Source organism: Musca autumnalis, unplaced genomic scaffold, assembly GCF_047663935.1.
Source record: "Musca autumnalis isolate F117 unplaced genomic scaffold, ASM4766393v1 scaffold_2, whole genome shotgun sequence".
NCBI lineage: Eukaryota > Metazoa > Arthropoda > Insecta > Diptera > Muscidae > Musca > Musca autumnalis.
In genome coordinates this window covers 150,937,307-151,009,395 of record NW_027411755.1, presented here as the reverse complement: position 1 = coordinate 151,009,395, position 72,089 = coordinate 150,937,307, and the positions used below count along the sequence as shown (strand labels likewise).

The 72,089-nt window shown below is 38.4% G+C and overlaps 1 protein-coding gene across 1 annotated transcript; it reads left to right on the top strand.

Annotated features, from left to right (window-relative positions):
• The first annotated feature begins 35,674 nt into the window (after positions 1–35,674).
• On the top strand, positions 35,675–62,716 carry CarT (Carcinine transporter). Its single transcript, XM_073969543.1, has 9 exons — positions 35,675–35,960; positions 36,031–36,258; positions 43,718–43,891; positions 44,262–44,520; positions 51,274–51,640; positions 51,701–51,922; positions 51,989–52,208; positions 62,015–62,193; positions 62,259–62,716. The coding sequence occupies exons 1-9, from the start codon at positions 35,862–35,864 to the stop codon at positions 62,533–62,535; spliced, it is 2,025 nt and encodes a 674-aa protein (XP_073825644.1). The 5' UTR covers positions 35,675–35,861; the 3' UTR covers positions 62,536–62,716.
• Positions 62,717–72,089: the final 9,373 nt, after the last annotated feature.

Sequence of the window (72,089 nt, the reverse complement as noted above, 5' to 3'; positions counted from 1 at the left end):
TAATTGTGTCACTTCCGCGAACGAAGTAGCGGAATTTAACATTTGAGGTTCTAAGGGTCACTTTTCCACAAAAAAAAATTTATGTAGGTCCGTGTTTTGGTAAATCCCCCATATAACGGTACCTCCCCATTTAAGGTATTTTGGGGATTGTAGCTAAATTTTTTGAGCCGAAACATCTCCACCAAATATAGTCAACATAGTTCTATGTTTTGGTATAGCCCCCATAGAACGATACCACTGATTTTCGGTATTTTGAGGATTTTTGCTAGAATTTTTAACCGAACTAGCTTTAATTTGACACTTGAAATTTTCAGTGATCACGAAACTTCTCCACAACATAGGTCCATATTTAGGTATAGCACCCATAAAACAGCAACCTCGATTTTCTATAGTTTTTAGCTAAAATTTTTGACCGGTTCATGTTTTGGTATACCGCCCATATAAAGGTACCAACAAATTGAAGAAATTTTTAGATACATTTTTTGACCAAATTTAGGCATTTGGAAATTCGTTGTCGAAAAATTTTTGCACCTAACAGGAATCTAATTATTCAATTTTAGTTCCGAATATTTGATGGTGGAGGGCATACTGTTTATACCCTACACTACCCTGTGGTAAGGGTATTATGTGTTAGTGCATTTGTATGTAACATGCCTAAGTAAAAGAGATATACCCATAGTTCCTTAAAGGGATATGCATATAATCACTTTCTGAGTCGATTTATGCATGTCCGTCCGTCCGTTCGCAACATACAGGTCGCATTTATTGTTCGATTTGGCTGAAAATTGGGGAAGATAATTTTTTTTAGCCTAATGAAAACGGTGAAAATCGGTTCAGATTTGGATATAGCTCCCATATATATTTTCGGCCGATTTGAAGTGTTTGATGCACCAAACACGCTGTATCTGTCCAATTTTGATGACATTTGGAATGTGTTACGGAATTAGGTGTATTGATAAATGTGCCAAATTATATCAAAATCGGTTCAGATTTGGATATAGCTCCCATATAAATTTTCGGCCGATTTTTGACATTTGGTGCACGAAAGATGTTATATATGTCCGATCTCAATGAAATTTGGAATGTGTTACGGAATTTGGTCTAGAAATAAGTGTGCCAAATTATATATATATACATTTTTGGCCGATTTTTGATATTTGGTGCACGAAACACGTTATACGAGGGCGGTTCGGAAACTTCTTAGCCTATCAATGAAGAGAATAGTTAGTTTTTCAAAAATACTTTTAATTTTTAAAAATAATCTCCTGAAACTTCAATACACTTAGTCCAACGCTTTTCTAGCAATTCTATCCCTTGATTAAAATAGTTTTCCTCAAGGTCTTCAAAATAGTGGTTTACAACTGTAATTGCATCTTCATTTGAGGGAAAACGCTTGCCAGCAAGGAATTTTTTTAGATTTGGGAACAAGTAAAAATCACTGGGAACTAAATCAGGAGAATAAGGTGGGTGGCCAAGCAACTCGTACTTTAATTCGTTGATTTTAGCCATTGTTAAAACACTCTTGTGCGCTGGTGTGTTGTCTTGATGAAAATTTATTTTTTTGTGTTGCAAGTCAGGACGTTTTTCTCGAATTTGTACATTTAATTGATCCAAAAGGTTGCAATAGTACTCTGAATTTATTGTTTTACCCTTTTGCAGATAGTCAATCAATAAAATACCTTTGAAGTCCCAAAAAACCATTGCCATAACCTTACCAGCCGATTGAATTGTTTTTGCCTTCTTTGGGGCACTTCCTCCAGCTTCAGTCCATTGTTTGGATTGTTCTTTTGTCTGGAGTATAGTGGTGGATCCATGTCTCATCAACAGTTATGAAACGACGCTTAAAATTCATTTTATTTCGCTTAAACGATCCAAACAAGCTTGAGAAATGTTCATTCTTATGCGTTTTTGATCGACTGTTAACAAATGCGGCACCCATCTTGCAGAAAGCTTTTTCATCTGTTGTTCTTCATGCAAAATTAAATGGACTCGATCATTTGAGATGCCCATGATATTAGCAATTTCACGCACTTTTATTCGCGCATATCATGCACTTTGGCTACAATTTCTGTTGTTGTTGCTGTTTTTGGACGTCCACTACGTGGTTCATCTTCAATGTTTGTACGACCACGTTTAAATTCAGCAACCCAATTTTTTACTGTTGCATATGAAGGAGCACTTTCACCTAACACATTCACCATATCATTATGAATTTCTTGTCCCGATAAACCTTTTTTATGTAAATATTTATTGACAGCACGCATTTCTAATTTTTCCTTTGTAAAAAAATTGCGGATGCGTCTTTTTTGAACACCTGTTTCTATATGAAGGAGTTGCCAGATCGAAACAAAATTTAACATGTGTTCATAACAGAGATGGAAGTTTCCAAAACACTTAACTTTTTTCTGTTTATACCGCGCTTTTTATGTTAGGCTAAGAAGTTTCCGAACTGCCCTCGTATGTTAGACGTTTTTCTTCCAGTGTAACCGACAGAATTGCTTGCCTCCACTACCATTTGTGTTCAGATCTTGTAATTGCATTCGTGATTGTTGTAGTTATTATTATTGTTGTTGTTTTATAAATTAATTAAAACAAACAATTGATTAGCTTAGCATAAATGATCAATGCTCGTATTAAATGCAACAATTGTTAACTTGGCTTGTTCTAACTGTTGATTGGAATTAATTAAAACACTTGTAATGACATCAAATTAAAATGCGATCAATTGCCACCGAGCATGGGGAAAGGGGAGAACAAAACTCACTAGAATTATTGAAAATCTTTGAATTTCATTACAAATCGGAAATATTATTTCAATGTTTATTGCATTCATTGATATTCTTGCCTCCATTTGTTTGACCCGTCATCTAGTAATGCATTGCAAAGATGTTGAATGATTTAAGATAATTGCCCGTCGTCTAACTGTTTGTAACCATGCCTAAATCAACCTAACCCATGTTGACCTTTGTTTTTGGTCACACCAAATCAGGTGCGAAAATGACATTTATTGTTTAATTCCAAATCTGGCAAAAAAAACCCCAGCCACCGAGCCAACAAACAAAAGATGACTCCAATATCAGGGCCAAGCTTTGGGGGCACACAGTAACAATCGAATCGAGAATTGTCGCGAACGTTGTTGCTTGGTTTGAAATAAAATAATAAATTATTTTAATTAAAATAGCATCACATCTCCTCAGCATTAGTTGAAGCCATAAATTTTAAAACTCACAAATGGCTAGAATAAAACAACAACAGTGCAAACATACATTACAATATTGCAACTAGCACAGTGATAAGAAATTATGTGGTCATTACATTTATTCAATATTGTTGTAGCAATGCAAATATGCACGTTCATTCGTGTATAGTTCTCTGGTTGCTAAAATCCTCAAAATACAGAAAATGGGGAGTTACCGTTATATGGACCTATGTTAACGAATTTTGGTACAGAAGTTTTGGGACCACTGGGAACCTCAAAAATCACATTACAGCTGTTGACAAAATATTTGGCGAAGAAGTGAAGTTACCCCTAAAAACTTTGTATGTCAAATTACAGCTACTTCGGTTAATAATTTCAGCTAAAATCCTTAAAATACCAAAAATTGGGTGGTACCGTTATATGGGGGGCTATACCTATGTTTACACTTTTTGTTGAAGAAGTGTTGCGACGCCTAAGAATCTTAAATATCAAATTGCAGCAAGTTCGATTAAAAATTTTAGCTAAAATCCTCAAAATACCGAAAATCCGAATGAGCCGCCATAAACAGGGCAATACCTAAACATGGACCTTTGTTGATTGCTTTTGGTGGAAAAGTGTTGTGACCCCTAAGAACCTCAAATGTCAAATTACCGCTTAAATTGAAGCTAAAACCCCCTAAATACCGAAAATCGGAAAGTACTGTTATGGGGGGGCTGTTCCTAAACATGGACCTTTGTTGAGAGCTTTTGAAGCCGACATTTCTTTGACCTCTAAGAACCTCAAATGTCAAATTACAGCTAGTTAGGATTAAAATTGTAGCTAAAAAACTCAAATTACCGCACATCGGGAGGTACAGTTATATGGGGGCTATACCAAAACATGGACCTATGTTGACGATATTTGATGGAGTTTCGTGACAACTGGGAACCTCAAATGTCAAATGAAAGCTAGTTCGGTTAAAAATGTAGCTAAAAACTTCAAATTACCGCACATCGGGAGGTACAGTTATATGGGGCCTATACCAAAACGTGGACCTATGTTGACGAGTTTTGGTGGAGAAGTTTCGTGACAACTGGGAACCTCAAATGTCAAATTACAGCTGGTACGGTTTGTTGTTAAAAATCCTCAAAATGGGATGTTTAACCAAGCAAAAATTCGGATCCGTTAGTCATTATTTAGCCCATTACAAAATTATGTAACAAGGTAAACTACTTGCTTCACTACTTAGTAAGAACTGAGTACGGTGTCACAGTGCGTGTGTGTCCAACTACAAATCCTATTGTTGTGTGTTCAACGCTCATCGTCGACACGCGGGAATTTTTTTAACAATATAAAAGACTGTTGGTGGTGCACATGTAAGCGTTTAAACAACCCTTCATGTTCGTATGCGTAGCACAGTGTGTAGTATGTTCCGCTACAAATCAGAAGTTCGCATAATCAAATACTGCAGAGAGCAAACTAAAATAAAAATTAGAAGTGTGTTGAAATTAAAAATAAATTCACCTAAACTGTTCTAAAAATAGAACATATGGGTTTTTAGCTTATTTCTCAACTACTAGTGACCATAGAATAAACAGTTATTTTAGTGGGTATAAAATATCTGGTTATTAAGTGCGACATTCCCCTGTTAAAATAATGTGTTAGTAGAGTCTTTGTAAGTAGTTGCGACTGCCAAAAAGTACTATAAAAACGCGCGGCACATGTTAGCTCACTACCTTTAGCGAGTGTTAAAGGCAGCTCCCCAGGTGACACCTCGGCGAGGTCAGTTTCCACTTCAGATGATAGAGGTACCAAGATAAATCCTGGGCTTTGCCATGTTAAAGGCGTCAGGACAGTTCCTTGGTATGTTCCATCCCCTACGTCCATAGAGTACGGGCCAACTGTTAACGTTGGTTCCTATAATTTTGAGGTAGTAAAGGACTTCGTCTACCTCGGCACTCCGTAAACACAACCAGCAACATCAGAAATACGAAGAAGAATAATGTTGGCCAACAGATGCTACTTCGGTCTGAGTAATGCCCGTAATTTATACGCGTAGTTATCTATGAGTTCATAGATATCCCCCGTGCAAAACAAAATTTCATAATTTCAATCCATAGGTAACGTTACCGGGTCGAAAACGGCCGTGTTACTTACACCAAGGATTTTGCCTGGTTGATCGTTGTCAATGTGTTAAAAATTGTAAAACAATGGCAATGTGGCAATGTTTTTACGAAATCATGAATGAAAATCACCAATGTTACCACATGTTTTCAAAATTTACACTCCTCGGTAAATGACACGTAGAAATTACCAAACGCATAAGTAAAAATAACTAAAAGGTAGCTACCTACCCGGTTACCTAGGGCTAGAAATTACGAAATAAGCAGTTTAGGAATAAAGACACATCTCGTCAAACAAAAACAACACTTTACAAACACTGATACTACCGGTGCTGATGGGTACTTGCGCAAGCAGACAAGGCAGTGCTTGGTGTGTTTGAGAGGAATATTCTTCGAAAGAGCTACGGGCCGATTTACGTTGACGGTGAATATCGACGTCGTATGAACCACGAGCTATATAAGCTATACAAAGACATGAATATAGTTAAACGTATCGAGATGCAACGATTGCGTTGGCTAGGCCATATCATAAGAATGAGCGATGATGAACCCGCTAAAAAGGCGTATAAATACGTGTCACATGGCGGTGCACACAGAATTGGCAGGCCTAAGCTTAGATGGAGCAAACCAGTGGATGAAGAGATGAAAAGGAGCGGTATTCCAGAAAGCGAAGCAGTAAACAGAGAGAATTTGAGATCTTTCCTTAGTTCGGCTTATAGAACAAATGTTCTGTAATGGGCCAGCTGAGTAAGTAAGTAATTTTCGTACACATAAGTACCAATTTCCAAAACAACCCTAAACGTAGTTCCAAATGTTTGGATTCCAGATCTATCCGTTTACCAAACTATAAAATGTACAAAATTTAGTACCAAAAGTACTTCTATATCTCAATCCTTCACTTCAGCAGTAATCTTTATTTCAAATTGCAGATTTCCAAAACTACCTCAATCCAAATATCTAACAATAATCTTAATTTCAAGATTTCAGCTTCAACCGTTCACCCAAATCCAAATGGTACCAAATTTAGCACCATTTAGTACTTTTCGCATACATTTCCAAAACCAACTCCTTACATCGACCCTACCTCTAAATCTTGATTTTCATTCCAAATTTTAACTGTTTAGCTCTATCCGTTCACATAATACCAAACGGTAACAAATTTAGTACAATTTAGTACTTATCGTACACTTAAAAGTCGAGTTTCTAAAACCCGTTTAGTACATGTATCCTTCATTCCGTCAGTGAGTTTCTGGCACGAATTTCCAAAAACCCAGACTTATCACAGCCTTGACACACTCGGACCAAGAGTGACTTTCATCCAAAATGTCAAGATTCTATCTTCAGCCGTTTAACCTAAGCATTGATTATAAGTCAGTCAGTGAGTCATCATTACTCAACAAGTATACACATTGCATTGCTTCATAGTTGTTGGACTAGCTAACAATGAACGGAAACAAACAACACGATTCCCGTACCAATCACACAAAGCCACAAACTTTTCAGCTTCTCTGAATCGTTTCATTCTCACAACCAAAAAAAAAAACCACAAACTTTTCAATGTAAAAAGATGAAAACTGTACGATTGCTGAAATGTACTTCGGCTATGCTTTGCCGAGTTGTTTCATTCACCACCCAAGCAAAAAGAATGTTTGGCAAACGTTTGCTGTGCGTTATGGTCAATGACACACGCGCACACACACATGTGATTGTGAAGCCGGAACTTACCCTTAAAATCAATTGGCTAGTATGCGAGCAAAAGCGGAAAAAGTGCCTAGACTACCTGAAACAAAACAAAATTGGTACAATTCTAGGTAAATTGTGGGCACCGGTTGAATCACTCTCGAATCCGGGAAAGAAGGATGATAGAAGGGCTGTTATTTTCAATGGCGTGGCAGTGACAGATCCGAAGATTTTTCGTGTTATTTTAACCGGCAGTTTATAGAGCACCCCGAGAATGATAGGGTGAAGAATAGTGTGCTACCCCATATAAGAGCCCTAGAATTACAACCACAATTGACGATGAGCGATGTTGCGGATGTCATCCGAAACGTGAAATCATTCAAAATGTTAGGTTCACAGGAATCTAATTGGTAATGCTAAAGCAATTGGATGAACCCGGAGTTGGGTATTTGACAAGTGACTTCAATTTGTCGTCGTTGGCCACACATATTGTTGTCATTGTGTTTCCGCACTAAGCCAGGCAAGGGTGCCAGCAGAGGCGAATCGTACGCGTCGGTCTCCCTCCTGTCGGCAGTAGCGAAAATTCTAGAGGCACTTCATCTCCTATTGACAAGAAACTGTTTCCCAATTGACCAATCTCAGCATGGATTCCGGAAAACGCACAGCGCCACAACAGCATTACAAGTCATATACACTCAGGTTCAGTCAAGTACTGAACCTGAACAAGCCGAGAGACCAAACAGTTCTAGTGGCACTTTACCTATTGCAAGCCTTCGACATGTCAAGGACATATAGAACACTTCCTGTTAACATTGTCAATTACATGTGAAAACCCACAGAGAGATACAGGGAGTGCCGCAAGGCGTGATGATATCTACGGAACTGTTTAACTTCTACTTTCTGAAATTTCATACCCTCCAGACGGCATCGTAATGTATGCGGATGATTTTACGATATTGGCGTAGGGTCCTATCGCCGATGACATACATACATAGCTGATGAGATGAATATATACCTAGCTGAATTAGTGCAGTCCTTCCATATGAAGAATATGAAGATATCCGCTACTAAATCCACTGCCACACAGGTCAGCACAGGAACGGAATGAGGCTCCCCCAGAAGGTATTAATCTATGGTGTCCTGATGCCGACCACTATTTACCCTTAAATGCGGGGTGTAACGTCCGATACCATGCTTAAGTCGTCCGCTTAATGCATTTCTATTTGCGACAAGATCTGAAGTATGGAAAATGTCCTCATGACCGGCTGCAGATGGCGTGCTGACCAATAAACAGCTCTATGATAAGCTATGCGGTATCCGTGCGTTATGTAAATGATAGCCTTACGCAGTGGAAGAATATTCAACCCTGCCAGAATAGCGCCCACACTGAGTACTGCAATAGGATGAATCCTTATAACACCAGTGGACTGTAATAAGTTGTCTCCTCATGACACCAGAGGACCATCTTCATGAGGATGATTTTATTTATACATCAGCACAACAAGATGTTGTCGATGCAGTGCATATTTGGGTGTTATCGCCATGAGCAACCAAGCACATCAGGAGAGATCTCCATGATCTTGAGAGAGATAGGAGGCTTCTATAGAATAGAAGGCCTCCTTAGGAGGCTTCTATAGAATAGAAGGCCTCCTTAGGAGGCTTCTATAGAATAGAAGACCTCCGTAGGAGGCTCCTACAGAATTTCAGGAGACTTCTATAGCATAGAAAACCTCTGCATGAGACCTCTATAGAAGAAAACCTTTGTAGGTGACTTTTATTTTTGCCTATAGTTTTGAAACACTGTGCGCCTTTCGCAGAAGCGCACCTTAAATGATGCAAAAAAACACAGCCATACAACAACAACAACAACAAAAACCCAACCATAATCAAATCAGTGAACAATCGTAAATTCCAAAAACAAAACCGTTACTAGGATTATTGTTAATAATAAGTATTAACTTGCTTCTTGCTACGAAAACATACTCAAACACACACATTTGCAATTGAATTTTGTTGTTGTTAAGCATTAAGTCCGTATTTGTCTATTCTCAGTATATGCGGGGATTATGGTCGAAACCATATCGAACAGATGAACAATTCAATTGTAATGTCGCTGTTGTTATTACTCCCGTTATTGTTGTTGCTGTAAGGCTGCTGCTTCAGCAGCTTCTGGCAAACTATCATCTGTGGCCTATTCAGTGTAAGTGGAGAATATCTTTCAAACAAATTATAATGGCTGTGATTGTTTTCTATTGTAGCTGCCGATGTTTGTCTGGCTGCTGCAAACCGTCTACCTGACTTTTGATATCTGTATTAACAACAACAGAGCAACCAACAGCAGGAAGCATTCTTAAAAGTCTTTTGTTTTGTGTTATTATTTTGTTTAATAGTTATGTCGGTATGTTGTTTGTCTAAACATTTAAGCACTGATTGCAAACAATCAACAATAAAACTTAGCTAGTCGGCGTTTTTTTTATTGAGGCCTTTAAGCGTTTTTCAAAAGTGTGTAAAACGTTCGCTGCTGCACCCAGCGATTTTCACTGGAGGAGAATCAATGTGTTGCGTTTTTTGTGGAAGAGAAGACTATAAAGAGGGACTATAAAGACTCCATTATAGACGAGCTGAAGGGAGTCCTCACAGAGGAGCTGGAGGAAGTCTTCATTGATGAGCTGAAGGGAGTGTTTATTGACGAGTTGAAGGGAGCCTGTATTGACGAGCGGAAGGGAGTTTTTATAGATGAACTGAAGATAGTCTTTATAGATGAACTGAAGGCTGTCTTTATAGACGAGCGGGAGTCTTTAGAGACGAGCTGAAGCAAGTCTTTATAGACGAGCAGAAGGGGGTCTTTATAGACGCGCTGAAGAGAGTCTTTGTAGCGGACCCGTAGGGAGTCTTTATAGACGAGCGGAATTGAGTCTTTTTAGACCAACGGAATTGAGTCTTTAAGGAGGAGCTGAAGGGAGTTTTTATAGGAGAAAAGAAGGGAGTCTTTATAAACGAGCTGAAGGGAGTGTTTATAGACGAGCTGAAGGAAGACTTTATAGACGACCAAAGGGATTCTTTATAGACGACCAGAATGGACACCACCGGAAGGGAGTCCTTTTAGATAACCAGAAGAGAGTCTTTTTAGACGACCAGAAGGGAGTATTAATAGACGGCCAGAAGGTAATCTTTACAGACGAGCGGAATTGAGTCTTTATATACCAACGGAATTGAGTCTTTATAGACCAATGGAATTGAGACTTTATAGACGAGCTTAAGGGAGTCTTTATAGACGAGCGAAATTGGGTCTTTATAGACCAACGGAATTGAACCTTTATAGACGAGCTTAAGGGAGTCTTTAGAGTGGAGCTGGAAGGAGTCTTTATAGGCGAGCTGAAGGGATTCTATAAGATAACTGAAGGGAGTCTTTATGTAGGTGCTGAAAGGAGTCTTTGCAGACGACCAGAAGGGACTCTTTATAGACGACCAGAAGGGAATCTTTATAGACGACCAGAAAGGAGTCTACAGATGAGCAGAAGGGAGACTTTATAGACGACCAGAAGGGAGTCTTTAGAGATGACCAGAAGGGAGACTTTAGAGACGACAAGAAGGGAGTGTTTAGAGATGACCAGAAGGGAGTCTTTATAGACGAGCTGAAGGAAGTCTTTGTAGCGGACCAGAAGGGAGTCTTTACAGATGACCAGTAGGGACTCTTTATAGACGACCAGGAGGGAGTCTTTAGAGACGACCAGAAGGGAGTCTTTATAGACGACCAGAAGGGAGTCTTTATAGACGACCAGAAGGAAGTCTTTATAGGCGACCAGAAGGGAGTCTTTACAGACGACCAGAAGGGAATCTTTATAGACGTCCAGAAGGGAGTCTTTATAGACGACCAGAAGGGAGTCTTTATAGACGACCAGAAGGGAGTCTTTATAGACGACCAGAAGGGAGTCTTTACAGACGACCGGAAGGGAGTCTTTACAGACGACCGGAAGGGAAGCTTTATAGTCGACCAGAAGGGAGTCTTTATAGACGACCAGAAGGGAGTCTTTAGAGATGACCAGAAGGGAGTCTTTATAGACGAGCTGAAGGAAGTCTTTGTAGCGGACCAGCAGGGAGTCTTTATATACGACCAGATGGGAGTCTTTAGAGACGACCAAATGGGAGTCTTTAGTGACGACCAGAAGGGAGTCTTTAGAGACGACCAAAAGGGAGTCTTTATAGACGACCAAAAGGGAGTCTTTATAGACGACCAGAAGGGAGTCTTTAGAGACGACCAGAAGGGAGTTGTTATAGACGATCTGAAGGAGGTCTTTATAGACGTGCTGAAGGGAGACTTTTAGATGACCAGAAGAAGCATCTATAGACGAACAGAACAATTCTTTATAGGCCAGAAAAAGTCTTTGCAATATAGACGCCCAGAAGGGAGTCTTTATAGATGTCCGGAAAAAAGAGCCTTTATAGACTACAACAAAGAGAGTTTATAGACTACCCGCAGGGGATCTTAGTAGACAACCTAAATGGAGTTTTTACATACGACGAAAATGAAGTGTTTAGAGGCGACCCATGGGTATACTTTATAGACGTCCTGAAGGGATTTTGTAAGAATATATTTCAAGTACCTTTCGAGCTAATCGAATGAATTTAACGTTAACCACAAAATATCTAATAACGGTCCAGTCTATTGTTCAAATATTACCCCAATGCCTTTCAATTAAATCTAACTTGGAAGTACATAAAAATAACCCTCATTTTGTATTATTTTGTTCTAGGGTTAGTCATTCAAGTGCCATTGTAATTGAATCACCACCAACATCACTCTGCCAACTGTTTAGATAAACCAATGACCAATTATGCATCGAAACATAGCGTATAATAATGATTGTCGATAAACAATGCGAAGATAATAAAAATAACAAACAAATCTACAACAACAACAAGAAAAAATAAATAACTAAATAAAAATCATTTAACCTTGCACCTTCCTTAAAAGGGGATGTGCATTTTTATCTCCTCCATATTCCTCCTCCGAACGAACAAACTGGTGCTACTGAAACAATTAAAATGGTAAACATAACGCAAAAGTGTTCTCGTTGTACATTTTACGATCCTAATCCAAAAAGAAGAATAAAACAGAAAAAAAACGGCCAGCAACAATGACAATAAAACAATAGCAACAATGTGTAGTAAATTCATTAGAAGCTAATCTGTTAAGAGGATGTTTGGGATGATAGATTTTGTAGAAATTGTTGCAAAAACTGCGTCCATTCTGATCACCGGTTAAAACAAAAGTATTCCTCAGACAGAGATTCTTGCTATCAGAAAACCTTACAGGACCCCTGAATATATACATATGTGGATAGTCAGGCGGCAGATATGAGGTAGATACTCTAACCATCCTCCCAGATCCCATAATCCTTTTTTATTTTGTCAACCACCTATCATGGCTTGGCTAAAGTACATAACCACATACTCAACTTAGTTCTTTCTTTATACATATTTAGAGCACAAGCCATCGATCAACCACAGGGTAATACTCCGTAAACTTAATCTCCTCTATCTTCAGTCCAAAAAGCAATAACCAAACAAACTGTCTCATTATCACCTCATCTACTTCAAATGTATACAAAATGAAAACAATGGTCCAACGGTCTACGAGTGAAGCAGTCACCTACACTTCTACAATTCATTTACAACGTCGTGCAATATATCTGGTACTTGAAGATTTCAACGCTCATCATGAGATCTGACATTCCGTCCTAGGCTATGAACTGCACATTTTGCACGGTGAACGAAGAAGCTCTTACGTGAATAAAAATATATTGCCGTAGCTCGTCAGGCATAACCATTTTGGCACCCGCACTGATAAATGAAGTGTTCTGGCATCACACATCCCTATGATCGCCTCCATTAACAAAACACCCGTCTTCATAACCTCTCACCGCCATACTTTTCTCAACCCTGGAAAACTGATATGCAAGGGGTTAGACAATTTAAAATCACCGCTTTAGCGAGCTTCCTATTCCCTCTGATTGTCGGGTAGCTGGAAAAATTGTTCGGGACATAATCACAGCTGCAGCCGCTCGCTACCGAATACAGGAAATTAGATCAAATTCCCCACCAGAATTAGCAAATGAGCGTGATGAGCTTGGTTGTACGAACCCTGAAGTTAGGTAAAGCGAGAAAAGTTGCTAGGTCAACTGAAACACAGTAATATTGGGACAGTATTAAGTAAATGGTGGGCAACCGTTAAATCACTCTCGAATCCGAAAAAGAAGGATCATAAAGCGGCAGTTACTTCCAAAGGCGTGAGAGTGAAATATGCATGAAGAGGTGTGCGTGATATTTTAAGCGGCAGTTTATAGCGCACCCCGGGAGACATAGGGCGAAGAGGAGCGTGCTACGACATATAAGATCGCTTTTAACCGAGGAAGTACCACCACAATTTACGATGATCGATGTTGCAGATGTATCCCGAAATGCGATATCACCCAAAATGCTGGACTCACTACTGGATGCACTCGTAGTTGAGTATTTGACAAGTGTCCTCAATCTATCGTTAGTCATCCATTTTGTACCAGAAGTCTGAAAAGTTGGTAGGATGTTCCCGCTACTTAAGCCAGCCAAGGAGACCAGTAGAGGCGAATCGCACAGGCCGTTTTTTTTTATCGCCACGATCGGAGATCCTAGAGGCACTACTCCTCCCCCAAGATGAGAAGCATTTCCCATTTGCCCAACATCTTGCATGATTTCCGGAAAATCCAAAGTACCAGCAACAACATTACACGCTTATCCACACATTTCAGCCGAGGACTGAACCAAAACAATCCGTGCTACCGAATAATCACACCTTCAACCATGCCTATATGTTCGAGGACACAGAGAAGACTTCCCTCCAGCCGTGTTTGAAACGTTGGATAATCAACTACATCAGTCGTTTGTGGAATTCAGAAAAAAAGAAGTCTAAGGCCCGTACAGCTAAACAGGAAGTACCCCAATGCTGGGTGATATTACTGGAAGTTCCATCTTTCTCAAAATTTCCTCCAGGTGCATATATGTATATAGTAATGTATGTAATGTATGGATGATTGTATGATCTTAGGTCTTGGACGGCTGAAATAAGGCTCCCCTTAAACACATTTGTCGATGGTGTCCTGATTCCAACCACTAACTACCCCAAGATATTTAGTATAACGTTTGATAGCATGATAAAGTCGTCCGCGCAAGCCACAGTAGCACTTGATATGCTGACAAAGAAACTTTGTTGACAACTTATAAAGCTATAGGCTGGTCTGTGGTAAGCTTTGCTAGTGGTATCCAAATGTTGGGGTTACTCTATCGAAGAATTTTAAAACCCGCCAGAATTACGCATTGGAAATTGCATGACACCAGTGGACCATTTTTGTGAGGAGACGAAGATTTACTGGTGCATCAGTACCACAAGACTTTCTTGATGTAGTACCTGCTTTGATGTTATCGCCATACAATATACTGGACAGGCTTCCCTCACCCAGGCACGTCATGATCTAGAGAGAGAATTCCAAAGGTACAAACGAGAACCTCTTGATCAACAAGCTTATCAAGCAGGCTTGGATAGGATTCACACTGATGTAGTTGCGCAGGCAGTACAAAGACATAGTTTGAATATCGTCCTGGGAAGCACTCCCCGTCCATAGGACCAGAAGAGCGTCAGCTGCCAAAGCAAACAAATGTGGTTTGAGCCGAGTTAAGATCTGAACGATTGAGCTGCCTCAATTTACATTGGGTCCGAATTGATGGCAGATTAAACAACACATGCCCTGCATGTGCAATCGGAGCAGGTCAAGTTCGAAATATATGCTATAACGGTAAATTTTTTGGTATGATCCCCCATATAAATGTACCTGCGGGTTTAACGTATTTTGATGGCATTTAAGGTTACCAGTGGTCACAAAAATTCTACATCAAAAATTGTCAATGGTTCCTTCCAATTTTAGGTATACTGAGGATTTTAGCTGTGACGGTGACGTAGGGGATGGAAGATACCAAGCAACGGTCCTGACCGGTTTTAACATGGCAAAGCCCAGGATTTATCTTGGTCCCTCTTTCATCTCAAGTGGACACTGACCTCCCCGTGGTGTCACCTGGGGAACTGCCTTTAACAGCCGTTAAAGGTAGTGAGCTAACATGTGCCGCGCGTTCACCCATAAGAACGTTAAAAACTTGGGTTTGGGCGTCGGGTTAGTAACCCTCCCCTAGAAAAAAACAGCCTACTATGAAAAAACGAAAGAAAAGAAAAACAAACCCCTCTAAAGTTGACGAACCCCGCAAACGTTTTAAGGACCATGATTTGCGAATCTGCACCTGGAATGTTCGCACTCTTTATAGAGAAGGTGCAGTCTTCGCATTGGCAGACGTACTTGAAAAGTACAAGACCGATATTACTGCCATACAGGAAATACGATGGATTGGGAAAGGCGTCACAACAACACCTAAAGGTGACACACTGTATTATAGCTGCCATGACGTAAAGCATGAGTTTGGTTGTGGATTCGTAGTTAGTCGGAGACTAAAACATCTGGTATCCAGCTTCACTCCAGTGAATGAAAGACTTGCTGCAATTCGAATAAAAGCTAAATTTCTTCAACATCAGCTTTATTTTGCGCTCATGCTCCCACTGAAGAAAAGGACGAAAAGACCAAAGATATATTTTACGAGCGCTTAGAAGAAACATATGACCGTTGCCCTGCCCATGACATTAAAATCATTCTAGGCGATTTTAATGCCAAAATTGGGAAAGGAGAATATCTTTGGCCCAACAGTCGGGAAATTCAGTCTCCACAGTGAAACATCTGACAATGGTATGAGGCTGATAGACTTTGCAGCTGCAAAAAACATGGTAGTTAGCAGTACCAGATTTAATCATCTCGATATTCATAGGGCACCTGGCTGTCTCCAGATCAGAAAACAAGAAACCAAATTGATCATGTTGTGATAGATGGAAGACATTCATCGAGCGTGTTGGATGTACGATCGTTCCGAGGCGCAAACATTAATTCGGACCACTACCTTGTTGCAGCAAAGGTACGCACCCGCTTAAACGTAGCAAACAAAGTACGAACAGACACAACACGAAAGTTAGACATCGGTAAGCTGCAATCACAACAGATAGCCACAGCATATTCCACTCAACTAGCCCAATTGCTTAATCAAAGCACTCCTCATCCCGATAACATATCAGCGCAATGGCAAAGCATTGCCCACTCCATGCAAACAGCCGCAAAATCCATCCTTGGATACCAGAGACCTCCACCAAGGAATCCATGGTATGATGAGGAGTGTCGTGCTGCCACCGAAGAGAAAAATGCGGCATATAAGGCTACTTTACAATCCGTAGCAACGCGTAGCGCACGAGAGAGATACAGGGAGAAAAGGAGAGAGGAGAAACGACTTTTCCGCAGGAAGAAGAGAGAGATGGAAAAGCGGGAGTGTGAAAAAATCGAGATGTACAGGAGCCAGAATGAAGTCCGAAAATTCTACCAAAGAGTCAAGCATCAAACTGATGGCTTTGGTACAGGCACATCCTCCTGTAGAGACCAGCAAGGTAATTTGGTAACTGATACAGATAGTGTACTCAGGATATGGAAAGAACATTTTTCAAATCTGTTGGTATCCAATAGCAGCGAAGACGACGAAGATACCACAGTCCCAATCCCAGAAGATGGTATTGAATGTATACCGCCCAGCCAAGATGAGGTAAAGACAGCAATAAATCGGCTGAAGAATAATAAGGCAGCAGGTTCCGATGGCTTACCAGCCGAGCTGTTCAAAACCGGAGGCGACACGCTGATAAGGTGTATTCATCAGATAGTTAGCACCATCTGGCAGGAAGAACGAGTACCCGAGAATTGGAACCTGAGTATCCTGTGCCCCGCCCACAAGAAGGGAGATAAGACTGTATGCTCTAACTATAGGGGCATAAGTCTACTCCCTATTGCCTACAAAATCGTGTCAAGGATATTGTGCGAACGACTAAAGCCTATGGTCAACGAGATAATTGGACCATACCAATGCGGCTTTAGACCTGGCAAGTCCACCACTGACCAGATATTTACCCTGCGGCAAATCCTGGAGAAGACCCAAGAGATGCAGATCGACACCTACCACCTTTTTGTCGATTATAAAGCAGCCTTCGACAGCCCGCTGCGTTCAAAGGTATTCCAAGCCATGTCTGAATTTGGTTTTCCCGCAAAGCTCATCCGGCTTTGTAAAATGACTTTAACTGACACGAGGTCCTCAGTTAAAATAGGAAAGAACCTCTCCGAAGAGTTTGGTACCAAAAGAGGTTTCAGACAAGGAGACAGCCTTTCGTGTGACCTCTTCAACATCCTGCTAGAAAAGGTTATACGAGAGGCAAACGTCAAAAGAAGTGGCACAATCTACACCAATAGTCACATGTTACTTGCTTATGCTGATGATATAGACATCATGGGCCGATCAGTAAAAGAAGTAACTGATACCTTTATAAAGGTCGAAGGAGAATCTGCTAAAGTGGGTCTGGCGGTAAACGGTGAGAAGACCAAGTTGATGGTGTCGACGCGCAATGCGTCCATTGAGCTCGGACCGACTGTGGAAGTTGGTTCCTATAATATTGAGGTAGTAAAAGACTTCGTCTACCTCGGCACCTCCGTAAACACAACAAACGACATCAGTTGTGAAATAAAAAGAAGAATTGTATTGGCCAACAGATGCTACTTTGGATTAAGTAAGCAGTTTAAAAACAAAGCCACATCTCGTCAAACAAAAATAACGCTCTACAAAACACTGATACTACCCGTGCTGATGTATGGCTCCGAAGCCTGGGTACTTGCGCAAGCAGACATGGCAGTTCTTGGTGTGTTTGAGAGAAAAATTCTTCGAAAGATCTACGGACCAATCTGCGTTGACGGTGAATATCGACGTCGCATGAACCACGAGCTGTATCTGCTATACAACGACATCAATATAGTTAAACGTATCGAGATGCAGCGATTGCGTTGGCTAGGCCATATCATAAGAATGAGCGATGATGAACCCGCTAAAAAGTCGTATGAATACATGCCACATGGCGGTGCACGCAGAATTGGCAGGCTAAGGAATAGATGGCGCAAACAAGTGGATGATGAGATGAAAAGACGCGGTATTCCAGAGTGCAAAGCAACAAATAGAGAGGAATGGAGATCTCTTCTTAGTTCGGCCTATAGAACAAATGTTCTGTAATGGGCCAGCTAAGTAAGTAAGTAAGAGGATTTTAGCTACAATTTTAACCGAACTAGCTGTAATTTGCCATTTGCAGTCACGAAACTTCTCCACTAAAAATTGTCAACATAGGTCCATGCTTTGGTATAGCCCCCATAGGTCATAGCCACATTTTTGACGGAACTACCTCTAATTTGAACTTTTAGATTTACAGTGGTCACAAAACTTCTTCACTAAAAATTATCAACAGAAGTACAAATTTTGGTGTAGCCCCCAATAAGCTGTAATTTGACATTTGAGATTCCCCAGTGTCCATAAAATTTCTTCACTAAAATTTGTCAACATAGGTCCATGTTTTGGTATAGCCCACATATAACGGACCCTCCAGATTTTAGCTAAAATTTTTAAACGAACTATCTGTAGTTTGACATTTGAGTTTCTAAGTGGTCACTGCACTTCTCCGCCAAAAACTGTCAATACATGACCATGTTTTGGTGTAGGCCCTATATAACGGTACTTCGCGAGTATAGGTATTTTGAGAATTTTAGTTAAATTTTTTGTCCGAACTACTTGTAATTTTACATATACAGTGGTGACAAAATTTCTTCATTAACAATTTTCAATGTAGGTCCATGTTTTGACATAGGTCCCATATAACGGTACCTCCTGACATTCGGTATTTTGAGAATTTTAGACACAGTTTTTGTCTGTAATAGCTGTAATTTGACATTTGAGGTTCTAAGTGGTCACGACACTTCTCCACCGTTAATATAGGGCCATGTTTTGGTGTAGAGCCCAATATATCGCAACTTCCCGATTTTAGGTATTTTGAGGATTTTACCCACATTTTTTGACCGAACTGCCTGTAATTTATAATTTGAAGTTCCCAGTAGTCACAAAACTTACCCACAAAAAATCGTCAACAAAAGTTTATGTTTTGATATAGCCACCACATAACGGTACCTCCCGATTTTCGGTATTTTAAGGATTTCAGCTAAAATTTTTAACAAAACTACCTGAAATTAGACTTATGAGTCTCTGAAAGGTCACGACAATTATCCACGATAAGTTGTCAATATAGGTCCTTGTGTTGATACCTCCCGATTTTAGGTATATTGAGGATTTTACCTGAATGTTTGACCGAACTACCTGTAATTTATGATTTAAAAATTGTTAACATATATTCATCTTTTGGTATGGCTCCCATATAAGGGTACCTCCCGATTTTAGGATTCTAGCTATATTTTTAACCTGTCCTAACATTTAAGGTTCAAAGTGTCCACAATTCTTCTTCATCAAAATTTCAACTTAGATCCATGTTTTGGTATAGCGTTCATATAACGGTTCCAAGTTTTTTGGGAAGTAATTTGATATTTGAAGTTCCCAGTGATCACAAAATTTCTCCACCATAAATTGTCAACATAGGTCCATGTTTTGGTATAGCCCCTATATAACGATACCTGTTTTGAGGAATTTTGTTGACCGAACTGTTTGTAATTTGACATTTGAGGTTCCCAGCGGTCACAAAACTTCTCCATGCTTCCATTAATATTACCAACATATGTAGATCCACACTTTGACATAGGCCCTATATAAAGGTGCCGCCCGATTGAAGGCAATTTTAGGTATATTTTCAGGGCTAATTTGGGTTTGGGCTTGGGCCGTTTTTAAATGGTTTTATTTAGCTCACCCCGTTTGTTTTATTATTTATTATTTATTCTTGGGTCAAATTTAGTAATTCAAATTTCACCCTCTTCCTGTCAACCGATTAATCTGAAATTTTGTATACACTTTGGATTTTGGTGACAATACAATTATATTTATTCATTATCTTTTTTGTTTGTTTTGTTTATTGTTGAAGTTCAATCTCATTTTCGATTGTTTGAGTGGAGTATTCCCCCATTGGCTCAACTTCATTTATTACCCTCTATTACAAAGAGTAATGTTTTTCAAAACGAACTGACAGTGTTGCAAAATTTTACTGATCGCTACCAATATCATGATTTCATCCCGGCGAAGGGAATTATCAATTGGCTTCTCAGTTTTTGAAATGATGCCTTTTTAGCGAAAAACCGAACTCTTTAAGTGTCTAGTATTCTCATATGAATGAGAATCACACTCACTTTTCGGCTTTTCCAAAGAAACACCAAAATCAAAATATTTTGCAACATGTCAGCACGTATCAACTAAGAATTCTTCGAATTCTGTGAGTTGAAAATATTTTGATTTTGGTGTTTCTTTGGAAAAGCCGAAAAGTGAGTGTGATTCTCATTCATATGAGAATACTAGACACTTAAAGAGTTCGGTTTTTCGCTAAAAAGGCATCATTTCAAAAACTGAGAAGCCAATTGATAATTCCCTTCGCCGGGATGAAATCATGATATTGGTAGCGATCAGTAAAATTTTGCAACACTGTCAGTTCGTTTTGAAAAACATTACTCTTTGTAATAGAGGGTAATAAATGAAGTTGAGCCAATGGGGGAATACTCCACTCAAACAATCGAAAATGAGATTGAACTTCAACAATAAACAAAACAAACAAAAAACAGCCGAGGCACGGGCGAATGAATGGAGCTTTGTTAAAAAACAAAAAAACAAAATTCCAATAACAACCTCACAGGCAACTGTGTTGGTGTTCTTTTCAACTCACAGAATTCGAAGAATTCTTAGTTGATACGTGCTGACATGTTGCAAAATATTTTGATTTTGGTGTTTCTTTGGAAAAGCCGAAAAGTGAGTGTGATTCTCATTCATATGAGAATACTAGACACTTAAAGAGTTCGGTTTTTCGCTAAAAAGGCATCATTTCAAAAACTGAGAAGCCAATTGATAATTCCCTTCGCCGGGATGAAATCATGATATTGGTAGCGATCAGTAAAATTTTGCAACACTGTCAGTTCGTTTTGAAAAACATTACTCTTTGTAATAGAGGGTAATAAATGAAGTTGAGCCAATGGGGGAATACTCCACTCAAACAATCGAAAATTTATTCATTATCATTATAAATTCAAGATGGCGGCCGCTACAAAATGGCGGATAACGTAGGTTTTATCAATCCCATCAATATGGGTATCAAATGAAAGGGCTCAACAAGCTTAACAACAATATACTATAAAAATTGAAATCCAAGATGGCGGCCGCTACAAAATGGCGGATAACGTAGGTTTTATCAATTCCATCAATATGGGTATCAAATGAAAGGGTTCAACAAGCAGAATACAATATACTATAAAAAATTTAAATCCAAGATGGCGGCCGCTACAAAATGGCGGATAACGTAGGTTTTATCCAGTGTTTGAATTTGCTACTAGTTTTTCACAGCATAGCACAAGGTCTATGCTGGTGCTGTGAAAGTGACGCAGCATAGCACATAGCCACAGCATCAAAAATAAAAACGAGTGCTACTGCTATGCTGTGCTGTTTTCAAAAACAAAATCGAAAACTGTTGCTGTGCTATGCTGCGAACATAAACGTAGCATAGCACAAGGTCTATGCTGTGCTTCTGAAATCATCGCAGCACATAGCATAGCATAGTCATCAAAATCAAAAACGTATGCTATTGCTATGCTGTGCTGTTTTCAAAAACAAAAACGAAAACTGTTGCTGTGCTATGCTGCGAACATAAAAGTAGCATAGCACATAGCATAGTCATGAAATCGAAAAGCGATTGCTGTGCTCTGCTATGCTGTAAACATTTCTACATAGCATAGCATAATTAATGTTAACCCAGCATACTCTCTAACCCCCATTATTATAAAGCCTTCTTTGGTTATAGTTTGGATTTTTCGATCAGATTTTTTAGCGTTCCGGTTAAAATAATATTAAAAGGGATCATTCAATTTCAAGGAGAACTTTCTTGGCATTAACTTATAATGTGAAAATTATATTTCTAATGTCTTTAAATTCATTTATTTTGCGTTTTCAAATACATGCAATAGTAAAAGAGTACTTATAATAATGCCCCTATGAGTTGTTCAGTGTGTTGTTTATTGCTTACAAGGTACTTTTTTCATCGATTGGATGATAAATGTGGTCTATAGAGTGATTTTGTGAAAATTCGCCTTTGGCCCTATAAAATGGGGACCAATTTTAATTTTAATTTGTATTGGCGAATTTTCACAAAATCAATTTACAGATCACATTTATTGTCCAATCGATGAAAACAGTTTACAAGTTGCTAAACAAGTAATCCCACAAACATTTTTGAAAATCGGGTCAGATTTTAATTTTGGCTATATAAAGGTCCATGGAAAATTTGAGGCCCCAGTGGCACGTGTTAACATACTCCGATGGAGCTCAAACTCTGACAATCTTAATTTTTAACAAAACTAAAAGTTTTAGGAGGGTGCCGCATAAAAAATCCGATATCGATTTTTAAAACCACTCTAGTACATATATTAAAAAAGGTACAAGTGGCAATAACATGCATTTAGAAACTCAAAATTCGCTTTATGAAGGAAAAGTGTCAACATTTCAAAAATAGTAGACTGTTGCAGGTTCTGGAACAGAGCAATAGTTTCGGTCAAAATAATAGTAGTGTGTTAATAATATCGAAATGTGCAATTAGTCATGGTTTCACAGCACAATAGCAAATTCTGTTATATTTCAAATACATACTTCTTTGCCATCAAACATTTTTCTGGGTTATGTTTGATGCTATGCTGTTGATTTTGTTCATAGCACAGTACAGCAATAGTTTTCGTTTTTGTTTTCTTGACTGCGGCTGTTTACTATGCTGTTAAAATGTCTGCAGCACAGCATAGCAATAGCATTCGTTTTTGATTTTGATGACTATGCTATGCTATGTGCTTCGCAGATTTCAGAAGCACAGCATAGACAATGTGCTATGCTACTTTTATGTTCGCAGCATAGCACAGCAACAGTTTTCGTTTTTATTTTGGATGACTATACTATGCTATGTGCTGTGAAGATTTCGGAAGCACAGCATAGACCATGTGCTGTGCTACTTTTATGTTCGCAGCATAGCACAGCAACAGATTTCGATTTTGTTTTTGAAAACAGCACAGCATAGCAATAGCATATTTTTAGTGATTTCAGTGCTGTGCTGTTAGCAAATTCAAACACTGGTTTTATCAATCCCATCAATATGGGTGTCAAATGAAAGTGCTCAACCAGTAGAATACAATGTACTATATAAAGTTAAAATCTAAGATGGCGGCCTCTACAAAATGGCGGATAACTTAGGTTTTATCAATCCCCTCAAAATGGGTATAAAATGAAAGGTCTCAACAAGTAGAATACAATTTACTATGCAAAATTGAAATCTAAGATGGCCGCCGCTACCAAATGGCTGATAACAATTTTTTATCAATCCCACCAATATGGGTATCAAATAAAAGGGCTTGACAAGAAGAATACAGTGCACTATACAGTACATCTTATACACCCGAAAGCCATACAGTTTCCAGCTAAGTACAATTACGGGACGGCTGAAAGAAGAATGTTGCCTTTAATACTATCATGGGCTTCTACTATACATAAAATGCAGGGCAGCACTGTGGATCACGCAGTCGTATACTTAGGTGCGAAACTGTTTGAAGAAGGTCAAGCCTACGTGGCTTTTAGTAGAGTAAGATCTTTGCAGGGACTACGTATAGAGGAGTTGGACTGCAATAAACTAACGGGCAAGAAACCTTGCAATAATGAAGCACTAAACGAATTAAACAGAATGCGAAATAAAAACTAAAAACTAGAAAATAAAAATAGGTAAAAAAAAACTTTTTAAGTTAAACGGTTTTATGTTAAACATACATTGCAATGTTTAAGATAAATCTACTAAAAACCAAAAAATAATAAAATAGATACAGTCGTGGGAATTATAAACATATGCATAGACTAAACTAAAATAAAACCGTGGGGCACGTCAATTGTCTACAAATTATCGACTTAATGTGCGATAGAAGAATCGTTTAATTCGTCGTTAGGCAGTTGGCCCGCAGACTGTGAGGAAATTACTTACTATTTCTTGCTCATGGAAATTCCAATAGTTATACACTCCATGTAAATAAAAGAGATGTTTCAACTAGTTTATCGTTGGACATTCACACTGCTGCCTGGCGAGGAAGCGTTTCACTGCTCGTAGTTTGTCTTTAATCGACAAAGTACTACTCGCTCACCACTATGAAACCCTAAAACTCGCTTATAATCGAGCTTGCTAGCTTGTTTCCACATTCTAGCCCTACTTATCACACGACCATCGTTGTCGGTTGAACAACTGCCTTATTATAGTGTAACATTACAAAACAAACATTTTAATCAACGATTGTAGACAATTGACGTGCCCCACGGTTTTATTTTAGTCTAGTCTATGCATATGTTTATAATTCCCACGACTGTATCTATTTTATTATTTTTTGGTTTTTAGTACATTTATCTTAAACATTGCAATGTATGTTTAACATAAAACCGTTTAACTTAAACATTTTTTTACCTATTTTTATTATAAAATAACTATACCTGTAATTGTGAACACGAGCGAAAAATTATTGTTCCATTTTAGCCAAGAATATTTTATTGTGGAGGATATAAAAAGTTCGGCCCTGCCGAATCTAACGATTTTTTGCTTGTTTTATAGTAAGATTTATTTTCACCTCAAGCCAAGTTTTTAACAGTCTTAAGCTCTCCAGAATGACACAATGGATAAATGAAGATCGGTTCTGGGCTTAGACATGTTAGAGGCAATCAGGATCGTTTCATTGTTTGAAATATTTGCTAAGCTAAAATACTGTTAAGTTTATTTATCATCCACATTGGAACACCCTATATGTATTATGTCTTAAAAGGATTGTTTGTTACATTTGCAAAACGCTCTCAAAGAACTAGCGGTATTATTATTCTAAAAGAATTTTATTTGAACTTCAGAAGCACACAACAACTTCAACTAAATCACTCACTCACTGACTAACTCACCCACCAAAACAAAACCAACAACACCAACAACCCAAAATATTTAGAACATTTATTATTTTATGGCCTTTTAATGATCAAGTGTCACAATGATCTACTAGAACCCATTAATTTATCTGCAATTGAATGTTGCTGATCGATTGTTGTTGTAATACAACAATAATAATAACAACATCAACAAAACAATTGGCAACCATGGTGGCCGATGTCTAAGATAGGCCAAAAAACCGAGTGACTGTATGAGTAATTGGCTATTAAAATAACAAAATAGTAACTGTAACAACAACAACAACAGCCGCAACTAACGATAACAACAAAATCTTGGACATGAACATGACACTTAGGATAGTTAGCAACATCAAAGCCTTTGCATAGTCAAATACATACATATAGTCACAATGACACCAGCAACACCAATGGACTGGTGTGAGGAGCAGGCTCAAAGCCGAACATTCGGTTGATGCTTATGTTAACAACAGCAACAATTTATGCAAAAATGTGCAAATAAGACGTTTTCCATAGTTACCTACCGATAAACTCAATGCTCACCCCAATTTGCTCTTACCACTTCACTTGGCCTACTGGTGGTCGGTCTACCAATGTCCAGCTTAACATTGATAGCCGTGCACTGCTGCCTGATATTCTGCTCTGTTTTTGTAACACTTTTTGGCCCTGAAAGCCATAAAGTCATCCGTGGCACATTATGCGCCGCATCATAAATTAATCAATGGCTGGCTGCTGGTGTTGTCTTGAGGTAGGCAGACAAACAGACAGACAGCCATCGAGAGAGAGGTATAACCACCAGTGTCTCTGCAACATTTGCTTGTTGTTGTTTTTCTTGCAACAGCAATACCAACGATCTAACCATCGATCGAATCAATAGTCGTCCATACACCACAAAAAAGCGTAAATTTTTCGTTTTTGGAGGCTTGTTTTCTAGAGCTGGTTCAAAGTCAAATGTTTGATGTTGTTGTTTTCTTTTTTTTGTTATATTACAATACCATTGGCATTATCCGAGAGTAAAGTGTGTGAATTATTGCACCAAAATCACTTCGTACCATAAAGTGATGCTTATTCAGATTTTTTTACCAAAAGTGTCCTTGAAAATTGACAAAAAATATTAAAAAACAAATTTCGTGACTGCAGGGAACCTCAAATGTCAAATAATGGGTAGTTCCGTCAAAAATATAGCTAAAACCCTAAAAATACCAAAACTCGGGAGGTACCCGTATATAGGGGCTATACCAAAACATGGGCCTATATTGAAAATATTTTGTAGTGATATTTTGTGACCACCGTGGTGCAATGGTATGCACACCCGCCTTGCACGCTGAAGGTCGTGGATTCGATTCCCTGGCCAGTCAACATCAAACACTTTTCAACGGTGGCAAAATACCCCTCAGTAATGTTGGCGACATTTTCTGAGTATTTCAGCCTTGTACAACTTCTCTACAAGTGGTGTCTTAGACTCGGCGATTAACAGTATGTCCCATATCACTGAGCTAATATGAATCGAGGTGCACTCATTGATATGAGAGATGTCTCCCGTTTGTGGAACAATTATATTATTATTTTGTGACCAAATTAGAGATAGTTCGGTCAAGAAATGTGGCTAAAATCATCAAAATACCGAAAAACGTGAGGTACATTTATATGGTGCTATACCAAACCATTTACCTGTGTTGACAACTTTTGTATGTCGTGGTTGTAACAGTGTTTATTATTATGTTTGTATGTTCATTCTTCTATTCAATCTGGCTCTGGGTCTAACTCCAGTTCCAGGCTGCTTCGATGCTTCCACTGGAGTTAGATCAGTAGGTTTGGCGGGGCAGTTGAAAAGGTGGTTTGTGTCGTGCGGGCCCATGCAGCATACTGGGCAGATGTCTTGCACGACGCGATCGATTTCCGCCCAATAAGAATTTAGGCGACTGCAATATCCTGAGCGTAGTTGAGCCAAAACTAGTCTGGTTTGTCGTTACAGCTGACGCTCCTCAGCTGCGATATATGGGGGATGTACTCCGGGAACTTCATTCACACTATATTTGCTTATGGTCTTAGCAACTGCATCCGTGTTAATACTACTTAAACCTGTTTGATATGCCTGTTGATCTAGAGGTTCTCTCCTATTTTGTTGGACCTCCCTCTCTAGAGCATGAATATCCTCCCTGATATGCCTGAAGGTGTCGGGCCTAGCCAGCAGATGGTGATTGGGATGGATCGCACGGTAACACCCAAGCAAGTACTGCAACGAAAGCATCTCATTATGTTGCTTTACTGGAAGAATCTTTGCCTCCTCATGTATATGGTCCACTGAAGACTTGAGGAGGCACCCTGTTGCTGTTCTCAGGGCGACCAAACTGGCGCCGCATAGCTTACCACGGACCGACCTATTGCTTTATATGTGGTCAACAAGATGTGTGTTCGTTTACTCAAAATTTGTTTCTTTATCTGCACCCCAAGTGCTGCCGGCTAGTGACTTGAGAACCTTCTTCCTACATTTCAGTTTGTCACAGAAAGCTGCGGCATGCGCGGACGATGTGAACATAGTATCAAATGTGACCCCTAAAATGTTGGGGCAGTTTGTGGTCGGAATTCCCCTACCGTCGACCACGACATTCAACTCTCTTCTCACCTGCGCCGTCCATGTGGTGAACAGAGTGGCCGTAGTCTTAATAGCGAATATCTGCATATTCCTCGCGTTAAAAAGGTGGTAAGATCGGTTAAATAGGAGTTCACTCTTTCACAGATGTCATCAGGGAAGATAGCTGACGCCAGGATAGTGCAATCATCCGCATACGTTACGATCCCGATGCCGTCTGGAGGGGGCAGAATACAGGAGAGGTAGAGGTTAAACAGTACCGGAGATATCACCCCCACGTTGGGGAACTCCAAGTTTCACTCTACGGGGTTTGGACTTCCTGTTGCTGAATTTCACATACGAGTGGCGTCCACATATATTGATTGATTATTCATCCAACGTTTCAAAGCTTGGCCTGCTCAATGCCCTCAAAAAGTGTGGAGTGCCTGACAGTATCAAAAGCTTTTGATAAGTCAAGCGCCACCATCACTGTTCCATCACACGGCGGTCTCTGGTTGAGTCCTCGACAAATATGTGTGGAGATGGCGTGTAGCACTGTTGTCGTGCTTTGCTGCTTACGGAATCCATGCTGATGATCGTCAACTGGATAGCTATTTCTAGGACTAAAGGCCTAGATACATAAGCTGCCTCGGATGCTTGCCTTGCTTGCTTCTGATAAAAGAATAAAAAAAGGGTAACCCAGTTCGAAATTTGCTCGGCCTTCTTTATTCTTTTATTTTTGTTATGTCAGAAATAAAGCAGAAAAGCAAGGCAATCAGGCAAGGCTGCTTATGTACCCAGGCCTTGAGGCCTTGAGGGTCTTTGCGACTGGCGACAAAAGCGAAATCGACATTTACGATTTACTTTTGCTTGTCTTCTGTAGCGGGACCACTCTGCCCATTTTCCAGGCTGCGGGATCAATGAGGGTGGGTAGCGACAAATTGAGAACTTAAGTGAGATACTCCACTCCCGGCTCATACAGCTACCTCAGCATTTCCATCAAGATGTCATCAGGGCCCAACGGTTTGGATGATTTAGCGTTCTGATGGCATTGGCAACATCATCCATTGTAAACTGTGGTGGTTCATTCTCGGCAGGAAGAGATCTAATGCGACGTAATACTCTTCGCCCTGTCACTCTCGGGGTGCTCGACAAACTGTCGATTGAAATAACTTGCGCACATCTTCGGGTCAGTCAACGTAACGTCGCCAAACGTGACTGAGGTCCTATCTTCCCTTCTTCCAGGGCTCGAGAGAGACTTAACCGTTGCCCACACTTCACCTATACCGGCTCCAATGTTGCAACTCTTCAGATGATTTAAGCACTTGTTCCGCTTATGCTCGCGGACCAGCCTGTTAACCTCTAGTGTCAGTTCCCTGACTCTGGGGTCATTGGGTTTGGCTCGACGAAGCTCATCACGCCCATTGTCTAATCCTGTCGCCTCTGCTGGGAAGTTTGGTCTTACTTCGGATATTCGACACTCTCCTCTAATTCTGGTAGGGGCGTCCTCATTGACCGTGCAAAACGTAGAGCTATCAATCTGCTCAGCCAGCGTTGTACCCCTCTGGTCGTTTCCGAGGGCCGAATGCCACATCTCATGATGCGCATTAAAGTCCCACAGGACCATACGATTATGACCTTCCAAAAGCGGGCTAATGTCGGGCTCGTAATCCGAGATACAGCTATTTCTCGGTGGGATGTATACGTTCAGCAACTCTAAATCGGCAGTTCCACACGTGACTGCTACCCCCATACATTCCATGTACGGGTCATTAGAGACTGGCTCACGCGAGATAGGTCTGTATTAGACAGACTGGTGCAGCAGGAAAGCTAATCCCCCACCTCCACTTCTGCGATCCTTTCTTAGCACGTTGTAACCATCACAACGTTGTAAGCTACAGTTGTTGTTGAGCTTGGTTTCTTGCACCGCAGCGACCTTGATATTCCTCCGACTCATGAAATCTACTAATTCCTCGATCTTACCTCGGAGTCCATTGCAATTAAATGGATGCATTTTCCGGAATTGGGACAACAACGGCTGGTGTTGAAGGCTGAATGTGCGGTTGTTGTCGAGGGGACTGCGGGGGAGTCCCATAATCAGACGACGAGGGAGTTTCGTAATCCGATGACGACTCACTGGGGACTGTATTCACGGAGCATGCAGCAACATAGTCCCTGTCGTAGTCCCTCACGTGGACAAGTCCAGAGCAACCCCTTAGATGCACCCACTCCTGACATCTATTGCATCTCACCGAAGGTTGGATGTGGGTGAAGATGCGGATCCGAGCACAAATATATTGATCCTGGGTTTTCCTCCGTCCCGGCACGGACCAAAAGAATTTGGAGCAGCAACACGATAAAACGAAACAAATACAAACGTACATATGTGTCAGCCGCTGGCCGGAACGTTGATGACAACTTTTGGTGGAGAAGTGACCACTAAGAACCTGAAATGTAAAACTGCAGGTAGTTTGATTCAAAAATGAAGCTAAAATCCTCAAAGTGCCGAAAATCGGGAGGTACCGTTATATGGGGGCTATACCAAACCATGGACCCACATTGAAAAATTTTGGTGAAGATGTTTTCTGACCACTCTGAACTTCAAACGTCAAATTAGAGGTGAACAAATGTGGCTAAAATCGTCAAAATACCGAAAATCGGGTGGTACAATTTTATGGGGGCTACACCAAACCATAAACCTACGTTGAAAATGTTTGGTAGAGATGTTTTGTGACCACTGGTAACCTCAAATGTTAAATTGCACGTAGTTCGGTTCAAAAATGAAGCTAAAATACTCAAAGTGCTCAAAGGGAGGTACCGTAATAGGGGGGCTAAATCAAACCATAGACCTCCGATGCAGGGACGTACGCAGGATTTCATTTCGGGGGGGGGCACAACTTGACCAAAAATTATGAAAAATTCAAATGTTGTGTAGCGTTACGTAAAGCTATTTTAAGGGGTTATGGCAACTTATAAGCATGAGAAAAGCCATTTTCATGCATTTTTTATAAAAATTGTATTAAACCTTAAGTTACCTTCTATTTTTTTTTTTTTTTTTTTTTTTTTTTTTTTTTGAAAAAAATCTTGTCCATTATCGAAAAGGAATTAAAAAAATCAATTTTTAAAAATTTTGAACAGTTAAAATCAAACTTTCGATTTTAACAAAAACAAAACATGTACAAAATTGATATTTTTCTGACTCCGTCAGCAGTTGGTTAAGCACATGATTTATGTGTACAATAGTCCCACAAAAACATATAAAGTGCCACTTCGAGGAAAAGACGTTTTTAGTTTCTATGCTACATACAAAACACAATAAATGTTTCCCTTCGAAAGCTCATATCTCGGTAAATTTTTGTATATAAATTCAATAGAAAGAATTCATAATATTTTGTCCCAATTTACATTAGGCGAGTTTACTTGCGGCAAGTCTCAGTTTGTAGGAGAGACACGTAACCCAGCAAAAATTCGGATCCATTAGTCATTACGTAACCCATTACAAAGTAATGTAAACAAGCTTCTTTTCCCATTACAAGTAATCTGAAAAGTAATGGGATACTTCTTAAAAAAATTACAAGGCAAACCTACTTACTTTGCTCCTCATTAAGTAATGAGGACGGTGGCACAGTGAGTGTGTGTCCGACTATAAATCCTAGGGTTGTGTGTTCAACGATCACTGTCGGCACGCGAGATTTTTTAATTAAAAAATAACAGTTCGTGGTGCACATGTGCACTGCACATTTAAGTTCTTAAGCAACCCTTAATGTTCGTGTGCGTGGCATAGTATGTAGTGTCTTTGGCTAGAAATCAGAGGGTTCGTGTGTTCAACTCGCACAGCGAGCGAAATAAAATAAAGTAAAATAAAAATAAGAAGTGTGATGAAATTAAAAAAATCTCTACATCAACTGTTCTAAAAATATATTTTTTTCAACTTCTAGTGGCCACACAATAACTAGTTATTCTAGTGGTCATAAAATAACAATAACAATAGTTACGGCTGCCAAAAATCCCTTACAAACCCCATGATTTTGGGAGGACTTTTTTTGCTGGGAAGAAGTATGGAAGTGGAAAAAAATTGCTCGTACCGGCAATTTTCAGGCAATTCCTTTTATATTTTTCGTTTTTGACATTATTTTCATTGTTTTATAATGTATAAACGCAAGAGGCAAGTTTAAAAGAGAACGAGAAAAATTGCCGCAAGAAAAATCGTTTAATGTAAATTGGGACTAAGGATACAATTTTAAATCTTTACAGAGTAGGATATTTAGAATTGAAAATAGACAATATCGGGCCACGTTCGGTAATGTCGCCATGTAAAATTTATTGAAGTATATTGAAGTTTTTAATCATACAGGTCCACGTTATGGTTTATCGCAGAATTTTACAACCACAAAGAATTGCCGTTGTCTTTGCTATAGCAAGATCGGCTGTCGTTGTCGTTGATATGTTTCCAAATGAAAACATTAAGAAAAATTTAACAGATATGGTGCGAAATGTATACAAATTATGGAATTTTTAGATATATTATAATTTTTTTTTTCATTTCTCCAAATATTTTATTTTGGCCCTTATCTACAAATTTGCTGCAAAGGTCAGAAGAAGATTTGCATTGATTTCAGAGATATAGCCCCGAGTTGTTTAAAAAGTCGATATTTAACAATGTTTAGATGGGGCCATAAAATCCAAGCTGTATCTGACTCAACAAAACGGAACTAGGGCTTTTGTACTTTGGGTCTGTACTTTCAAAAAATCCTCACTTCAAATTATTTGCACAAGATTACCATAAAAATGTTGCACAGTGTTATTTACCGAAAGAGATAGATTCTGATACCAGGATTATTTTTACTTTTAATATTATGCTACAAAAGAAGCGTTATAATTTGTTTTCGTAATTGTACGATTAGAAGTTTTTGGACTCGATGACAAACACTTTGATGGACATAGATAAATAACAATCGATCCTTATTGAACCCCACATAATTATTCACTAATAATTATTTGAGAGACACCCCTCTCGATAGTTATCGCGCCCATAAACTTTTTAGTTGGCAACCGTAGTATTTAGAGCTTTGTCAGGAAGCATAAACTTGTCCACGAAAAGTAGGATATCGCTGTAAACAAGACTACAAAATGTCCAAAAAATCATCGAACAGTCTTTAAACTGCAGTTATGTTAGACTTGTATAAGAGACCTGAAGATGTTGTCCAAACATATTCTCTTGGACCTTGATGAACTTTTGGAAGTAATCTTGCGAACCATATTAGGTTCGATTTTAGACCGAATCGGTTAGTCCCTTCGACCATTTTAGTGAACATTTTTTAACTTTTATGGCGGAGGTACCGATATGACTTAAACTTAATTTGGACAAAACATTACGAGATCCATAACATGGACCGAGAGTTATCATGAGTTCCAACCTGCCAGACAAACAGAGATACAGACGGACGGACGGTGGTAAGTACTTCCATCTTGGCTGAAACGAATATCGTCCAAACATATGTGAAGTCTTAAATCATTATTTTGATGAAATCTATACGATACAATCCTAGTGTATATAATCTCGTAATCTAAAGTCTGAGGTTACAATTACACTTCGGTGATGATAAGTAAAAATCAAGTGACGCACAAAAATTCATTTGTCTTCATTATTTTCTCATACTGTTTAGCAGCAAATTTGTCTAAAACAGAATAACAAAATTTTGGCGATGGCAGTAAAACAAATTTCTAATTGGCTTTCAATATGTAGTCCACGAAGGACCGACCCTTCATACATTTTATTCAATAGATTTTTTTTATATATTTCCATTCCCATAATACTGAACTCGTTATTTTTGTTATAACCGGATGAGTTTTAAGCCTCGAGAGCTCTATACAGTTCGAATAAATAAAAGACATGGGGTATATTCATTAAGGAATTAGCATTTGATAGTGGTATGATATGACATGAAGAAGTAATTCAGATTTTATTGGAAGTTTCACTCAAAAACAACTTACAAACAAAAATTTTTAAAATATTTTCTTACAAAACTTGTTATTGATGTACATTTTCTGTTCAGAAACTTAAGAAAATATAAGTTTTAATTTGAAATCTTCAAATATACAAACATTTTTATGAGAAAAAATATAATAACTAGTTACAGTAGCTTAAAAAATGTTGTTCGACCAAACCATTTCGGGGGGGGCCCGGGCCCCCCGTGCCCCCCCCCCCTGCGTACGTCCCTGCTCCGATGAACATTTTTGGTGGGAAAGTTTCGTAACCGCAGAGAACCTCAAATGTCAAATTACGGATAGTTCAGTCAAAAAATGTAGCTAAAACCCTCAAAATACAAGAAATCGAGAGGTCCCGTAATATAGGGGCTATACCAACAAAACATGGACCCATGTTCACAATTTTAGTTGGAGAAGTTGTGTGACCACTAGGAACCTCAAATGCCAAATAACGTATAGTTCAATCAAAAAATGCGTCTAAAACCCTCAAAATACCGATAATTGGGAGGTACCGTTATATGGGGGATATACTAAAACATGGACCTACGATGACAATTTTGGTGGAAAAGTTTCGTGACGGCAGGGAATATTAAATGTCAAACTACGGGTAGTTCAGTCAAAAAATGTAGGTAAAACCCTCAAAATACAAGAAATAGGGAGGTGCCGTTATATAGTGGCTATACCAACACCTATGTTGAAAATTTTTGGTGGAGAGGTGTTGTGATCACGGAGAACTTCAAATGTCAAATCAGTTCCGTTAAAAAATTAGCAAAAAATCCAGAAAATATAGAAAATCGACAGGTCCCGTTATATAGGGGATATACCAAAACATGGACCTATGTTTGCAATTTTCAGTGGAGAAGTTGGGTGACTGCAGGGAACCTCAAATGCCAAATAACAGGTAGTTCGGTCAAAAATGTAGCTAAAATACCGAAAATCGACAGGTACCGTTATATGAAGACTATACCAAACCATGGGCATATGTTTAAAAATTTTGGTGTAGAAGTTTTGTGACCACTGGGAACTTCACATGTCAAATTACAGTTAGTTTGCCTTAGAATTGTGGCTAAAATCCTCAAGATACCGAAACTCGGGATTTACCGTTATATGGGGGCTTTACCAAAACATGGACATATGTTTGTTGACAATTTGTCGTAGAGAAGTTTTGTGGCTGCAGGGAACCTCAAGTGTCAAATTACCGGTAGTTTGGTCGAAAATGTGGCTAAAGCTACAATCCTACCCTACAAATGTTCAACATTTGTGTCTACGTGCAGTTTAAGGTCTGTTCGAAGATCCTTCGGAAATGGATACCGATGCTGTTCGTTGTGGTCCTATTTACAGCGATATTATGTTTTCCGTGGACAGGTCCATGCTTCCTGATATACTAGTCCAAAAGTTATACGATGACCCATTGAAATGACTAGTGGGAGCGATATCTGTCGAAAAAATATGACTCCCAAAATAAGAACCACTTCCACAATGGACTATGTCGCTCCATTCCTTTAAGTACCTCCCTCCTCTGCAACACTTTTGAACTTTAATCCTAATCCATATTTTAGTCGGCAAGTTCAAATGTCCAAAAAAGTCCACAAAATACTGAAAAGACCCTAAATACATTCGATATGGCGTAGATGAAAGTTTCATTTCACATATGCTGAGGATATATCTCTGTCGACAAAGCCGACTGATACTTTTTTACTTGTAAAGTTTGTCAATATGTATAAATAATTTTGACAGAAAGCGGTCATAGCTTCAGAGTTGTGTTTTTAATGTTTTTCAGAACCTGTTCTACCTTCCTTATTGTACCATGGAGCTAAATAACATTCCATAAAATTTCTAGTGACTCTCTAACCGATTCAGAGCTCTAAGTCCTTCATATGCTTATTATTTAAAACAGCAAAATAACGGTTTTGTTTGCTTTGAAACCGCTCAATCTAACTATCCATAAGCTACCAAAACAGCATGCTACTATCCCACTATAGCATGGCAACAAAGGGGTATGAAAACATTGCAGTTATCGGTCTTCCATGGTTAGACATTTTCTTCTTTGACAACGTACAAATGACAACTAGCAGCAGTAGAGGTGGTGGTCATAGTTTTCACTCTTAATTTTCTTCGTACAAATTTTAAGTTAGCAGAAAAAGTATTAATAAAATTACCTAAAAGCCACAAAAAGGGGGCGAAAACAATGCCAATTGATGACAGTGATTTTGAAGATGGATCGGATGAAGTTCACAACCCAATTGCTAAAGAAAAGCCAACTGCATTACAAGAAACGGAGGAGGATGTAAGTAGTCCGTCGTGCAACCTTCAAAAATGACTATTGATTCCATTGAAATGCTCTATTTTTTTGTTAGGAACAATTCGATTTGGATGACCTACTGCCCTCCATTGGGGAATTTGGTAGATATCAAAAACTGTTGGTCTTTGGCATTTGCCTACCAGCTTGTATACCTTGTGGCTTTTGTGCCTTTAATCAACTGTTTATGGCCGATACCCCCACAGACTATTGGTGCAGGGTACCCGAATTACTTAACATATCAACTGTGGAACAGAGAAAACACTTGGCATTGCCACCAGATATGGTAAGGGTTATTACTTAAAGGACATTGAAATTCTTTTCCTGTGATAATTTCAAAAGAGTTCACACAAAAAAGGAAGCCATATTGCATTTGACATTGACATTGTCAGAGTGAAAAGCGATGATGAATTGCTAGAAAGAGTTAACTATAGGGCGTTTGTTTACATTCCTAAATGTAAATAAACAAACTGTATTTATTATTTGTTTACATTCGGTCTTTCGTTGCTCGGAAAAAAGAAAGAGATAAAAGATAGATATAACACGAGTTATGTATAATGACCCCATAGATATTTTTTTAAAAGAAATAAACAAATAAACTCCAACTTTTGTAAAGTTGTTGCATAAGCATTTTTATAAGGTCAATCACTTTTGTTAATTAACTTTTAATATTAATTTTGCTAACATTGCATTTTTATCAGTATATTAACATTTATGGCATTACAGCCAATCAAAATGCATTCTTATAATAATTTGCCAATTCTGCATTAAATGATAGTCTACTAAATTTAGGGCATATTAGCCAATCAAAAACTCATTTTTTATAAAATTGCTAATTTTGCAATAAATGATGGTTTATCAAAAATTAGGGTTATTAGCCAATCAGAATAAACTAAATAATAAAAATGCTTACACAACAGCTAAGAAGAATATTATAAATATCAATGTAAAATTCAATTTAAGTCAGTCAGTGTTTAACTCCCGATCTATATTCAAATAAACGGTTTTTAAAAGTAAATTAAAAACAAATAAACTTTTTTTTAATAAGTGAACGAAGTGCAATATAAAAGTGGCGCAGTCGGTAGGATTCTTATAAAAATAAGGATCCAGTGAAACGAACTTAAATGTGAAGTGTATTTTAAAATTGCTTATGTGAAAATTAAAGGACACCACTAAAATTACAAAAAGTAATAGTGAAGTGATCTGTTACATATTTCAATAAAAAGGACACCACAATAAAGTGCAGTGTATTTTAAAATTGCATATATACAAAAAGGACACCACTAAAATTACAAAAAGTAATAGTGCAGTGAACCGTCACATAGTACAATAAAAAGGACACCACATTAAATCAAAACTGAGTTCACAAAAGAAAAAGAGAAATACAGTATTTGACAGACGGAGGATGGAAAACCAGGCTCAAGACATCAACGCAGTCCTAGCGGAGATTGCCAGAAAGGATGAACAAATCGAAAGACTTAGAAGTGCCTACATCGAACTACAACAAAGCTCACAACAACACAATAGTACCAGAGAATCCATATTAAAGGCAATAAATTATATTCCAGTCTTTACTGGAAGTGGTGAAATAACAGTCAACAGCTTTTTCTGCAGCACCGAGTATTTGCTTTCAACTATTAACAATGAAGCATTGAAAAAGGAAGCAGTGAGATTAATATTCTATAAAATAATACAAGGACAGGCCAAGAACACAATTATAAACATCCCGGAACCAGACAATTGGGAACTTATTAAAGAAACTTTAAAATTGAGATACAGACCATCGGTGGAACCCCATCAGATATACAGAATGATTGCAAATCTGAAAGTGAACAACGTAAGCGAATTAATTATAGAAATTCAAAACATTAAATATAAGTCTGATGAATTAATTATATACTATAAAAATGACCATTACATTGACTTATCTAATATTGACAGTTTATTAGTTAATACGATAAAGGAAATGACGCAGGGAACGCTTCTAGACAAAATTTACGAAGAAACACATATTAATGACATATTAAAAATACTAACAAAAAGACGTTTTGAGGATACATGCATTAGGGAAGAATATAGAAAAAATAAATGTAATAAATATAATAACAATAATAGTCCTCATAAAAATAAAAATGAGGGAAACAATTATAATCAAATAAATAGAGGACAAGGAAATAATTTTAACAGAAATAATAACTTTCATTACAATAATAACAACCGAAATTTGTACGGACAACCTTATAGTCCACGAATCGACTATAACCAAAATAGGAACCAAAATAATAATTCAGGGAATTTCCAAAGATACAGAAATCAGAATAATGGTAATAATAACAATTCAGGAAATTTTCAGCGGTTAGCACAGGTAGGAAATCCAGGGCCATATTCCGGTCAATTTCGCAGGAATCAACCTTGGCAAGACCACGGCGAACCAATGGAAATTGATAACATAGAAGCAAAGGATTCAACAATTTTAAATAAGGACAATAATAAGCAAAATAAAAATTATAAAGAAGATGAAGTAAATCAATATGAAATAATAGAGGACAGTAAACAAAATCAAAGACAGAATTTACTAAGAAATAATTTATTTCTAAATACAACATCAGAGTTTTTACCTATGATAAAATTAACAATAAAGAATAAAGACTATGTAGCATTGATAGATACAGGAGCAAGTATAAGTATAATTGATGAAAACATAAATGAATTTTAAAAGTATAAAGAAGTTATTCAATTTAGCACCATACATGGAATAGGAAAGATAAAATATGAAATATTAACAGATATACCAGATCAATTTAATATTAAAGAAGGAAAAATTAAATGGAAAGCAACACCACTTACAGGACGAAGGTATAACTTTATAATAGGTATAGATTCACTCAACTTATTTAATACAGTAATAAATATGGTAGATGGTAAAATTTCTTTCAACAATCTAACAACAAATTTTATTATAAATCCATATAAAAATATTCAAATATGTACGTTAGAAGCATCAGATTTTGACTGGAATAGAATTGAACTAGGACATTTAAATGCCGAAGAATTGGAAGAAGTTACAAAAATCATAAACAGATTTAAAACCTTATTCTTTAAAGAAGGGGATGTATTGACAAGTACCATGGATATATAACATGAAATTAGAACAACTACAGATGAACAAATAAAAGCTAAACTATACAGATACCCACCAGAACATGAACAAGAAGTAAGAAGACAAATAAAAGAAATGGAAGATCAAGGAATAATTAGGAAAAGCAGTTCTCGATATGCAAGTCCATTAATTGTAGTACCAAAGAAAATAGATAATTCTGGAGAAAGAAAATATAGAATTGTAATGGATTATAGAAAATTAAATGAAATAACAATTGATGATAGTTTTCCATTACCAAACATTGATTCAATTTTAGATAAATTGGGACGAGCACAATATTTTACAACTCTTGACTTAGCAAAGGGATATCATCAAATATTAATAAGAGAAGAAGATAGGGAAAAGACAGCTTTTGTAACACCTCATGGACTATATGAGTTTATTAGGATGCCATTTGGTGTAAAAAATGCTCCAGCAACATTTCAAAGGTTGATGAACGAAACTTTACGCGATTATATAAATAAAACTTGTGTAGTATATCTAGACGACATTCTCATATTTAGTACCTCACTAAAAGAACATGTTAAAGCAATAACAAATATATTTAAAACTTTAGAGAAAGCTAATTTAAAAATTCAAATAGATAAATGTAATTTCATGAAAAAGGAAACTGAATTTTTAGGACATATTTTAACAAAGGACGGATTGAAACCTAATCCAAATAAAATAAAAGTTATCCAAGACTTAGAATTACCAAAAACAGAAAAACAAATTAAGAGCTTTTTAGGATTAACAGGTTATTACAGAAAATTCGTTAAAGATTATGCAAAAGTAGCACAACCGATAACAAAATATTTGAAAAAGGGAACAAAAATTAATACTAAAGATCCAACATATATTGAAGCCTTCGAAAAGCTAAAATTACTAATCAGTTCACATCCAATCTTGAAATATCCGAATTTTGATAAAAAATTCACATTAACCACTGATGCATCAAATTATGCAATTGGCGCTGTGCTTTCGCAAGAAGGACACCCCGTTTGTTTTGTATCAAGGACATTGAATAATCATGAAAGAAATTACTCAGCCACAGATAAAGAATTTTTAGCTATTTTATGGAGTGTTAATTATCTAAGACCATACCTATACGGAAGAAAATTTCAAATATTAACAGATCATCAACCAATTAAATATTTACATACTAAATACAAAGGAAAGGATATATCTCCAAGACATCAAAGGTGGTTACTTAAGTTAGGAGAATATGATTTTGATATAGAATATATTAAAGGGAAAGAAAATAGAGTGGCAGATTTTTTGAGTAGAATTGAACAAAATAGTGACAACAAAAATGATGAAGATAAGAAAACGAAAACTCAATCACACGAAGAGATAGATCAAGAACTATTTGAAAATACCGTAAATGCAATAGAAGACGATAATCAAACCTTAGCAACAGTTCATTCAGCGGAAGAAAACTTACTACACCATTTCTTTATAAAAGAGGAAATAGTTAACAAATATAAGACCCAAATAATTCTTACTAATAATAAAACTGAAGAACTTAAAACAATACATGGAAAGAAAATAATTTTTATAGCCGAATCAGATTTTGACAATATGGGAGACATATTCAGGAAGTATATAACTAAAGGAAACGTAGGAATTTATTCAGAGCTATCAGACCATAATTACAACAAAGTCCAGGAAAAATTAATAGAAATGTTTTCAAATAATAGAAAACTAAAATTTACAAAGTGTACAATAAGAGCACAAGATATAGAAACAGAAGTCGAAGCAGTAAAACAAATTTCCTTGTACCATATCAGAGAGAGTATGCATTCCGGAATTCTTGAAACCTACAATAACATTAAAAACAAGATATATTATCCAAAATTATTAGAACTAATTCAACTCGTAATAAATCAATGCGAAATATGCCAGGAAGTAAAATATGATAGAAATCCCATTAAAACTAAATTTTCTAAAACAGAAACTCCTTCTACTAAGAATGAAATTATCCATGTAGATACATATGTAATGAAAGGATTTCACTTTTTGACAGTAATCGATAAATTTTCTAAATTTGCGGCAGCTTATCCATTGAATGACAGAAATATTATAACTATTATAGAAAAATTAGAGGAACATTTCACTAGAATAGGTAAACCAAAGAAAATAGTAGCGGACAATGAATTCAATGCTATTAGACTAAAAGAATTTCTACAAAATGAAAACATAGCTTTACATCTTACTAAACCCAATAGCCATACAGGAAATGCGGATGTAGAACGTCTACATAATACAATAGCAGAAAAATTTAGAATTTTATATAAACTAAATAAAGAAACACCAATAAAACAACTTATCCAGAAAGCAGTTAGGAATTATAATGAAAGATATCATTCAACCACAAAATATTCACCTAAAGAGATTCAACAGGATGAAATTGATGAGAATAAAGTAAAAAAGAATATAGATGAGAATAAAACAAAAGCAATTGACAAACTTAACAAGTCTAGAGAAGAATATACCGAAAATAGAGAAGAAGGCTATATCAAAAATTATAAGGCTCTTAGGCACAAAGAACAACCCAAATATAAGAAATCAAAATTAGATAACATTCACCCTTGTAACATCAAACGACCATTAAAATTTGCAGGTTTGGATAATATTGATGGCAATGATCCTGACAACAACAGCGACTCAAGCAACAATGACGACGAGGCATCTGATTGAACAATCAGGATATATAGACGTAGCAATAAAACAGCAGGAAATTGTAAAAGAAACCGACATTATCATACATGTAATAAATTTAGAAGACATTGAAAACATCGTAGAACAAATGACAGAAAACATAATTTTATCAAAAATCAGAAATAAGGAAATGTTACAATTAGAATTAATAGAAATTAAAAGTAAACTAATGACTCTAATTCCAAGACCAATAAGAACGAGACGAGGACTAATAAATGGAGTAGGAAAATTATCAAAGTGGTTATTTGGCACAATGGATGACGAAGACAGACAAACTATACAGAATAAATTATTCAATATTAATGATATTAGAGAAAATAATAACCAACAAATTATTATAAATGATTTTTTTACTTGACGTTGACTCATTTGAAAACAGTAATAAATAATGATCGTATACTTATAGAAACAGAATTAAATTCGATAAATAAATATTTAAATGAGGAAAATGAAAAAACAGTTTTTCTAGAACAGTTAACCAATATTCAACTTATAAAAAATAAATTGGAACAAATTCAGGACAATATAATATCTGCTAAATATGGTTTAGTACATCCCAGCATTCTGACAACTGATGAAATAACGAAGTACGACATTGACTATCATAAAATTAAATACATACAGACAGGGACAGCATATTTTAATCATACTTATCTAATTTTCGGACTGAAAATACCTAAAGAATTTATTGAAATAGAATTAAGGACAATTGTACCATTAACGAATAATAAAAGCTATGAAATAGATTACAATATTGAACAAATTTTTGACTATGATAATAAAACATATGCATTTGAAGAAAATAAATATTTTAAAGATTTAAAACTAAGTAAACACTGCATTGTAAAAAACAATTGTAAAATGACAACAAATAAAGATTTAGAAATTGTTCAATTAGAATTAGATACAATCGTTATTAAAAATTCAAAAAACTTATATATAAATAATACTTGCAATTCCAACGTAACTATATTAAATGGGAACTTTCTAATAACTTTTAATAATTGTTCAATACGAATTAAAGATTATTATTTTTCAAATTTTAAAGAATATGAAAGAAGAATACCTATAAAGGAATATAATACAATTAAAAATTTTAGTCATCAAATATCATTTGAAAAAATTATAGAAGAACACGAAAACAATGTGAAAAATATAAACAGATTAAACTACCACAACAACTTGTCATTTGGATATAATATTGTAATTTTATTGATTATTGCAACAATTATTTTGTTCATACTATTTAAACATAAAAGCATAAAGCTTGAATTAAATAATCGAATTCAGGAGAATTCTTTTTCAAAGGGAGGGGTAGTTATGTATAATGACCCCATAGATATTTTTTTAAAAGAAATAAACAAATAAACTCCAACTTTTGTAAAGTTGTTGCATAAGCATTTTTATAAGGTCAATCACTTTTGTTAATTAACTTTTAATATTAATTTTGCTAACATTGCATTTTTATCAGTATATTAACATTTATGGCATTACAGCCAATCAAAATGCATTCTTATAATAATTTGCCAATTCTGCATTAAATGATAGTCTACTAAATTTAGGGCATATTAGCCAATCAAAAACTCATTTTTTATAAAATTGCTAATTTTGCAATAAATGATGGTTTATCAAAAATTAGGGTTATTAGCCAATCAGAATAAACTAAATAATAAAAATGCTTACACAACAGCTAAGAAGAATATTATAAATATCAATGTAAAATTCAACTTAAGTCAGTCAGTGTTTAACTCCCGATCTATATTCAAATAAACGGTTTTTAAAAGTAAATTAAAAACAAATAAACTTTTTTTTAATAAGTGAACGAAGTGCAATATAAAAGTCACGTGCTCGGCCAATGCTAACGATGATTATTTTTATTTTACAGGATCACCACACCGAAGAACATAGCAAATGTTATCGATATGCCGTCGATTGGTTGCAACTTCTTGAAAATGCCACCATCAATGACTTGAAACCGGATAAATCATGGCCAATCGAAAAATGTCCTCAGGGTTGGGAGTACAATACCACCGAAGTGTGGTCCTCTATTGTAATCGACGTACGACAGGCTCTCACCTCAAGAGATCACATAACTCAACTTAATCTAAGGCTTCTCGCTCTCTCTATCTTTCATAGCATTACAAATCATATATGTGTGTATGTGTGTGTAGGTAATGCTAGTTTTCGAAGTAATCATTTCATTTTCCCAAAAATTGCATGGATCCCTTCTCTCTAGCAGTGATGGAACAAACACTCACATTGCAAAATTTGATTTCCTATGGGAAATAATGCTGTACGTGCTTGGCCCAACAACTTTAAGGGTTAAGTTTGACTAATAAACCAACATTTTGTAGTGTGTGTTACCCATCGCTGCCACACAATTTCTTTCTATTTATTAATCAATATCCTTAATTTTAACCAACTTTTAGTATGATCTGGTATGTGACAAGGATATTTATCCCACCATTGGTTTGGCAGCGCTAAATGTTGGCGGACCTATTGGCGTTTATTTATTTGGCTTGCTCAATGATCGTGCCGGTCGTCGTACATCGTATTTTGTGTGTTTGGCCACACTCTTGATCGGTAGTCTGATTACATCAATAAGCAAAGATTTCTGGACTTGGGCTGGCAGTCGTGTAATTGTGGGTCTTACTATACCTGCAGTATATCAAATTCCATTTATTATATGTAAGTATGTTTGTAAAAAAGCAACTCATTTAAGCTAATTTTAGGTTAGGTCAGGTTACACGGTGCCCCTGAACTAACTTTAAATGAAAGGATCTTACACCTGTGAAGTTTTTGCGCATTCTGAAAATACAATATTCAGAGAAAAATAAAAAAAACAAAAATTGCCGGAGGGATTTTTAAATAAATCGCTGTCAAATATTCTGAACTTATATCCAATAATTATGTATTATACCCTCAGCCTTTAGGCTTTGATACGACCAAAAATGAGCCTCAAAGTCCGTCCTCCTGCCTGGCTGGCTAGGGCGCACTATAACTCTCGAACGGATCAGCCGATTCGAACCAAAATTTGGCACTCGTAATATTTTTCCCAAACTTAGTTTAAGTTCGAAAATGGAACTTATCGGAACACCATTTCAGGTACCTCCCCCACAAAAGTTCAAATTTTTTCTGTAAAGTGGTGCGAACGATAACCCTCCAAGAAAAGGAACAATCGCTTGGTCCAAACTTTGCACATCGTAAAACTTCTAACAGACATAGATGAGGTTCCAATATAAACCCTATCAGGAAAAGTATAGTTTAAGACCACCTCTCGAATCCATTTGATTTTAGTTGCAACAACTTGTATTCGCTGTCCCAATTACGACGATACAAGTTTTTTCATGGGCAAGTCCATACTTCTTGAAAAAATGGCCCGAAAGGTGTAAAAAACTCCTATTGTACCCAGAGTACGTAAAAATACTTTAAATAAAATTTCAAATCGTTTCGTTTTGTATTTTCCATAGGAACAATACAAAACGAAACATAACCCTCGTTGGCCGAGCTCGCTGTTTAGTTTCGTTTTGTTTACATTCGTGAGTACGAACAAAACGAAAAGCGAAAAGTACTCAACTCCACAACAACAGATAGAAAACTAAATAGTACTTAACACATGTGAATAAATCAAAAACGTTTGGTGGTTGATAAAATTCACTGTGGTATGCTGATGCTAACTTATAGGGTTGTTAAGCAATCACATGTGTGTGTGTGTGTGTCTGAGTGTGTCATTGACCATAACGCACGGCAAACGTTTCCCAAAAATACTTGTCGTTTCGGTGGTGAATGAAACAACTCGACAAAGCATAACCGAAGTTACATTTCACCAATCGTACGGTTTCCATCTTTTTACGTTGAAAAGTTTGTGTTTTTGTTTTGGTTGTGAGAATGAAACGATTCAGAGAAGCTGAAAAGTTTGTGGCTTTGTGTGATTGGTACGGGAATCGTTTTGTTTCTTTCCGTTCATTGATTGTACCATTTGTAGTGTCTGGAGCGCACGATAACCCTCGAATGGATCATCCGATTCGGCCCAAAATTTGTTCTTCGTAATATTTGATGAAACTTAGTATAAGTTCGAAGATGAGCAATATCGGACCACTCATTCGTTTACCTCCCAAACAAAAGTTCCAAACTTTTCGCTAAAATGGTACACCCTATATCTGTTAAACGCAGCAACCGGTTGGGTCCCAACTCTGAATCTCCTAATATTTTCTGCAAATGTAGTTTAACTTCGAATATGGTCCATATCGGTCTTCTATTTAGGGTACCTTCCCCACAAGATTCCACATTTATATTTAGGTGCAGTTTACGGTCGGTTCGAATATCCTTTGGCAATTTATTCCTATGCTCCTTGTGGTCCTGTTTACAGAGATATTATGTGTGTATGGACAAGTCCATGCTTTCTGACGTAGTGGTCCAAAACCTATATGTTATACGGTGACCAGCTGAAATGACTGGAGGACGCACTATCTATTGGAAAAGAAATGACTCCCAAACAAAGATCCACTTTCAAAATGGGCCATGACAATGCATTCCTTCACGTACCTCCTCCGCAACACTTTTAAGACTTAATCCAAAATGATTTTGATTGTGTAACCGGTAGTTGATCTCCCTATAGATGTACATAAGTTTTAATTCACACAGGCTGAAGGTATATATCTGTCGGCAAAACCGACTGATACTTTTTTACTAGTTGGAGTAGAAGCTTTGTGACCACAGGAAACCTCAAGTGTTAAAATACTGGTAGTTCAGCCAAAAAATGTAGAAAAATCCCTCGAAATACCGAAAATCGGGAGGTGTCGTTATATGGGGGCTATACCAAAACAGGGACTTATGTTAAAGATTTTTGATGGAGATATTTTGTGACCACTGGGAACCTAATGTGTCAAATACTCGTAAGAGGCAGTTCGGTTAAAAATACAGCTAAAAACCTAAAAATACCGAAAATCGGAAGGTACCGTTATTTGTTGGGCTGTACCAAACCATGGACTTATGTTAACAATTTTTGGTGGAGAAGTTTTGTGACCACTAGGATCCTCAAATGTCAAATAGCAGGTAGTTTCGTCAAAATATGTAAATCGGGAGGTACCGTAATATAGGGCTATACCAAAACATGGACCTATATTGATAATATTTGATGCATAAGTTTTCTGAACCTTAAGTATAAAATAAAATGTACTTTGGTTGAAAAATTTAGCTTAGATCCTCAAAATACCGAAAATCGGGAGGTACCGATGTATTGGGGCTATACCAAAACATGGGCTTATGTTGACTATTTTTGTTAAACAATTTCATGGCTGGAGGGAAACTCAAATGTCAAATTACGGAAGTTTTTGTGACCACTAGCAACCTCAAATGTCACATTACGAGTAGTTCAGTCACCAAAATTAGCTAAAATTTTCTAAATACCGAAAATCGGGAGGTACCGTTATATTGGGACTATACCAAAGCATGAACCTATGTTGATTATATTTGATGGAGAAATTTTGTGACAACTAGGAACTTCAACTGTCAAATTACGGATAATTCAGTCACAAAATTTAGCTAAAACCCTAAAAATACCCAAAATCAGGGAGGTACCGTTATATGGGGGCTACACCAAAACATGGACTTATGTTAATTGTTGATGAAGATGTTTTGTGATCACAGTTAACCTAATGTGTCAAATAAGAGGTAGTTCGTTTAAAAATATAGCTAAAACTTAAAAATACCGAAAGTCGGAAGGTACCGTTTTATGTTGGGCTATACCAAACTATCGACTTATTTTTGATAGAGAAGTTTTGTGACTGCAGGGAACCTCAAATGTCAAATTACGGGTAGTTCAGTCAAAAAATGTAGCTAAATTGTCGGTATATCAAAATCCGATCCTATTTCCACAAATTTTTGTAGGATTCGGTTTTTAGCCACAAAAATGAATTGGTAATTGCATGGAAATCCCAGTTATTCCTCGTACGACTGCTGTCCACACATATATGTAATTAATTGTCCAACGTTTCAAACTTGGCCGTTGGATGATCTGATCGATGTCCATAAACAGCGTGGAGTACTCGACAGTGTCAAAAGTTGTTCATAAGCCGAGGACCAATATCACTGGTTCTGGTTGAGTACCCTACTATATTATGTTGATATGCAGCGCGGTTGCAGTACTGAGCTACTTACGAACCCATGCTGATGATCGCAAATGCATAAACATTTCATAAGCTGGGTTGGAGTAAAGCCTTAAGAGTCTTTGCTATGGTCGAAATCGATCTGTACGATTCACCTTTGCTGACATATTTGAATGGTCACGATATGGATGGCTAGCGACATATTGATAACTTGGGTGAGATACTCAACTCTCGGCTCTTCCAGATGTTTCAGTATTAAAATGGAGATTCTGTCAGAGTGCAACGTTCATTGTAAATCGTGGTGTTTCCCCTCGGTAGAGAGAGATATCTAATACAAGGTACCACTCTACTCTTCACCCTGTCACTCGCGTGGTACTCAAAAAAGGATTTTCCTCTGAGAACCTCCACTCATGTAAACAAAGCTTGGCGGGGTGTGAGTTATCCTTTTCATCAGCTTCTACAATTCCGGCGAAGGTCGTAAAGTCGGCGAGTCGAAAAGCAGATAATCCGACGTTAGGTAAATATTCCCATTCCCTTGCTTTAGCGTGGTGTCTTCTGCACACAGAAGGAAACATAACTTGTGGCATATAACACTGTGTGTAATTTTTTGTGTCATGTTTTATTCCATATTCTGACTCCACAGTGTGATAGAACACCAAAAAAGGGAAGACACGTGTCTCGCCGTTTTTCCCTATCTCATCAACTTTCGCGGTTATAGGCCTCCAAAGGTTTGAGTCTTTAATGTAAAAAGGGTCATTTAGTCAGGACTATATCTTCCAAACCGTTCGGAAATTTGAATATATCTCAGAGGCAAAGTTGTAGCTCTTGTGTTAAAGAAATTGTGAACACATATAATCCATCAAACTTCATCTACAAGGTCAAAATCGCCAAAGCCAAATTCTTTTAAAATTTTTTCTCGGGTTTTGGTATACAGCTATCAAACCGATCAAACTTGAAGCAAGCAACCAACTAAAAAAATGAACTTCAGATCTCGATAAACATCTTTCTAGAATAAACGAACTCTGTATAGTCGGTTCTTAAAGGTCAAAATAGCAAAGCAAATGTGATTTGTATCCTGTTTTCTCTGGTTCTGGTCCACAGATACTAAACCGTTCAATATTCAAGAAAACAACCAACTACAATAAGGTAGCAAAGGCATCAATAAACAACTTTCTGGAACATGCGAAATGTCTATGAACGGTTCTTAATGGTAAAAATAGCAAAAATCTTTTGAAAATATTAATTTTTTATACTTTTTTCTCCGACTCTGGTCCAAAGATACCCAACCGCCCAAAAACTAAGGATACAGTCAACTGCAAAAATGTACCTTAGATTTCTATAAACAAGTTTCTAAAATATATGAAGATGCTAGGAACGATTCTTCAAGCTCAAAATTCGATTACTTTAGATCATTCTTTCCTGTTCAGGTCTGTAAATAACAAACCTTTCAAATTTCCTTGAGTTTTTAACAGTTTGTTATTTCCAGACCTGAGCAGGGGGAATGTTAAAAATAATTTAATTGTTCGTGAATTTCAGCCCTGATGATAATTCCTAGAATCTTCATATGCTCTAGAAAGTTGTTTATTGAAATCTTAGGTACATTTTTGTGGTTAACGGTATCCTTAATTTTTGGGCGATTTGGTATCTGTGGACCAGAATCGGAGAAAAAAGTGTAAAAATTTAATATTTTCAAAAGTGTTTTGCTATTCGTACCATTAAGAACCGTTCATAGACATTTCGCATGTTCCAGAAAGTTGTTTATTGATGCTTTTGCTACCTTATTGTAGTTGGTTGTTTTCTTGAATATTGAACCGTTTAGTATCTGTGGAACAGAACCAGAGAAAACATAATACAAATCACATTTGTTCTGCTATTTTGACCTTTAAGAACCGTCTGTACAGAGTTCGTTTATTTTAGAAAGATGTTTATTGAGATCTGAGGTACATCTTTTTAGTTGGTTGTTTGCTTCAAATTTGATCGGTTTGATAGCTGTAGACCAAAACCCGAGAAAAAATTTTAAAAGAAATTTGGCCATGGCTATTTTGACCTTGTAGATGAAGTTTGATGAATTATATGTGTTCACAATTTTTGTTCTTTAAGACAAGAGCTACAACTTTGTCTCTAGGATATATTCAAATTTCCTAACGGTTTGGAAGATATAGTCCTGACTATATGACCCTTTTTACATCAAAGCCTCAAACCTTTGGAGGCCTATAACCGCGAAAATTGATGAGATAGGGAAAACGGTGAGACACGTGTCCTCTCTTTTTTGGTCTTCTATCACGCTGCGGAGTCAGAATATGGTTAATAATTTTCGTGTTGCACAGTGTAATACAAGTTCTCGGTCAAATTCCCGTATTAGCTTAAAAAGTTCATAATTTATATGTTTTAGTCCAGAGACCATGTTTTTGCGTTCCAAGGTACCTGTATTAAGCCATTATGATGGACTCGGTTACCTCTAGTGTGCCACTCGGGGGTTTAACTGTTCTTCCTGGCTGTTATTTTTGGCATGCTCCTCCTCACCGACACCTGCAATATCTGCAAGTCATTTATCTTTGTCAGACTGGCCACTCTCCACAAGGAGAGTGTCATCCCCTTCCTCCTCCCTGGGAAGGAGTTTCCATCTCTTCACTTCCAAAGTCTCATTTTATTTTCCATATACCTCAACGTATAACGTCTTCCCAATATATAGCTGACTACCTCTCGGAGAGCTGCATAGTTCGTGTGGAGGTTGTCTTTTAAATACTGGTGATTATTTTTATTGAAGGTAGGGATCCAAAAATGTTTCATTGACCACCTTCTCGATGACGATGGAAATGATTGTTTTCTCCACGACCATCTATCTCTTCTGGAAGGTCCGAGATTTTCTTTCGGAGTCCCCAGTAATTCCAGAAGATTCTGTGGACATGCTCTTTATTGGGGGTTCCCACAATGGTGGTGTTTATTTTGCTGTTGGATTCGCAGAGTCGTTCCAGTCTCCAATGGTTACGTCAAGTTTAATCTATCCCTAAGTTGTCTCCTCCTTCCGTTTTTCCTTTAGGATATGTGTTTTCTTTTCCACTGATACCAAGTCTCCCACATATGTAGGAGATGTTTGCACACGATGTCTTGATGACGGCGAGGTGTTAATCCAGTACTGGTCCCCGCCGGTTCTGGATTATTTAGGCCTGCACCATAACTCTTATTTCCTTCTTCCATTTTTGTTTTCTGGGAACACCCTCGTGAATTTTCTCGTTAAGAGCAGAGTACTATGACCATCCTGTAGATCAACTAACAATATACCCTCGGGAGAGAACAACAATAATTTATACAAACATGTTTTTCTATTTTGCAGCCCTTGAATTGGTTGGCGAAAACTATCGGTCATTTGTAACCGTTATGACCTGTACCTTTTATACATCGGCCATAATGATATTATCTATTGTAACATATCTCGAAAGAGATTGGGTGAAGCTCTCCTATTACACATCCGTGCCATTCTATGCCTACTTTCTCTATTTATTTATTATGCCCGAATCTCCACGTTGGCTTTTAATGCGTGGACGACTCGAGGAAGCACTAAAAATTCTAGAAAATATGGCTCGAGTAAATGGACATGAATTTCCGCCGGTTATAAAAACAAAACTGGAAGCTCAAATATCACGAGATAAGCTGAAAAAAAAGAAGAAGCATGTTAATGCCGGGGTTTCTGATTTGTGCAGGTAAGAGGAAGCAACTTGAAAAACCTTTTATTGAAAATGCACAACTATTATCACTTGCAGAACTCCCAACATGCGTTTGAAAACCCTCTTGATCACCCTCAGTTGGTTTGCCAATGAAACAGTGTATTTGGGTCTCAGCTATTACGGACCCTCTTTGGGTAGCAATCAATATGTTAGTTTCTTTTTATCAGCTGCAGTGGAGATACCCAGTTATTTGGTATGTTGGTATCTGATGGATACTTGGGGACGTCGTTGGCCGTTGTCGTTATCAATGATATTGGGGTAAGTGAAATGGATTTGACGATTTCATCTAATTTCTAATTTCGCTGAATTGTGTAACATTTTTAGGGGCGTGGCGTGTGTCATCACTGTAATGCTGCCAGATGATGCCGTGGATGAGACTCTATATTTGTATTTAATATCCAAAGCCTTGCTATCAGCCTCGTTTCTGATCATATATCCCTTTGCTGGTGAACTCTATCCCACCCAAGTTCGTGGCATAGGTATTGGTGTCTCCAGTTATGTCGGTGGTCTGGGTCTAATTGTTATACCATTCGTTACATATTTGGTAAGTATTGAGAATCTTGTGGGAGTTTTGGGGATCTATGGCGATGGATTTTATAAAGAAAACATTTTTAAAGGACTCTTAAAGCAAAAATCCAGAATATTTTAGGGAGTATATTTTAAAGTGGTTTAATGTCCTCGCTGTCCTTTTTCTCATGTCCGTCTTTTTCGGTATTTTGCCGGGAAATAGAAAACGGGGAATTCGTTTTAGACAATAGGGCAAGCTCTAAAGGCCTCGACACATAAGAAGTATTTTATTATTGCTGAAGTCATATCTGATAAAAGAATAAAGACCAAGTTCGACCTAATAAAAAGATTTCAGAATCGCATTTGAATTATGTCGAACTTGGCCTTTAGTCATTTACCAGATATGACTTAAGCAAGAATGTCCTGCTTCTTATGTGTCGAGGCCTTAACAATCGAGGTCATTCTAGGACAGCACGAGTGAAGACATCCCATCCCTACACGATATTCGGTGATTCGTTGCAGACATAATTTTACGAACATGTCGGTTTAATCAGGCCAGTAGTATAGTTTTCCCCACTATCTTAAGTTTCACATAGAGGTGTAATATTGTCTCTATGTGGATTCCCCTTCTTTATTGATATCGAATACTATTGCGTTGAATCTGAGCTCCTTAACAAAATAGCGGCCGCACACGCAGTACTTAACACCAGCCATTGCCGTTCCACTCCCTGGAAATGCATCCTTTTTGCAATTTATTTGCAATGAACTCCGATGTAAGACTGAGGAAATAATGAAATTTATATGTCGGAAGAATATCATGGTCGTGATGGTGCAGGAAACCAAGCTCAACAACAACTGCAGCTTACAGCGTTGTGATGGTTTCCACGTAATGAGGAAGGATCACACCAGAAGTGGGTGTGTGGGTTTAGCTTTCCTATTGCACCAGTCTGTTTAATACAGGTCTATCTAGCTTAAGCTTGGCTCTAAAGACCTGTGCATGGAATGTATGGCTACCCTCATGTGTTGATCCGCCGAGGTAGAGTTGGAAGGTCATTGCCAACTGATCTCATGTTGTAACAGTGTTTATTATTGTGTGTTTGCGTGTTCGTTTTGGCTCTGGGTCTATCTCCAGTTCCAGAAAAGTGCCTGTTTCGATGGGATGTAACCACAGATCGACTGAATTTAGATGAGTAGGTTTGGCAGGGCAGTTGAAAATATGATGTGTGTTGTGCGGGCCCATGCCGCATACTGGGCATCGATACTTGAACATGTGTACATGTACTGGCCTTATTGGACTTTAATGCTCATCCTGAGTTGTGGCACTCGGTAATGATCTGTACAGTGCACGGTCAATGAGAACACCGCTACCAGAATTAGCGGAGAGTGTCACAGTTCGCCAGATATAACCATCGTGTCACCCGGTCTGACAAATGACTGGCAACCCGTTATTTCTCTTGGGTCAGACCATCTCCCCATAATTGCATTCATCAGGAGACCGCCCGATTTCTGCACCTCTCAACGCCTTACTTTCATTAATCATGGGACAGCTAATTGGTCTAGTTGGAAGGTTATTGCAAACTGGTCTTAGGGAACTTTAATGCTCATCCTGAGTAGTGGCACTCGTTAATGGCCTGTACAGGGCATCTACCAGAATTAGCATAGAGTATCACAGTTCGCCAGATAAAACCTTCGTGTCACATGGTCGAACAAATGACGTCACTCTGCAACCCGTCGTTTCTTTTGGGCCAAACCATCTCCCCATAATTGTCTCCATTAGCAGACCGCCCGATTTCAGCACCTCTCAACGCCATACTTTCATTAATTATGGGACAGCTAATTGGCCTAGTTTTAAGGTCATTGCAAACTGGTCTTAGGGAACTTTAATGTTGACCCTGAGTTGTAGCACTCGGTACACTGCACGGTCAATGAAACGCCTCTACCAGAATTAGCAGAGAGTATCAAAGTTCGCCAGATAAAACCTTCGTGTCACCTGCTCGAACAAATGATGTCTCCCTGCAACCCGTCGTTTCTCTTGGGTCAAACCACGTCTCCATAATTGTCACCATTAGCAGACCGCCAGATTTCATGACCACTAATCTTCGCACTTTTATCAATCATAGGAATGCTAGAGAGAGATAAATCTGCCATCCCTTTTTGATGATCGGGTAGAAGAGAACGTCATCATCACTGCTCGCTATATACCTGCTGGTCGAATATCCGCAGTGAGAGAAAATTTCTCAGCATAAGCGGCGGCACATGCCGAACGAGTACTTGGATCATCTGATGAGTTGCAACATTGGAGTCGAAATAAATGAATTGTGGGCAACTGTTATGTCACTCTCGAACCCTGGAAAGGTGGAAGATAGGTCCTCGTTCAGGCCTAGCGACGATACACGGACTGATCCGAATAGATGCGCAAGCTGTTTTTATCGGTAGTTTGATAAGGGCACCGGAGCTGACATGGCGAAAATGAGAATACTACGTCGCATTAGATCTCTTCCTGGCGAGAAGGAACCACAACAATTTAAAATGGTTATGGTTGCGAATGCCATCAGGAACGCTTAATCATACAAAAAGTTGGACCCTGACGGTAATGTTGAAACAAGTGAAATAGCAGAAAGATAGAGTGTCTAGCCATCCACATCATTTCCGAAGTCTGGTATTTAGGCAGAGTGATGCCGCTACTGAAGCCGGGCAAGGTTGTCAGCAAAGGTGAATCCCACAGACTGACTTCGCTTTTGTCACCCTTATGCTTATAAGGCTTTACTCCTTTCCCACGTCAAAAATAGCAATCCAGAAGACGATCATCAGCATAGGTGCTCTAAACAGCACTGCACGCCATCTGCACACATATTAGCCGAGATCTCAACCAGAACAAACCGTGCAATAGGACAGTGCTTAAGTTACCAAAAGTCCTTGATACTATCAAGCACTCCACGTTGTTTGTGGACATTGAGCACACTACCCTCCGGCCAAGTTTAAAACGTCGGATAATCAATTATATGTGTGGACGCCATTTGTATGTGGAATTCAGGAACAAGAATTCCAAGCCCCGTAGAGTGAATCGATATCTCCAGAAATGTTTAACCTTTTACTTCTCCTGCCATCTCCAGAATGCAGGGAGATCGTTATTTGTGGGCTGAACTCTTATTTGACTGCAAATATCCGCCACTAAATCTTCGGCCTCTCTGCTCACCACATGGACTGCGGATGTGAACACTGAGTTAGATGTCATGGTCGATGGTAGCAGAATTCCGCCCACTAATTAACCCAAGATACGAGGGCAGTTCGGAAACTTCTTAGCCTAGCACAAAAAGCGCGGTATAAACAGAAAAAAGTTAAGTGTTTTGGAAACTTCCATCTCTGTTATAAACACATGTTAAATTTTGTTTCGATCTGGCAATTCCTTCATACAGAAACAGGTGTTCAAAAAAGACGCATCCGCAATTTTTACAACGGAAAAATTAGAAATGCGTGCTGTCATTAAATATTTACATAAAAAAGGTTTATCGGGACAAGAAATTCATAATGATATGGTGAATGTGTTAGGTGAAAGTGCTTTTTCATATGCAACAGTAAAAAATTGGGTTGCTGAATTTAAACGTGGTCGTACAAGCATTGAAGATGAACCACGTAGTGGACGTCCAAAAACAGCAACAACAACAGCCAAAGTGCATGATATGGTATTAAATGATCGACGAATAAAAGTGCGTGAAATTGCTAATATCTGGGCATCTCAAATGATCGAGTCCATTTAATTTTGCATGAAGAACTACAGATGAAAAAGCTTTCTGCAAGATGGGTACCGCATTTGTTAACAGTCGATCAAAAACGCATTAGAATGAACATTTCTCAAACTTGTTTGGATCGTTTAAAGCGAAATAAAATGGATTTTAAGCGTCGTTTCATAACTGTTGATAAGACATGGATCCACCACTATACTCCAGAGACAAAAAACAATCTAAACTATGGACTGAAGCTGGAGGAAGTGCCCCAAAGAAGACAAAAACAATTCAATCGGCTGGTAAGGTTATGACAACGGTTTTTTGGGACTTCAAAGGTATTTTATTGATTGACTATCTGCAAAAGGGTAAAACAATAAATTCAGAGTACTATTGCAACCTTTTAGATCAATTAAATGTACAAACTCGAGAAAAACGTCCTGGCTTACAACACAAAAAAATAATTTTTCATCAAGACAACGCACCAGCGCACAAGAATGTTTTAACAATGGCTAAAATCAACCAATTAAAGTACGAGTTGCTTGACCACCCTCCTTATTCTCCTGATTTAGCTCCCAGTGACTTTTACTTGTTCCCAAATCTAGAAAAATTCCTTGCTGGCAAGCGTTTTACCTCAAATAAAAATGCAATTACAGTTGTAAACCACTATTTTGAAGACCTTGAGGAAAACTATTTTAATCAAGGGATAGAATTGCTAGAAAAGCGTTGGACTAAGTGTATTGAAATATCAGGAGATTATATTGAAAAATAAAAATATTTTTGAAAAACTAACTATTCTCTTTCATTGATAGGCTAAGAAGTTTCCGAACCGCCCTCGTACTAAGCGTGACATTCGACAGCATGTTCACGTCGTCAACGGAGGCCACAGCTATCTGATACAAGCTGGGAACTGCAACAGATGACCTCCTCATGCCAAAACGTCTCTGGTTTATTGTGACAGCTCTTCAGCTGCGATAGATGGAATTGAACTCCGAGGACCGCATTCAGATGATAGCTATTTAGTTATTTATCTGTGTGAATGCTATTCATACCTGCTTAATAAGGTGCTGATCTAGGAGTTCTCTCTTGCAACGTTGCACTCCTCTTTATAGATCATAAAGATCCCTCCTAACATGCCTGGACGGGGGTTCAATCCATCATATGCTGATTAAGACGGCTCTCACGTTAACACCCGAGCAAGTACTGTAACCAAAGTATGCCACTGTGTTGCTGTACTGGAAGAATCTTTGTCTCCTAATGTAGATGGTCCGCTGAAGACACGAGAAGTTACCCTATTGCAATTCTCAGGGCGGCATTTTGACAGTTTTGAATATTTTACTTCCCGTTGTACTTATATTCGCGAACCACACTGGCGTCACATATTTTACCACAGACCTACCTATCACATTCTATGTGGTCAACAAAGTTTCTTTATCTACACCCCAGATGCTGCCGGCGGGGGACCTGAAGACCTTGTTGCTACATCTCAGCTTGTCGCAGATATCTGAGGCATGCACGGACGACTTAAAGATGCTTTTGAATGTGGTCACTAGAATTTTGGGGTAGTCAGTGGTCGGAAATCTGCTACCATCGACCATGACTTTCAGTTTAGTGCTGATCTCCGCAGTCCAATGTGATGTAGATTTAGTGACGGAAATTTTGATTGAAAAATGATTAGATCAATCATATAGGAGTTAAGCCTTTCAATAATGACATCAGGGTGAGTACCTTCCCTGATGTCATTATTGAAAGACCGTACAATCATCTGCATACGTAACGATCTCAATGTCATCTGGAGGGGGTTGAATACAGATGTATAGATTAAATACTTCCAGAGATATCACCCACTTTGGGGAACTTCCTGTTTCATTCTACGGGGCTTTGTGAATTCCACGTCCACACCTATGATTGATTATCCAACGTTTGAAATTTGACCATAGGATAGTCTGCTCAATGTCCTTAAACAGCGTGGAGTGCTTCACAGTATCAAAGGCAAAACAAAAGAGTAACTTAAACGTTGTCCACAATTCTCTTATTCCGGCTCCACTGTTCCAACTCCTCAGATGATTTAGCTACTCGTTCCGCTTATGCTCACCCACCAACCTGTTAACTTCCAGAGTCACCTTCCTGACTTTGGGGTCACTAAGGTTGGCTCAACGAAGCTCATCAAGCTCATTTACCAATTTCGTCGCATTTGTTGGGTAAATTTCGTCTCTCTTCAAATATTTCACCAGCAGGATTATACTGATCGACTGCAACAGTGATGATGTCTCAGTACCTCCTTTCTGATACTCGAACATCAAAAGAGTTGGCAGTTATCTGAAGCGATGATTAGTGAACTCTCTGAAACTAGCCCAATTAACTTTCCTATGACTAATGATAGGGCGGAGTTCAGAGGTGATGAAATCAGGCGGTCTTCTGATGGAGACAATTTGCAGATGACGTCATATGTCAGGGCAGATGACCCAGTGGTTATATTTGCAAACTGTGACACTCTCCGCTAATGTGGGTAGGGGCCGTGCAAAACGTAGAGCTATCAATCTGCTGAGCCAGAACTATATCCCTCTGGACATTGCCGAGTGATCCTCATGGTCATTACACCCCTGCCTAAACCGAATGCCACAAATCATAATGAGCATTAAAATACCCTAAGACAATTCGTTTATGATCTTCAAAAAGTGACTAGTGTTGGATCTACAACCTGGAGTACAGCTATTTATCGTATCGAGATGCATACGTTATGCAACACTGCCTCGGCAGTTCCACTCGATAGAAAGACTTAAGACAACTTATTTATTCCGGCTTCGATGTTGCAACTTTTCAGATGATTTAGCCGCTTGTTCCGCTTACGCTCACCGACGAAGCTCATTACGCTCATTCGCTAATTCCACCACCTTTGCTGGCTAAATTTGGTCTCGCTTTAGGTATTGGAGCAGCAGGGATATAGCGAGCGACTGCAGTACTGATGATATCCCGTAACATCCTCTCTACTACCCAAACATCAGTTCGGCAGTTCTCTGAAGCGGTGATTGGTGAACTTTCTGAAAAGAGGTCAATTAGCTTCCCCATAATTGATGAAAGTAAGGCATTCAGAGATGATTAAATCGGGCAATCTGCTTATGGAGACAATTATGGGAAGATGATTTGACCTAAGAGAAACGACGGGTTGCCAGGAGACGTCATTGCCAGACCACGATGGTTATATCTGGCGAAAGGTGACACTCTCCGCTAATGATGGACCTATAACCTGGAGTACAGATATTTACCGGCGGGATGTATAAGTTGATGAACTCTACCTCGCCAGTTCCACAACTGACCATACATTTCATGTAGTAGTCATTAGAGCCAGGCTCATGCGAGATAGGTCTGTATTGAACAGACAGGATAGCTAGTCACCCACCTCCTCTTTTGGTGCGATCCTTTATCAGTACGTTGTAACTATCACAATGCTGTAAGTTGAAGTTGTTTTTGAGCTTGGTTTCTTGCACCGCAGCAATCGTAATATTTTTCCGGGACATAAAGTCCATTATTTCCTCGATCTTATCACAGAGTCCATTCCAATTAAATTGTAAAAAGGATACATTTTCAAGGATTGGATCAGCAACGACACGTGCTAAGTGCTGTGTGTGCGTCTGCTGTTGGGGGAGCTGCAGGGGAGCCTCGTTTTCCGATGATGGAGACAACTCTCTGGGGACTATTTTCTCACATCACGCAACAACATACTCCCCGTCGTAGTCCCTCGCATGGCATATATTTCATCTCAACGAAGCTTGGATGTGGTGTATGCAGATGTGACATATGTGGAAAAAAGATGTGCATATGTAACAAAAGCGCATCCATAATGGCCCTGGATTTTCCTCCGTCCCGGCACGGACCCAATGAATACGGACCAGGTATTCCGGGATATGTTGCTCTCCCAAAAGAGAAAAATGATACAAATACAAAAATATGTACACTGAGATGGTAGCCGCTGGCCGGAACACGAGTGTTGTGTGGTTCCGCTTCTATCTGGTGCAAAAGTACCCGTTGCCTAGGAATTGAGGTAATTGTTTCCGCTGCTGCTTTCTGTATTATCTGAAATTTCTAGTCGAAATATGAGAAATTCATTTTAGGGGCTTTACAGTATTCTCCTCTTAAAGACACTATGCGCCGCGTCTAAAGAAGTGAAGGAAGTGTCCTTGTGAGTTGTGGCATTCAGTCCTCGGAATCGCCCAGAGGGGTAAGTGCTGGCAGCCGATTGTTAGCTCTACGTTTTGCAAGGTCATTGATGACGCCCCTAACAGAATTAGCGGAGAGTGTCGCAGTTCGCCAGACATAACCATCATATCACCAGATCTGACAAATGACATCACCTGGCAACCCGTCGTTTCTCTCCCCCATAATTGTCTCCATCAGCAGACCGCCGCACTTTCTTTCATCAATCATGGCCGAGTTTCAGAGAATTCACTAATCACCGCATCAGAGATCTGCCCAATCCTTCTGAAGTTCATGTAGCCGAAAGGACGCTCCGTGACATGATCACTGCTGCAGCCGCTTGCTACATACCTGTTGGTCGAATAACCGAAGTGAAACCAAATTTCCCAGCAGAGGCGACGGAATTAGTAAATCAGCATGATAAGCTTCGTCGTGCCAACCCCAGTGACCCCAGAGTCACGGAACTTACACTGGAAGTTAAAAGGTTGGAACAAGCGGAACAAGCGGCTAAATCATCCAAAGAATTGCAACATTGGATTCGGAATAAGTGAATTGTGGCCAACGGTTAAATCACTCTCGAACCCTGGAAAAAAGGAAGATAGAACCTTAGTCACATTTGGCGACGTTAGGCTGACTGCTCCGAAGATGTGCGCAAGTTATTTCAATCGACAGTTTTTCGAGCACCCCGGGAGTGACAGGGCGAAAAGAAGAGTAATACGTCGCATTAGATCTCTTCCTGCCGAGGATGAACCACCACAATTTAAAAAGGATGATGTTGCAGGTATTCCGGGATATGCTGCTCCCAAAAGAGAAAAATTATACAACTACAAAACTATGTACACTGAGGTGACAGTCGCTGGCCAGAACACGAGTGTTGTGTGGTTCCGCTTCTATCTGGTGCAGAAGTTGCCATGGAATTGAGGTGATTGTTTCGCTGCTGCTTTCTGTATTATCTGAAATTTCTAGTCGAAATCTGAGAAATTTATTTTAGGGGCTTTACAGTGTTCTCTACTTAAAGCATAAGAAGTGAAGGGATTGTTAGAATATCCTTGACATCAATCTGCTGTGCAACTTTGTTCATTTTCCGGTTTAATTTCGATTGTCATCTTTATTTCAGAGACAACTGCGTATTCTTCCCTATGAGCTTTGCAATTGTTTTCGGCAGTGTTTCCTACAACTTTAATCCGATGGTTCGATTCGAATAGAATCCTTGGATCAGAACATCAAACTGTGGAAAATTTTGTTCAATAGACGATCCGCTACTTACAAAGAAGTATAGTAAATGTTGGTAATTCTGCTGTGCAGCCTTTTTGACTTTCTGGATCAGCCTTATTCTGAAAGTAAATTCCCCGTGAGTTTTGTCTCTCTGCCCTTTCAACATAAAAGAGAGAGTGAGAAAACTCACGGGGAATTTACGTTCAGAATGACCCCCGAAATGATTCAATTTTCGTCAACGTACCTACCTAACTCTTGCCATTCTTTGGCTCTTTTTAAGTAACAGCATCTTGCCCTCCGTTTTTTTGGGATTTTCAGGACGTTTGTATTTGTGTTGCCATTGGATAAAGAATCCGATTCGCATACTGCCTCTGGAGGTTGAGTTGAGACAAATGTATCCACAATTTCTATTTGCGCCCAACGCGATGCTGTTGTCATCCTGATTGTCTTGAACAGTTTGAACCAGAGATGAGCGCGTGTCACGATCGTTACACTAAACAGTCACAACAACTAAAGTGTTTAGTAGTTAGTCGTCACTAAAATGATCAGTTCTTGTTGTTTAGTATCACGATCGTGACACGCGATCGTCCCTAGTTTGAAATCTAAATTTAAACAAGGATATTATTTAAATTCTCCTCAAAATAAGTCGTTCATCTCTAAGGAATATTATTAAGGACTGGATTTTCTAATTTTATATTTTTCTTTTCGGCAGGGCAAGGAGAACCTTAAACTTCCACTAGTAATAATGGGTTTTATGTCAATGCTGGGTGGTATTACGGGATTGCGATTGCCAGAAACTTTACATCATCGTTTGCCGCAAACAATTGAAGAAGGTGAAGAATTTGGTAAAGATTGGACCATTAAAAATTGCTGCAGCTGTAAACCGGAGATGTAAGAAAATTTAAATTCTGATTCCTCAATATAATCCCCTTTAATTTAATTCCCTTTTATTTCAGTCAAGCGTCATCGTCCCAGCAAGCCTCCTATGAAAATTTAGATGTCTTAGCATCAAACGCCGGCTCTGATGTTGAACTGGAAATGCAAACATCATCCTCCACATCGTCTAAACGTCACTCGGCTCGTTCACGTCCAAAATCGTTAATTGATGAACGTACCCCGTTGGATGTTAGTCGTCCAACTAGACCCTCAATGCGACGACTTGTACGTCAAATGAGTGTCATGGATACCCAGCGAACACAAGATGGAACTATGCAATTGACTCATTGGATATGAGCTGTAGTAGAAGGGCAAATTAGTTCAAAAAAGAGTATTTAAATTACTATTTATGAATATGAAATATCAGTATTGTATTCCGCAATCCCATATTAAATGTAGACTTATTTATAACTATGTTTCCGCCTCAGGGCGGGGTAAAATTGTTGACCAAATAAAATTGTTAATTAAAAATATAAAATTTGTTATTTTTATGTAAAAGAAGAGAAACAGGGCTGTAATTGTGAGTCATGTCCTACCTCAGAGACTCTTCCGCAGTCCCACCAACAACAACCGCTCACGCACCACTTAACACCAGCCGCTGCTGTTTTAATCCCTAAAACTGCATCATTTTTGTAATGGACTCAGAGGTAAGACCGAGGGAATAGTGGATCTTATGAGTCGGAAGAATATCATGGTCGTGGCGGTGCAGGAAACCAAGTTCAACAGCAATAGCAGCTTACAGCGTTATGATCGTTACTGAGGAAGGATTGCATCGGAAGTGGAAGTGGCGGATTAGCTTTCTTATTACACCGGTGTGTTCAATACAGACCTATCTCGCCACCGACCGACTCGTACATGAAATGTCATAAAATGTCAGCCAGATGCAGAACTGTCGAGGTATAGCTGCTCAAGTATACAGCCTGCCGATAAATAGCTGTGGTTACAGACCCACCTCCAAGTCTCCTTTAATCATCTGGTCTTGGGGGACTTTAATGCCCATCATGAGTTGTGGCATTCGTTCCTCGGAAACGACCAGAGGTGTATAGAGCTGGCTAAGCAGAATGATAACTCAACGTTTTAAACAATCAATGCGGACGCCCCTACCCAAATTAACGGAGAGTGTCACAGTTCGCCAGATATGATCAACGTGTCACCAGGTCTGACAACCCGTCGTTTGTCTTAGATCAGACCATCTCCCCATTATTGTCTCCATCAGCAGGCCGACCGATTTCATTACCTCAAAACGCCGCAGTTTCATTCATCAATCATGGGAAAGCTAATTGGCCCAGTTACAGAAAGTTCACTAATCACCGCTTCACAGATCTGCCAAATCCTTCTGAAGTTCGTGTAGCAGAAAGGACGTTCCGTGACATGATCACTGCAGCAGCCGCTTGCAATATATCTGCTGGTAGAATAACCGAAGTGAGACCAAATTTCACAGCAAAGGCGACGAAATTAGTAAATCAGCATGATGAGCTTCGTCGTGCCAACCCCAGTGACTCCAGAGTCAGGAAGCTTACACTGGAAATTAAAAGGTTGGTCAGTGAGCATAAGCGGAACAAGCGGCTAAATCATTTAAGGAATTGCATTGGATCCGGAATAAGTGAATTGTGGCCAACGGTTATGTTACTCTCGATCCCTGGAAAAAGGAAGGATGCGCAGCCATCTAGTCGAATAGGTGACTGCTCCACACGGAGACCGTTGGTCCATTGTGTTCATCCTGTGTGGGCTATTGATGAAGATTCAGGGTGTTGATGTAGTTTTATGAGATGAGGATGATAGGGTAGAGGTGATGAGATGATGGTGAGTGTAGGAGATGTTGAGTTGATGGTGCAGCACAGATAGGATGGAGATGTAGAGCGTGATGACAAGGTATAGATGAGAGTGTCTGGAAGATAGAACCTCAGTCACATTTGGCGACGTTACGCTGAGTGATCCGAAGATGTGCGCAGTTTGTCGAGCACCCCGGGAGTGACAGGGCGAAAAGAAGAGTACTACGACGTAGTAGATCTATTCCTGCCGAAAATGAACCACCACAATTTACAAAGGATGATGTTGCGAGTGTCATCAGGAACGTAAAATCATCCCAAGCGTTGTTGCCTGATGGAATATCCAGAGTAATGGTGAAACAGCTGAATGAGCCGGGAGTCGAGTATCGCACTAAAGTTGTCAACCTGCCGCTAGCCAACCACATCGTTCCCGAAGTCTGGAAAATGGGCAGGGTGGTCCCGCAACTGAAGCCAGGCAAGAATGTCAGCAAATGTGAAACCTACAGGCCTATTTCGCTTTTGTCACAAAGACCCTTGAGGCCTTAGTTCTCCTCAGCGTCAGAAATAGCTATCCAGTTGCCAATCATCAACATGGGTTCCGTATGCAGCACGGCAACACTATTAAACGTTTTAGCTGAGGACTGAAATAAATCAAGCTGTGCGATAGGAAAGTGTTTGTGGCGCTCCACTTATCAAAAGCCGTTTATACTCTCAAGCACTCCATGCTGTTTGAGGACATTGAGCGCACTACTTTGAGATGGTAACGTATGCGGATGCTTGTACGATCTTGGCGTCAGGTACTTTCCCTGACTCTCCTATTTGACTGATCTTACCACATTTTCCCAAGCAATGCAAATACCCGCTACTAAATCTACGGCCACGCTGTTCACCACATAGACTGCAGAGCTTAGCATTAAGTCGAATGTCATGGTCGATAGCAGCAGAATTCCGAGGACTATGGAAGAATATTGAAATTTATCAGAATTCCGGCCTGAGAACTCCCACTAGGTGCCTCATCATGTCTTCAGTGGACCATCTGATTGATATCTTTAACGCCTGGAATAATTCTGGCTTCGTACGCGTTGATTATAATTGACCAACCAGATCTCAATTCTGGCGGAATGTGTTACATGACCTGTTGTAGGGGAGTCATTTTTACATGGGCACCGACTAGCTTTGTCGACTCTCTGGGTGTGGTCCCAACCCATAAACCCCTACTCCTGACATGCAGCAATCATTTAATGAAGACTACACAACATATACACTTAACTAATACAAGATGCATCACCTCCTACAGTACCCCCAACTGTTGACCCATATATCGCCCGCCCAACCATGATCACTACCTCCTTTTTTTTCACTTAGCGACCCCACGTCCCGCCCACATCACATCACTTACCTCGCCCTTTTGTCCCCTTCCAAAATCTTTAACACATCATCATTTTATATCCTTACACAAAAAAGATCAAATCATATTTATATGTTTTTAAAAAAAAATCCTAATGCTAACATATATTTAAACACTAATACTAACGATAACAAGTCTCACAGTAATCATTATAAATCTTTCTAAATAATATAAATTTTGTTTATGATAAAAGGAATTATAATAAAGAAATTAAAAATTATTGTTTATATGTTTTTAATTATCCAGATTAGGAAATTTTAAACTTAACGCCTATTGGCCCTATGAAAAAAAATAATATATTTCTTTAAAAATCAACGGCTATCTGCCGAATTAACTATAAAACGAAAGGTCTGTTGACCACAAACATATACCCACTGGGGTTTATTTTTGCCACTTTTTTAATGGACATCGACACATACGCATTAAATTAACACTCGCAAAGCGATATTATGACTCCACAATGATAGTGGTTATACCATATTTAAAACCTCAAATTTTCAAACCCACCCTAGTATCCTCAACAAAAGAGCTCTTTTACTAAGAAATTTGATGGGGAAAAACTATAAAATATTTCCAAAAGTTAAGCTTTGAGAATGATAAAAAAAATATTAAACATGCAATAAACAAATCTTATTTCTAAACAATAATAAATAAAATAGGTCAATAAAAATACTATGAATAATATGAAATAACATGCAAAAGTTAAAATAGGTTATAGTCAATAAAATATCTTCATAAAAAAAAGGTCGCGTTTGCAATTACTGGATTTTCTCCTTTCCCCGTATCTAAATTGTCATTTCCAAGCTTTTCACGTCTTCTTCTAATCATTCGGTCGAAAATGTTCAGTATCACGGGATATTAGCATTGGTTAAATGGTTAAGATATTCTCGCTTGGAAACATCAATATTTCATTATAAGTAGTTTTTGGTTTCGAAGCACTGTGCCATAAATATATGGTATGTGGAATCTATGCAGTGTCTTCAGTTAATGGCAAATCTTTGTGGCGTTGAACTGGGAGATTTGTGCTGATCTTGACCGCGACTCATAGATGGCGGTCTGCAGAGATATTTTTGCATATAGGGAAATACAAATTTCCTACCTTATTAATAGTGGGGTGATGTCCGGGATGGTTTAGTTTCCTCGGTTTCCAACAGATACCACTATGTGTCGGTAACACAGTTTACAGACAATTTGGCCGGCCTAACAAAATTTATCAAAATTAAATATCTTGCTTTTTCTTAATAATTTTCTGATTTTTCCATTACCTTTTATCTTTTGCCGATTTTCTTATCACATTGAAGATTCAGACTATGTCACCAAGGCTCTCTCGCACAAAATACACTCCGTTCACTACCTAATTTTAAATATTTTATTAACACTTTCTTATAACACTATACTTGTTGTGAAAGTTATTAACTACCTTTTTTAACTGCTATTAATGCTCCTTTTATAGTTTTTTTTTCTTATTCTGTTTTATTTAACTTTTCACACAGAAAATAAACTTCGCTAGGCAATTAAAAGGTTCCCAGCAAAATAAATTGGAAGTAGTGCAATGTGGACTAGTTCTGTCACGGCATGTTTTGATGCAGTTCAACTGGAGTCGTGAAAAAGGCACTCCAGTCCTCACATTTTAACCGCATTTGGATGCAATCCAAAGAATCACATCCACTTGTCACATTTTAACAACATCCGGATGCAGTTCAACGGAGTCGTGAAAAAGGCACTCCAATTCCTCACAATTTAACAGCATCCGGATGCAGTCCAAACGGAGTCGTGAAAAAGGCACTCCGTTCGCTACATTTTATTAGCAGTTGTTAGAGATCCCTATATGTACATAAACCAGATTGTACATCTCTACAGGCAGCGGCTTTCATTTTCCAAAAAGAGATAAGCGTGTTAACATGTCCAAACATTTGTTAATACAAACTAAATAATATTTAATTTGTGAACATTTTTCCGGCAACTCACCAGAAGAAAATTTCCGAATGGGGTGCTGTTGGAGTACGTGTCGAAATCTTAACTGGTGATGGGAAGACAACCCATTTAGCAAATGAAGCAAAAACAGTTCAGCTTGGAACAAATGCAAGCGAAGGAAACACGCATATTTTCGATTGAATTCAATGGAGAATTTTCATAATTTGTGTTAATGTAATAAAGTTGTTAATATTTTTGTTTTGCACAAATAATAAATGCATTTTATTTGTTCTGGCATATTTTGTAATGGCTTGCACAATTTCCGCAGAATGCCTGTATCAAAACACGTGCTTTGGACTGCCTCCTATTCTACCCCAAAGGGTTAGTTAAAATGCAATGCCAAAGGGTCAGTTAAAATGCAGTGCCAGAGGGTCAGTTAAAATGCAGTGCAAAAGGGTTAGTTAAAATGCAATGCCAAAGGGTCAGTTAAAATGCAGTGCCAAAGGGTTAGTTAAAATGCAGTGCTTTGGAGTGCATCTTTCAGTAGTCACGCTCTTGTAAAAATCATCAGTGAAAATGCATAATTTGATGCACATCCAGATCACTTGTACATATCATTTAACTGCATCTTTGGAGGCAAACATTTTGCTGGGTTATTTTGTTCAACGCCACTTTTAGAAACTAATAACCTCTCTTTAAATGCTACTCCCTTTTATAAACTCTTTTGTGCGCAAACGTAGACTTCCACTAAACGACATTTTGCAGACAGACATCATTTAAACACCATTTATCCTTCTCTAAATTAGTATAAAGGGGTCCCTTTCTATAGCCATTTTAGAGTTCGGTTTCACTCAAAAAAGTGAGAACATAATTTTCTTCAAAAGTGCTATTTAAGAGAACACAGCTCTGTACCGATAACACCGTACCCTACTATTAGTTAATTTCATGGTTGGCAACGCTAGTCCCTATCGTGTTATTAGTCTCCTGTGCATATCACCTATTTGACAGCCCGTCAGCTGATCTTTAGTTTTTGTTTGTCTCCACACATTTGTATCGTTCCGGGTTTTTTCTTTTTATTAAGTACAATTAATTAAACTTTACTAATCTATTTCTTTTTCTTTCTTTACAGGTATTATCCATGTGACGGCGAACTTCCCATGCAACATCGGTAAGCTCACATATCCTTCCTCGGAATAATATGTGGATTTATCGATAGAGTATGGAATCTCGTGCATTCCGTCACATGGACAATTTTTGCTGGAAATTCGACAAAGCAAAAGTCCTGGCATAGCATACCCAGGCATTATGGGTGTATAACAAATAACTTCGCCAACACCCCAACGATTTCCTCGAAATCAAACATTTGCCACCACGACTATGTGTGCAAATGCAAACAAATTTTTGCCACCCCTAACACTAACAACACTAACATGGCATGGCTAACCTGCAACGTAGTAAAGGTTACCCCTAGCAAGTGCCTCATTAGAAAAATACTAACCCATTCACTAATAATTAGCTATCCCTAGCTCCTCCATCTCTACCGGCAATCGGGGGCTAGGGATCTTTTAAATTTTTGACGTGGTTTAGAGACCGCCACGAAGGCAAAAAAGGTCTCCTCTACGGTACCCCCACGCAAAATTTTTTTTTGCTGTCCAGGGCTGGACTTTGCATTTAAAGGGCCTCGCAACAAAACTCCACCACTGGCCAATGTATGCCGGCAGTGGTGGTGTGCGATGGGCCTAGTGAATCATGCGGAATGTATTGTGACTAATATCCAACGTGGGGAATTCTCACGCCCTGAGATGAGCCGGGCAATACAATCAGGGAAGTATTTTATTGTATTTCGTCATAAGTTCAGATACTTGGTGAATTGTGCCTTTCATTGTAGGTGTTGGGCATTAGGATATGCTTTGTCACTGACGATTCGAACCTTTACCCCTACGACTGAGGATGGGATTCACTCGGACCGTGGGTTCGGTAAGTTTTTGCTTAAAAGCATGTTTTCTCAAGAACGGGTGGTGTATATTTAGGAATCAGGTAGAATTAGAAAAGTGTATATCAGGAGCAGTATATAATTAGGACGAGGGTATAATTAGGAAAGGAATAATTAAGAAAGGTGTATAATCAGGAGTAGTGTATAATTAGGAAACGAATAATTAAAAAAGGTGTATAATCAGGAGTAGTGTATAATTAGGAAAGGAATAATTAAAAAAAAGGTGTATAATCAGGAGTAGTGTATAATTAGGGATGGTATATAAATTGGACATTCACGAACATTCAAATATCAGGTACTTGATTTATCACAGGTACTAAATCAAAATATTGCACTATTATACTAAACCTAAACACTATTAGGACAACACAAACATACATGCTTAGTTCTAATAGTATCACAGGTTCAATACAATATTGCACATTAGGATTTAATATCCTTTACATGATAAATCCCTATGGGATGTCCTTTAAGATCCTCTAGTTCATACATATTTGCCCCTACCGGTCTTACAATCCGACATTTAAGAAATTTCTTACAAAATTTTGCGTTAATATGCTTCGCAAAGTCAGATTGAACAATGTTCCGACGATATACTTCCTGACCGGGTCTGAATTTTACTACTCGGGCCCTCCTGTTATATCTATCCGCGCTTCTTCCATAAGCTTTATGGAGGTTTTCTTTTACTTTCTCTCTGATCATCTCTAGTTTTTCATGCCTCTGGAGGTCTTTCAACTCATGGTCTGTCATAGTCATTAGCTTCCGCGCCAGATTATAGTCAGTTCCACTGGTAAACATGTGGAACCCGAATAATGCAAAGAATGGCGTCATTCCTGTTGCGGAATGTATAGAATTACGTAACGCACATTCAATTTCATTTAAATAGAGGTCCCAGTCCCTGTGATCCTCCTCTAGGTATGTCCTTATAGCGGTGATCACGGACTGATTCACACGCTCAGAGGCGTTGGACTGGGGGGAGTAGAAGGCAGTCCTTAAATGGGTAACTTTGTATGAATCGATCATGGATTGAAAAGTTTTTGACACAAATTGGGCCCCGTTGTCACTATGAATAACTTCGGGGACCCCAAATTTGTGGAATATTTCTTCTATCATAAACTGGACAACATTTGCCGCCGTAGCCTCCTTCATGGCCTTCAAAAATGTAAATTTTGAGAAGTGATCGACAACAATGAAAATATAGGCATTCCCCTTTTTTGATCTGGGGTACTTCCCCAGAAAATCTACGTATAATTTCTGGAAAGGTCTGTCCGTAATCACTTCTTTCCCAATCTCAGGCATTAAATGTTGGTTGCTAGCTTTTGCTTCCTGACACTTTTGGCAATTTTTGACATATAGTCTCACCTGGCTGGTCATGTTTGGCCAATAGAAAAATCTTTTGATTCTTTCAAGCGTTTTGGTTATACCCCCATGACACGCTGTAAGGGACGTGTGTGCCTTTTCAATTATCTCATGAGTGATGGCTGTTGGTAACCAAAGCTTCCACTGAAATTCATCACCGATTATCGGATTAGGAAGAATCTTCTTATAAACCATACCATTGTCTATCTTGAGATCAGGTAGTCTTTGGATATTCTCACTAATGTTCTTTACTAGATTTATAGACTCATCGCTCTCAAATTCAGTTGTCTCAAAGTCAAGAAATTCTTCCATATTTAGTTCATTTACTTCATTATCTATGGGAGCCCGAGACAACATATCGGCCACGACGTTTTCCGATCCCTTCCTATGTTGTATCTCGAAATTATAGGACTGTAATTGGAGAGTCCACCGTGCTAACCGACCGCTCAAGTCCTTTAAGGACATTAGCCATTTTAAGGATGCATGGTCGGTTATCACGGTGAAGGGCATCATTTCTACATACGGGCGGAATTTTCTAATAGCCATCACAGCCGCCAAGCACTCTTTCTCGGTCACGCTATAATTTCTTTGACACGAGTTGAGCTTCTGTGAATAGAAGGCTATAGGGTGTTCTTCCTGATTATCGCTTAACTGATATAAAACGGCCCCTATGCCATACTCAGAGGCATCACATTGTATGTAGAAATGCTTTGTAAAGTCTGGGTGCCGTAGCACGGGCGCTGAGGTAAGGGCCTTTTTGAGATTTTCGAATGCTTTGATGCCTTCTTCCTTAATCTCGAACTTTTTTGATTTTTTAAGACTGTCCGTCAGTGGAGCTGATATAGTTGCAAAATCCTTTATGAACCTGCGGTACCAGCCCGCGGTTCCTAGAAAACTTCTAACTTCACGTGGGTTTCTGGGCACTTTTATGTTTCTAATAGCTTTTATTTTATCTGGATCGGTTTTTAATTTCCCTTGGCCTATGATGAAACCTAAATACTTTAGTTCCTGAAAACAAAATTGGGATTTTTTCATTCCTATGGTCAAATTAGCTTTCTTAAGGCATATTGCCACTTCATTTAGGATTCGAAGATGTTCTTCGAATTCGCTGGATATTACTAAAAGATCATCAAGATAAATAAAAACGTGTTCTTTTAGGCGCTGAGGGATAACTTTGTCCATAAGTCGGCATAAGCGCTGCGCTGCGTTACAGAGCCCGAAAGGCATTACCCTAAACTGGTATAATGGCCTCCCGGGTACCGTAAACGCAGTACAGGCTTTACTTTCCTCATCTAGCTCGATTTGCCAGAAGGCATATTTTAAATCGACGCTACTTATGAAGTAAGTTTCGTCTATTCTGCTTAATATCCCATCAATATTTTGAAGTGGGTAAGCGTCTTTCACAGTT

Excerpts from the sequence above, each read along its gene's own strand:
- CarT (XM_073969543.1), top strand. The coding sequence starts at position 35,862 with ATGCCAATTGATGACAGTGATTTTGAAGATGGATCGGATGAAGTTCAC. Across the intron at positions 35,961-36,030 it reads TACAAGAAACGGAGGAGGAT|GAACAATTCGATTTGGATGA; the intron begins GTAAGTAGTCCG and ends TTTTTTTGTTAG. Across the intron at positions 44,521-51,273 it reads TCAAATTCCATTTATTATAT|CCCTTGAATTGGTTGGCGAA; the intron begins GTAAGTATGTTT and ends TCTATTTTGCAG.